A 69,994-nucleotide genomic window follows, 5' to 3' on the forward strand; every position below is an offset into this window, starting at 1 on the left:
TGCAAGCACTCTATCACTGAGCTATACTCCCAGTTCCCAGTGTTGCCTAGCCTGCTTTCAAACTCCTGGGCTCAAGCCATCCTCCTGCCTTAGCCTCCTAAGTAGCTGGGACTACAGGTGCACCACCACACCTGGTGCATCACTTTACTCTTCCGTATGGCTTTCTACCTCCTATGTATCCCTAAACAACATTGTTTAGGTTGCCTGTTTTTAAACTTTCTACAGTTGGACTCATTATATATTATATATACTATGTGTCTTGCTTGTTTAGCTCATCATTATATAGTTTTTTAAAATTTCATGTTAATGCACAGAATTGTAATTTGTTCGATTTTTTTCTTGACTGGTACTCTGCTGTGTGGAAATATTACAATTTAATTTTATTTGTTGCCCAGGGACATTTGGGTGGTTTCCAGCTTGAGGCTGCTGTCGAATGTTCTGTAGGTTCCTTCTGCTGCATATGGGTGAGTTTCTCTAGGTACACTCCCAGGCATGGGATTTCACTGTTGTAGGCTATGGACCTTACCAACTTGGTGGTAAGGTAAATTCAAAACTGTTTTCCAAGGTAATGGTATATCTATAGTTTTTAGAATGAAACCACCAGAAATGACTAAGAGAACAGGTAGCATGTCAGCCCATGGCCAACCCATAATCTGAGGTGCAGATCTGACATGCATCGCTGCTTCCCTGGCCAGGCCTATAAACCACACATTCTGCAAACCTTTACGGACAAGCTACTAAGAAACATGCACTGCGCCAGGGACCAGGGGACAGAAACAAGCTAGGTCAAAGCAACTTCAGAGAAGGACAGTGAGTTTGTACCCTGCCAGGCAGCCCAACACTTCATCTTTGTCCAGGAAAACATGGGGGGAGAATTTTCTCAAAAAGAAGAAAGAACAGGGCAGGGCATTAATGACTCACACCTGTAATCCTAGCTACTCAGGAGGCAGAGATCAGGTGGATCATGGTTCAAAGCCAGCCCCAGACAAATAGGTTGCGAGACCCTATCCAGAAAAAAAACCATCACAAAAAAAAAGGACTGACAGAGTGGCTCAAGCTGCCTAGCAAGCATAAGACCCTGAGTTCAAATCCTAGTACAGCACAAAAAAAAAAAAAAAAGGAAGGAAGCTATCCAGGTCCAGGAGTATCTCAGCATAGGCAGTAGCTAGCTCCCTCCTCAAAGGTGTAGAATGGTAGCATGGATCAGTGGAGGAAATATGGAGGCTACCCTTGCTGGCAGCAGGTGTTGGAGGAGGCAGGAATAAAGAAGAGACGACTAGGTCCATGCCTGTGCTGACAGAGATGGACACAACTCCAGAAACTTCCAAGCACACAATGTGCCTTGTGTCTGCCTGGGAGCAGACACGGGTGAGCACACATATGGACATACACACCGAAAGAGGCTGTCAGACACGCTGCTGGAGCAAAGGCAAGGAGCGTGAACACGCAGCTGCCAGTGGAGGGAAGCCCAGCACTGGGGGTTGCCTGCCTGGCTGCCTGGCTGCCTGGACAGTCACCTTACATCTGCCTGGGCTCCCAAGGGGCAGAGTCTACAGAATTCTGGGTTTTCAGAACAGCCTGCACACATCATCCTGCCCCAACTGCTTGTTCTATTTACAGGAATGGAGTAGCAAAGTCTCTTAGTCCAACTGCTGTGGCTTTGGGTATACAGTAGTTGTGGATTTGTGTATACAATAGGTCCTTTAGCTGTTGAAGTAAATTAGTTCAGTGAAATTTACTGTAAGGTGTTTGGCCAGGGGTGTAGCTCAGGTATGGAGCACTTACCTAGCTTGAGGCTCTGGGTCTGACCACCAGCACTATAAAAAAAAAAAAAAAAGGAAATTTGTGATAAGGTGAATTAAGAGGGGAAGGAGGAATCTAAACTGAGATGAAGCAATTTGGAGGAAGAAACTTGATGTCCTTCAGAATCTACCCGAAACTTCCCAGCCCTTTCTTTCTTTCCAGATTCTCACTCCTGGCCCAGAGTGGAAGGGCAGGAGTCCAGGCCACAGCACGGTTGCTAATTAAAGACTGGACACTGGGAGCTGGCGGAGTGGCTCAAGTGGTAGAGCACCTGCCTAACAAGCACAAGGCCTTGAGTTCAAAGCCCAGTACCGCCAATGCAAGGACTGAACATGTGTGAAATTTACATGGGCTGCAGCTATTTGGGGGAGAGGAGATCTGCTCCTGATCCTGAGACTGCTTCCTAGGCCCCAAGCTGGCTACAGTTCAGGCTAAAGAATCCTCATGTAGCTATTCAGACCTAGCAAGTTCCAGCCCATCATCAGCAACCCCCGCTTTTGCCTCCTTGCCCAGGTTCCCATAGGCAGAGTTCACACTGCAGTGCAAGGCTGGAGAAGGGTGGGAGGGAGGCTGGTCTTGGGACTCCATCTCCCCTTGGAGAACCTCCCTCCCTGGGGTCTGGCTGGCTACAGAGAGAAGGAAGGGGAAGTCCTCACTAGAAAGCAAGTGAGGCCCTCCCTTAGTCTCTTGGTGTGACCCCCACGAGCTGGAACCCCGTCTCACACATCCCTGTGCCATTTGCAGGCCCCCAGAAGGTTGGAGACCTTTCTCTTTTCCCCACCTGGTTACCCACACCTCCAAGGGGGCTGGAGACCTCTGTTCTGGACTCCTCAGTCTGGGGAGAGGCCATGCGTGTGTGGCAAGAGTTCTCCATGTGCCTCAGAGTGTGGAGCCTGTCACCAAGAGGTGACAAGACAATCTTTCTGTAGGAGAGGCTGTTAGGCCTTTCCAAAGAAAGACCAAAGAACAAGGCTCCTCAGCCCTGCCCACGACACCTGTAGCTGAGCTAACACTGCCTAATCCCAACAGCATTTCCCCGTCGATGGGTCCCTGTCCGTCCACATTCCCCTCTTCCCCAAGGCTGAAAAACCCCAGTGTCCAGTCCTGTGGGCTCAGCCATCTTAAGCTTCCTCTTCGATGTCCTCTGAGAAGCTACCCTACCCAGGAACAGCCACCCACTCATTTCCCTGCTGCCACACCAAGACATCATCTCTCCATACCTCAGAGTCTGCCAGCACTCCCTATGCCCACACCATCCTGTCCCCCTGCCGGTGGAGGTGAGCTGTTTGGCTGGCCTCTTCTCTCAGGCACCCTGCCCTCAGCCCACTTGAGTGACCTGCCCCACCCCCTCAACAATCCTCTGCTCAGTTAACAACTGGCATTTGCTGAGTGGCCACCATGTGCCAGAGATTCAAGGACAAATAACATTAAGGGGTCAACTGAGCTTACAAGTCTGTTAGGGAAAGAGGGACATATAAACAAGTCATTTCGATCACCCTATTATTTTATTTTTATTTATTTATTTTTTGCTGTGCTGGGAATCGAACCCAGTGCCTTGCACACTCTAGGCAAGTGTTCTATCACTGAGCTACGTCCCCAGCCCTCCAATCAATGTAATGTTATTCTTTAAGACCCTGTATGAGCATCACTCCAAACACCCACATCTGCTTTGTTGGTGTATCTTCAGCTTATTGGAGGTGCCCAGCCAATTTTTTTTTTTTTTTTTTTTGAGATAGGTTCTCTTCATGTAGCCCAGGCTGGCCTGGAACTGCCTTAGTCTCCAGAACTGGCATTAAAGACGTGAACCACCTCTCCCCAGCTCCTGAATGCAGTAGAGGGGCTGCAGAAGGGGACCACCTCTAAGCTTATCTTGGAGGCCCTCCACCATGCTTATCTACATGAGATCAGATTGAACTGAAAACATCAAGGGCAGCCTTGAAGCAGGGAGGGAAGGGTAGGCAAGGGGAATCTCAAGGCTTTGCCTTGAACTAAATTCTCCTAACTTTAGTAGCAGCTGAAAGAGCAGGGTTCTGGAGACATAGCCCCTGCTTTCATGGGAAAGCCATCTGGACTGCAAGGGCCAGAATGGTGACTGCTTTGTTTTGGTGCAGGGCCTAGAACATACTAAGCACATGTTGTATTACCAAACTACACCATCCCCCCACGCCGTCAAAAACTATAATTTTTGGGTCTACAAGTTTCATTGAGTCTGCTTTGTCCCACCCATAACCTATGTAATGAAGTCGTTGAGTGAATCATGTCAGTAAATGTTACAGCAAAAATATGTACAAACCACAAAAAGTACCAATGTTGGCGATTCAGAAGCCAAGGCAGGGGTTTCCTTTCTCTGCCATTCATTCACCACTGTTACTGAGAGAACCATCATGCACAGGTGCCCTACAGGCTGGGGAGAAGAACAAGGCACCAGGCACCCTAGCCTAGGCAGAAGACAGGTGGCACCCACAGCCATGGCTTGCAAGAAAGAGAATGTGACTGAGCCCAGGAAGGAGCTGAGACTCCAGCAGAGAAACCACAGTGGTCAGCTCCAGAGTTGGATCCAGAGAGTGAGGGGAAGCCACCGGAGGGTTTAATGGACGAGATGATGCAGACTGTTTTGAAAGGATCCCACTAACAGATCCCTTGTGCTGGAACAGAGTGAGTAGAGAGAGGCCAGGGCTGCGGATCCCTGTGGTTGGGGAGGAGGTACAATTGATTCATCAAAGTAGATGACAGGCTGTGGTGATGGCAGATATGGGCAATGGCTGGGAGGTGCCAAGGATAACTGGAAGGTTCTTGGGTTTCAGAACTGAGTGGGAGGTGATGTCTTCCCCAAAATTGAAACAGCAAGAGAGCACTAGTTTGCCTGCAGATGGAAACTGGCTGAAGTGTATCAGATGCTCCTGAAAGACCACATTGTTATTTGAGTGTCAAAGCAAGTGCAGAGGGCGAACCCACTAGCAACATTTTGCCCCCAATCTAAAAGCAAGATGAACACTGCTCACAGCAACTGCATGTGTAAAATTCAAATGAGCTGCTAAGAGACATTTGGAAAACCTGAGAATGGAAAATTATTTGTGAACGCTCATTTATGAATGATAAAGGAATAATTTAAAGTGGCAAGGCTAGAATTTGAATTCCGGCCCCACTACTGTGTGCCTTTGGGCAAGTTGCCAACTTCTTGATGACTCAGTTTCCTCGTCAGTCAAATGGGAATGATAGCTGTACCAAGTTCCAAGTTCATAAGACTGACTGAGGATTAAGAGTGTATAAAGACCTTAACACAGTGCCTCACTCACAGAATCTCTCCAGGAATGCTATCCATCACTATAGAATATACCCTAACACAGAAAAACAATAAAAAAGATTGCTGACTTCCCCACAATGCTTTTCGATAAAAAGAAATTGAGGCTGGAGTGACAGACAGCTTGCCTAACATGATTGGGTTTCTTGTTGCCTGTATAACTATGATTTTCACAAGTCAGTTTTCTTTTTTCATAGAATTATATTCATGAATCAGGAAGAAAGTTTGTCAGATCTCATGTCTAAGTCTTACGTTACCTGTCCACCATTTATTGTCTGGCTGGGTCTCGTCTGGATCACCAACTTCGTCAGTGGGTTCTTGAGTTTCAGAGTCTCTCCCCTGCTGGGTGGAGTGGAAGCCTCCCAAGGTCAGAGGCAATGCTGAGTGACATTAGCACCATACTTGTTACCCAGACTGTAGTGTCTCTCCTGGGAAGGGCTGATCCTGGCTCTTGCTGCAGGTTCACTGAAGTTGGGAGAAGTGTCCAAGGAGCCTTAAGTGACTCTTCTTCTGCCCTGGGTTTGGAAGACTAGAGAAGTTGGTGACTGGCTGGAAGCCTACAGAAAATGTAGCCACCTTGCCTTGGGAAATGTGACTAGGGATACCACTGAGAATCTCCCCAAATGAACAGGGAGATGTCTGGGGCCGGGGAGATAATCCTGATGTTGGGAGAGTGGAGTGTAGAAGCCATGGGAAAGGAGCTCACACCTCCACCATATCCAGCAAAGGGAGCCACCCAGCCTGACTCAGCCTGACCGAGGTCAGTGTGGGACACACTGCAGCAGGGAGGACAGAAAACAGTCACAAGCACCATGAAGTCAGGGATCCAGACGGGAGACTGGGGGTGCAGATGGGGTCTATAGGACTGGATTCATGGAAGCAGAGCAGCCTGTAAGCATGACAAAGTAGAGTCCCAATTGCTGAGGCTTTAGGAGCACTTGGCTATGGGTCAGGCGCTGTTCAAGGTAATTTCAATGTTTTAAGAAGATGAACTGCTAAGGAAGTATGGCTTCAGAGTTTGCATTCTTAACCACTGCACTGAGATGTAGAAAAAATAAAGAGTTTAGACCCAGAAAGGGTTAGACCTCCTGCTTAACCTTTACACTAAATGCCATACCAAAAAAAAAAAAAAAAGCGCAAAGGTTTTTGGAATAATCCCAAGCTAGTGTAGTGTGATCTTGAACAGTTACTGTACTCACCTTCTCTAAGTCTCAGTTTCCTTGTTCATTTGTAATTTAAGAATAATACTTACCTACCAAGGGTTTTGAGAATTAAAGAAATATATGTTGAGGGCCCCACTTTGGAGCTCTCAAGACACTGCCTGTTTCAGATCTGGATTTCCTGGTCAGCCCGGGGGACTACAGGCCTGGACTCACTGGATCACAAAGGCATGTACCCTGGGCTTACAGTCCATAACCTCAGGGGTTCCCTGGGGGAAAAGCCCCACTGCACTGAGATACTTGAGAAATCAAAGAGTCTTGGTACAAGTGAAGGAGCTGACCCTGAGGAAGCAGAGGTATCACACTGTGATCACCACAGACATTTCTTGCTTCTCAGAATGGTCCTTTTCTCTCCATGAATTTATTCATGGAGATGCTATTTACCAATCATTTACTATTCAGCTCACCAAATAGTATTAGGTGCCCATTATTTGCCAGGTATTATGCCACATTCTTGGGAGTAGTCACCTGGAAGAGCTCGCAAACTCTGGACCATGTTTAATTTCCCTTTGCATCTCCAACCTGGCCCATGGGGCTTGGAGGGAGGGTGCTCAGCAAACATCTGCGTCTGGAGTGATAACGGAGGTGCTTCTGGAGATGGGCGTGAGACCACAACAAGCTTCTCCAAGTAAGTCCAGGGAGGTGAATACTCCAAACGCCCATACCCTGATAACAGCCCATGAGTCTATCTACCATGCAGGGCAAGGATCACAAACCTGAAAGCCTTCAGGGCTCAGCTGGGTCTCATCAGTGCCCCAAGTGGGGAAGGTGGGACTATGCCTGCCTCATAAACATGGCTCACCAGCTTGGCACCAGCCTATGCTGCAAAGGAAGGTGTGGGCCAAAAGTAGCACATCTTCTGCAACTCTGAGTTTTTTTTCTTAAATCTCCAAAAATTTTGGCATTAGCTTCTAATCTTGGTGGGTTTTTTTTTTTTTTTTTTTTGAAGTCCTGTGGGAGCCAAACAACTTGTCTTGTAAATTCTGCTCAGAAGCTGCCAATTTGGGACCTCCTGCTCTGGTCTGTAAAAGGGGAAGAGGTGGAGGGCTGTGTGTCCTTGTGTCCAGGTTCTAAGGGATCTGGAAGGCCATCATTCCTTAGGACCAGGAGTGTGATGGATCCACCAGAAACCACAGAGGATGTGGAAACCATAGTTCTGTCCTCCAGGAGTGTAGAGTTTCATTAGAGACCCAGGCAAACAGAAGATGACCAGGAACAGGAGTAGGGGACAGTGTGGAGAGTCCAGTGCTCAGCATGCAGCAAGGTGGACCTTAAAGACCCTGCCAGGAAGTAAGGTGACTCTGAGAATGATGGCTCCAGAAGCAAAGTGTGAGGGGCTGCCTATGCCTATACCTCAGAGAATTTGTTCCAGGTATCCTGAGAAAAGGCTCACTGGAAAATACTATAGAGAGCATATGGATGACGCCTGACACCACGCCCATGGATATGGTAATCCTGGATGGAGGGGAAAGAAGGCAAGAGGGGACAGTGTCCAGCAGAGCAAGGTCCTCCAAGTTCAGTGAAGGCAGTATTGTGGGCTGGGGCAAGGGGGAACAACTCCAGATTGGGCCTGAGCGCTGAACTAAGAGTCAGGCGAGCTGGAGTGCTAATCCCCTCCTGTGGCTAGGGACTAGTATTAACTGTTTGATGCCTCAGTTTCCCAGCCAGTGAACTACCAACTGTAATTGTGCCTACCAACCAGGATTGGGGTGAGAACAAGAAACCAACTCCTGAATTCACTTGCCTCCGTTTCTGTATGATTTTTATCAGCAATGTCCACCTCCCTGAGAGTCCTAGTCTCAAGTATGTGTGAGGGGGTGGGGGAAGCAAGTGGGGAGTGAGGCAGATCCCCAGGTTTTGCAGGCTTCTTTCCTGTAGCTGCTCCAGGTAACAATGGTTAGGGCCGGGCAGGGCTGCCTGTCTCGGTGGGGAGGCTGGAGGGGGAGGCTTTGGGCCCTCCCCAACCTTTCCCTAGGTGGTGGGACGGGGGAGAGACAGTCCCCGCTTGGCAGAAGGTAGGAGCTGCGGGCTTTGACAGCATCGCTGAGAGCGGGGCCTCTTTTCCCCAGGATGGACCCTTTCTACCCAACTCCCAGCTGGGAGAGAGGGTGAGACCCAAGGTTAAACATCCCTGGGCTGAGCTGGGAGGAAACCGAGGCGCAACACTCTCTCCTCCTCCGCCCCGCATGAACGCACACCCTGCTGCTCCCCCAGTTTATCCTTGCGGATCTCAGACCAAGAGTTTCCTTCTCTCAAAACTCTCCAAAGTACCCCCAATGCCTTCGGGCGGACAGAGCCCCTGCCACTCGCCAGCCTCATGCGTTTCACAGCGCTGCGCCTGTCTTAAAGGTGGGACCCCGGCCGCGGGTGTCCTCTTCTTTTCCCCCCACCCGAAGATCTGCCTGAAGAACGCTTGCCCCTACATAAAGTCTACTCTAGGCGCAGACCCTTGTGCAACTCCCGCACCTCACCTGGGCCCCACACCCTTGGCAACCATGACGCTGGGCTGCCCGACAGTTAGCACAGTGTCTTCCGTCTCCTCGGCTCTCTACCCACCATGCTTCCCAGTCCCCGACTGGAAGCTTCTTGAAAGTAGGAAGGCTGGGTCCTCGTGGTGTCCCTAGGGCTAGCCCGCTGCCTGGGGAGTCCTGGCCACCCCACGGTGGATGGAGCGCGGGGCGGGGTGCGGATCAGGGCGCGGCAGGGATCAGGGCGCGGCGGGAGGGCAGAACCGGAGCAGCGGACCGGCCCGGGGCTTTTCGGGGGTGGGGGGAGGTTAGTTCTTGGCGCTCTGTGGCTGCTTGCAGCCTAACCCAGCCCACCCAATCCCGCTCGCCCTCCCAGAGGCGTGCCCACCCTCCCAGGTGATCTCGAACCTTCTCCCGCACACACCCCAACAACAAACAACCCTCCGCGCTCTCCCTCCAGAAAATGGAGGTGGAGCCTGACCTCCGCCAGAGGCTGCCGCAGCTGCCGGGGGGAGGGCACACTGCTCCAGTCCTTGGGGGCGTCTCTGCCCCGTGGGAGTGACAGGGTGTGGGGGCCTTGGCGGGCTCCCAAGCACCGGGAAAGGCCTGCCCCCATCATCTCGACCCTCCACTGGCAAAGGCAGATGGGGAGGCTTCAGTGAGTGCCCGCTTGCGACTGTCCCTCTCAGGCTTAAGTGCTCTCGTACCCATCCCCGCCATTTATATCCAGCCCCTCCTCGAACCCTTCAGCCACAAGGGCTGGGTGAGGCTCTGTGCTTAGCAAGCGGCCCGGAAAGGATGCAGCTCTCCTGCGCTCCCGGGAGCCGTGTGCCCATCCCCCACCCCATTGACGGGGTGGGGTGCAGCTGGTGGGGGGGTGGTGAGACTGACCCCAGGGACTCCGATTATGGCAGGAAGGCGCCCGAAGTGGAGTGTAGTCAGCAGCTGTTGGACTGCAGTAGAGGCAACTTAAGTCTAGGAGTAGAGAATGCCCCCCAAGGGGGAAGGCCAGGGACCCAAAGAGGGTTAGGAGTCTGGTGTCAGAGGGAGGGAAGGAGCAGAAACAGCTTTTGCAGCCTGCAAAGACTTCCGTGGCCAGCAATGTGGAGGCTAGCACTGGCAAGATGGAGGGGGTTGGGGTACAGCACCATGGTATGAGATCCCCAAAGTCTGAGCGCATGTAACTCCCTTGTAGCTTGTGAGAAGAATGGGTCCCACAGAAAACACACACACACACCTCGCCCCAGGCTGTGGCAGCGAGTACCCTTTGGGGGAGGAAGAGGTCCTCTTCTTTGCTGGGCACGCAACAGCTGGCTCTTTGGTGGCAGGAGAGGGCCTGGCCCGGCTGGTTTAGTTATAGGGGAAGCCCTTCTGCAGCCCTCTTAATCCCTAGGGAAAGAGGCCCCAGCAGGTAAAGACCAAACAGACTTCTGCATTTGGATTTGCCTGCGGGCAAATAATTTCTGGAGATCCCTTTAAGGAGGGGTGCTCTGATCCCTTTAAGAGGGAGTGGGTCACAGCAAAAGGACTATAAAAGTCCAGGTTTCTTTATTTCCCAACCCCGGGGGCTTCCTATGATGGGGGAGGGGGCAAGTGCTGCTGCCTAATTTAATTAGTGCCCAGGTGTCCCTCCCCCGCCCCCCACAGACAACGCTGCGGATGGGCCAGTGGTGCTGATGGGCCAGGTGGCTCAATAAGTGTTCTTGGGACCTAGAATTTAGGAGCTCTGCGGGGAGAGGCAGGAAAGAAGGTGGGACCTGGGTGTAACCTGGAGGTAGAAGAAACTGGTCCCTGCCACCACTGCAGAGGCTGCGCTGCCCGCTGGGGTGCCCTGCCCCGTGCCAGGTGGCTGGATCTCTAGGCAGGCGATCTGCAGGGACGGCGGCGGGCTGTAGGGGGAGGTGCCTGGTGGCTGGACTGGGGATGACGGAGCAGCCAGTCTGTCCCTGCTGTCAGTCTGGTTGTACTCGGTGGGGGAGGGGTGTGCAGCATGTTCTCTCTGGCCCTGGATGTTTTCCTCTCTGCATCTCCCTCTTTCTGCTCTCCTGCTCTGAGGCAGTTAACCCTTCTGGATGGGTCTTGGAGGTGCCTGGGGAAAGAGAGCAGCCCCTGCCTGGAGGCAGGGAGGGGGTGGCTCTGGAGGTCTGATGGATCCATTCCTCTTTCCAGACCCAGCAGCAGACCCTTTTCAGTGGGGAAACCTCCGGGTTCGTGGACGCCAGAGAAAGGAAAGGTGATGGGCCCCAGGCATGGGCACAGCTGCCTCAGGGAGTGAGGAGGGGGCTGCCATTCACTCAGAAAAGGTTGAGGAGTTGAGGGAAGCAGGAAGAGGTGGAGCCTTTTCCAGGTGTGGAAGGGCTCTGGATTGGGAAGGAAGGAGGCCCAGGTGCTGAGGTTTCTGGAAGTGAGTTGAAGGAGGACAGGAAGCTAAAATGACCCTTTGGGTTTCAGACAGGCTGTGTAACCCGTGCCGCCTCATGGCTGGCTTATAGACCAACTTTTAAAAAGCAACAAAGGAGAAAGAAGGGGAACTCAGGCAGATCAGTGGGTTGCAAGTGCCTTTTAGCTAGCCTGTGTCCCCAAACCATAGCCAGAGCCTCCTGGGGCAAAGGAGACAGCCACCCACATGGGAGGTTCTGAGGACAGAGCTCCTCTAGCTGCCAAGCAGGCTGGGCAGGCTGGGTAGCTGGAGGGGCTCTGCCTCCTCTCCAGTCAGGAATCCCTCTTTTCACTCCCACCTGGGCTCCAAATAAGACAACTTTATTCCTCCCACCCCAGGACCACTGGATATTTGTCCCCAGGTGCCAAGGTGAAGTCCACTCCTGCAACTTCGCCCTGCTATTTCCTAGGCTGAGCGTGGGCTTCCTGCCACGTGGGTCTCCTTCCCTCAGACCAGGTACATTTCTCTCCTGATTTTCTCAGCCTCAATCCCAGTCCATTATCAGGGACGAAGCAGCTGCCAAGGTTGAAGGCTGGGCTGCTGACAGGAGCCCAGTGCCCTCTTCTACCTTGGCCTTTGGCATGACTTAGCTCCGGTGCCACTGCTGCTGTTACCTCCACTGCCAATCTGATGAGGGCCAGGGGCTATCATTGGGACACTGTGACCACTGGGACAGGGAGTAGGGCTGGCCTGCTGTGCTGGGGAGAAGGAACTGCTGGGAATCTTTGTCCTGGAGGCTCAGGGAAGTGAGAAATCCTTTGGTGTCCTACTTTTGTAGGTTTGGGATATTGCTTTGCCCAAGGATGGGAAGTAGAAGGGCAGTTGTTCTAGGAGAACCTGGCCCTTTGAGAAGTTTCTGTGCCGTGGTCTTAGTAGGCCCTGCCTTTACACCTGTCCAGTGAAACACCTAAGGTAGTCTGGGCCCCCTTAGCAGCCCTGGAGGCAGATGGAGAATGGTTATTTATTTATTTATTTGGGGGGGGTGGGGGAGGGCGGTTATTTCCCAGCCACAGAAGCTTGCAGCCCTTATTATCTTAAACACTTATTGGGTGAGTGTTTGAGTCCCAAGGTCTAGGACACTGGGCGCTGTGTGTGGTGCAGATGGAGCACAACAGAAGCCCCTTAGCCACACTCCAAGGCTGTGTTTTTCCTGCTTGCCCAGGCGTCCTCAGCACTCTGGGTGCTTCTCTCTGCCCAAGGCGTTCCTGGGCCCAGCCCCTCCCCGGCTGCTCCCTGTGCTCCGGTGACTTGACACTACCCTTTCGACTGCTGCTCCTTTTACCTCCCAAAGCGCCCCTCCCCCGCCTGAATTGGGAATGAGGCTTTGTTCAGGGGTGGACTCAGCATTTCTCAAGAACCTACTGTGTGCACAACCAGCGCCGGTTGAAGTGAAATCCCGTGCTGGTGGTGGCGCTACAAGGTGCCCAGGACACTACCCCTTCCCGCACCTACAGCGACCTCCCATCCCTCCGTGTGACCTCAGCCTGCTGTGCCCACCCACCCTGCTGACCCCGCGAGCGTGCTCGGGCTTGGAAAGGCACGTCTGTGGGTGTGAGAGAGGAGCCACAGCAGACGGTGACCGGGGGGAAGGCAGGTAAGTGTCTACTCTTGGTCCCATCCCGGCTTGGGGACGCGAAGCAGGGAGTCCAGCCGCGCCTGGTAGGCTGCCCGCCCCCTTCCCCCTCCCGCGGAGAGCTCTGATGTTCCCCGCGGTGGTGGAAGAGGGTGTGTGGGTGTCAAGGACTCACAGACCAGGCTCTGCTGTCAGCTGCAAATGGATGAGGGCTCCACACTCGGCTTGTGAAGTGGGTGAATTGGGAGCTGGGGTGGGGGGCGGTAGGTGAAGGGCAAAAAGAGGAAAAAGAAATGCGGGTGAGGGGTTACCGAGCCAGGACCGACCTTGCTTGAAAGGAAAGGAGACGTGGCAGGCAGGGAAGTCGGAAAGATGAGGCAAGGGCGGGAGGGGCTTCTCAGCAGTCGGGGCCCTTTCGCTGGAGTCTGGGGCCCTTTCTGCAGGAAAGGGGGGTTGTTCTCGCTTGATTTTTCGGTTGGTCTTCCCGAAGCTTTGCCCTGGGGGCAGCAGCCTCCGATGAGGGTGGGGTGTTCCTCGGCCCGCAGTTTTTTTGTTTTTTTTTTTCCAATGGGTGCAGGAGAGAAGGATACGAGGGTAGAGGGATGTAAAGGGGGTGATGGTCAGGGCGAGGGCAAGATAAGATTTCTCGAGGTGGGGGCTGCAGCTGGGGGTCTTGGGGCTCCAGGGTCAGGTCACCATGGGATACGGTCTCAGGCTCCAGAGACGACGAGAAAAATCCAAGAAGCCCGCAAAGAAAAATCACCCCCCGCCACCACCCTTGGCACCGTACCCCTCCCCCCAGGCCCCACCACTCCCCGCACCGCCTCCCCCCGGCCGCCTCGTGCTGCCCCCTGCGTTGGGACGACCGACCCACGGTTCTGATTGGTCGGAGACCGGGAGGGGGAGCCGAGGGCCGGATTGGCTGGCGGGGCCAGCGCAGGGCGGGGCGGCTGATTGGCGGAGCTGGCCGAGGGGCGCGCCGCTGATTGGCTGGGGACGAGGAAGCAGGAAGGAGGGCGGCGGAGGCTCCGCTCTCGGGGAGTTTGTGGGGGAACCGCGAGCGGCGTAGCGGATCCCGGAGCCCGGCCCCCGCCGCTCGCCCGTCCGGCTGTCTGCCCCGCCCGTCCGGCCCCCGCCGTCCGCCCGCCCCGGCCAGGCGCGCCCGCCCCCCCGACGGCCCCGCCCGGCCGCGGCCCCCGCTCCGCCCGCCCGGCCCCGGCCCCCAGGAGGAGGCGCTGACGCAGCAGCGTGGAGCCCGGGAATTGAGCGCCCCCGGGGGGTTCCAGCCGCCGGATTCCAGCCCGGCCGGGGCCTGCGGGCGCCCAGAGCTGCACCGTCCGCGCCGCCGGTCCCGGTGAGCTAGGGGCCGGGGTCGAGGAGGGGGAAGGGGCGGGCGGGCGGGAGCGAGCCAGCGAGGTAGGCGGACTAGCAAAGGGGAGAGGACCGGCCGCCCGTCAGCGCGCCCCACCGAGCGCGCCGCGGCGCGCCGCCGCCCCCGCCAGCCCGGGAAGGGACGGACGGACGGACGACGCGAAGCAGGTGCGGCCGCCCGCCCGCTCTTGCCGCCTCCCTCCCCCGGGTCCGGCGCCACGGTCCCGCCATCGGGGAGCGCGGCGCGCCTCGAGGTGACAGCCCCCGGGGGCCGCCCGCCTCGCAGGCCGGGGGCGGGGTGGGTGGCGGCCGCAGGGTGGCAGCTCGGCCGGGCGGCGGCGGCGCGGGCGTCCCGGGCTACGGAGGGCGGGAGGACGCCGGTTGTTTCCTCGCCGCGGCGGAGCCGGCTCTTCTCCGAGTGCGCGGGCGGCGAGGCCCCCGCCGCGCCCCCTCCCCCATCGCGGTCCCCGAGGCGAGGGGCCGCGGCCGGGGGCGGCGCCGCCGGATCGCCCGTTCGGGGTGGGGGGCGCCCTCCCGCGCTGGAAGCTGACCGGTTATCGCTGGAGGGGGTCTAGGGGATGGGGGCCGCGCTGGGGCGGGGGGTAGTGTAGATCCGATCGGATCGGGCTGGGAGGAAGGGAGGCGCCGAAGACGGAAGGGGACCGGTTCGAAAAGCGAGTGTGGGCCGCGGGAGGCCCGGCGGGGACCGTGCGGGGCGGCGGCCGAGTCCGAGGTGGAGCGGGGGGAATCGAAGTTGTCAGACCGCCTCCAAGTGACAGCGGGACCCCGTGCTCGCGGCCCGGCCTGGTCCTGCCGTGCTCGACCCGCCGCCTCTCCTCCGGGGCCGGGGGCCAGGTCAGGTCGGGCCGGAGGGGCCCGCTCGGCGGTGAAGAGCCGGACAAAGGCGGCGCCCCAGCGGGCGCAGGTAGTGGCATCGGGGAGGGGAGCGGGCCCGGGGCACCCACCCTGAGGAACCGGACTCTGCCCTGGGGACTGCGGGGGCCAGGGCGTCCGCCGGGAGGAGCTGCGGCACTGGCTGTCGGCTCCAGCCGCTGATAGCCTCGCAGCTCCGGGAAGAGTGGGGTCGACTTGGCCAAGGCGGAGGGGCAGGTGTGGGGGGGTGTGTGTGTGCACTGTGCGCCTTGGCTGCTGGAACCCACCGAAGCGACAGGTCCGGTGAGCCTTTCTAGAGCCTGCCAGCAATGAGGATTTTCAGCAAGTCCCCGAGGTTTAACTCCATCTGGGATGTCTCTTAGTCTCCCATTGTCGGCAGTCTTTAAGAGCATGGAAGACTAGTTGGATTGGGACTAGGTGACACCTTTCCTCAAATGTGCTTGGGCAATTCTACACCTGCGTTGGGCACTTTTCCTTAGGCAAGAAAGGACACACACGGGGCAATGAGAAGCTGAGTAAATCCAGGCAGAAATTTAATGAAGATAAAATAAGGTTTCCAGTTCTCCTCCTTTGTGTCACCTGAGACTCTCCCCACCTTTTTTACCTCCATGTCTTCCACAAAAAGGAGAAAAGGGTCTTAAAGGGGACCACATGTCTCAAAAGGACACCACTGTCCTTGGTCAGCTGGAGGACATTTGGGAACCACTGGGTTAAGCTGTGAGTCTCTCAAACCTCACTAGTGACCAGCTCTAGGCTGGGTTCAGTTTGCCCATTTAAAAAATTCACTCAGAGCTTCTGTGCTCCCTCATCTGACCCCATGCCTAAAGGAGGATTGGGGTTCACAAAAAGAGGAGACTCAGTCTGTTTAGAAGGTGGTCTTTTACTGAGAAGTCTGGGTTGTAGTCCCCCCATCTCAGTAGTGCTGGTTAGGAGGTGCTCTCAACTGTGGTTGGCTGTACACCCACCTTTGGAAAGGTGCCTTTCAGCCCTGCCACAGGGGTAGTAGGTCATGTAGTCAATTCATTGTCACCCCCATCCTCCTCCCCAGAAGGGTCTAGACCCCAGCCTGGGTGGAGTCAAGGCTTGTGGGCAGAGACTGAACTTTGTTCTGAGAATGTAATTGTATGTCTAAAATCCGGAGAAGGCTGAAGAGTCTCAAGGCTTTGTGCTTTCTGTGGAGCTACACACTATGTGATTTCTTTTGGTGGCAGTCAGAAGAGGTGACTGGTCTGGCTGCTGGAATGTGAAGGGGAGTTAGTGCTCTTGCCTAGTAGGACAATCATGCCAGTCAGATCCCTGTTTAGGAGAGTGGACTCTGGGGAGTTGAGCCAGTATTGAGGTTCTCCCTTTTGGTATGTCCCTTCCCTTCTTCCTTTCTGTTGCTGTCCCAGTGTCAAGCCTGTGTTGTTGGCCGGCCTCCTTTTCTCTCCTGCTCCCTCTGCTTCTCTTGTACACAGCTATCATTTCTTCTTGAAGCACCTCTTCTACATGTCACTTCCTTACCCACAAAATTGCACTGGCTCCCCTTTTCCTGCAGCCTGCCCCTAAAGTCCCTAAGGCTCTTCCCTAGTCATGTCATGCACAGTTGTCTCCTGCCCTTTGCTCCTGCCACTCCCACCCTCTCCTTTCCTCCCTCCCATCTGTCTGCAGTCTCTCTGTGGCTCAGGCCACTCCAGTCATCTGCTCTAAGCTTGTGACCCTGGGTTTTCTAACATGCTATCATCTTGAGAGGTTTTGTAGAATGGAAGTTTCTTAAGGACAGGGATAATATGAGTGTAAACGTATGTGTTGTGTGAATATTCCAGTGTCCCTCATCTAGTGCTGTGCATGTTGTTTTTGTTGAATGAATAAATGACTGTTGGGTTGGATAGGAATAGAAGGTGGTGTGGGGGGGGAGGGGTGTGGACAATGACCTTCCCTTCATCTTCTCCTGAACTGGTCAGTATGGAGTCCTTGAGGGAGGGGGTTCTCTGACCTTCCCTGTCAAAGGCAAATGGGACATGTTTGGGGGAGCTCTGTTTAGCTGCTGTTTTTGATACTTCTGATGGTGAAGATTCAGTCCTGTGGATTGCTCACTTGACACCATATAGATGTGAATTGGAAAAGGGTTGTAATCCTTTTTCCTCCTACCCCACCAGACCATTCTCTGTCCCCAGCTTTGCTGTTCTTATGCAGTTTTCCTTGTCCATGCTAAATGAATCCATATGTTTTATCTCTTCTCAGTCCCGGTGTAAATGAGGGAGAAAACGTAATCCTGAGAACAGAAAACAAAATTCTGGGGCTGACCTGTGGATAGGACTTGTAGGGTTCATTTTGTAGGAGGTGTTTCACTGACTTGGAGGCACAGTCAGCCCCACTTAAGACCTGTCAGAAAGGACAGGTACTGTCCCAGCCCTCTTAGAACTTGGTTTTTGTTCACCATTAAGCCTGGACAGTGGGGGAAATGGGAAAGAAGACTGGTGACTGGTTTGTAGCTAGACAGTGAGAAAACATACTGTGCATCCATCCTCTTTTCCCCAAACCTCCCTTTTGTGCCCCATTTTGATGATTAATGGACCAGCCTTTCCCTTCCAAGCTGGAAGGCCACCCCTCACAGTTGCTATGGCAATGCAGACCGCTCCCCCCCCTCCCCCCCCTCCCCCGGCAATTAAAAAATCCCTACTACTTCTCTCCTCCTACTGTAGCAGGAGAAAAGCTTCCTCAGGATATCTCTCCTGGGTGCTCTCCTCAGCTGTTCTAGAACACGATCCTTCCTCTCTTCATGGGATTGCCTGAGTTTCTTCACCCTGAGCCAGCAGCTCCTAGAACACTTCTGTCTGGAATGAGAGAAAATACCTTTTTGTTTATTCAGTCACAATGTGAATTAAAACCCAAAAGAGCCCACCTCTCTCTTCCTTTTGGGTTAGAGAAAGTGTTCTCCACACCTTCGGTATGTAGAAGAATGAGTTGGGGAGCATTTGACATCCACAAAGGAAATTTCAGTAGACCTGAAAGGGATTCAGTCTCTGAGCATACATACTTCAACTTGGAGTCCTGTGGGGAGCTGCAATTTATTTATTTTCATTCCTCCCCAACGCTCTGTCCCAGCACCCAGGAGGACTTGCTATTTTCTTTTTATCTGTTCTTATTCTTCTTGGACTTGCTCAGGCAACATCTGGCCTCAGCACCCTGTCGCAAGGTGAGTCATTAAGGAGAAAAAAAAAAATTAAGGAAAAAAGTCTCTGGAGCTGAGAAGTTGCTTGTGTTGAACTAAGGCTGCCAGCTGAAGCCTCCAAGTTTATGGAGCATTATATGAACAGCCTTGACATTAAAGGGCTTCCTTTTTATGAATGGGTTGTGAAGAATGTAAATAAAGCAGCATCTCTCAATGGGGAAGCATTTTACATAAGCAGTACTACCCCGGCCCAAGTATTTATGGGAATTTGCTAGCACAGCCTGGCAAGGCTCACTTCCTTTGTGAACTTGCCATTGTGCCAGGGGACTTTGGAGGGACAAGGAGAGTGTGCTTTGGTTCTGAGGACAGCCCCAGCACTCTGGCTCTGCATGACTCCTGGCCTTGACTTGATGGGCCAACTCAGGGTTGAGAGTCTTTTAACAATGAAAAGATGGAAAATCCTGTGTGTAGCCAAGTACGCATGAAGATTAGATGCATAGGCTCCCAGTGCTAGGGGTGCCAAGATTCTGCTCCTGACCCCTCTGGCTGCTTACACCCCCCCACTGCCCAGGTTGGGACATAAAGAGGTCTTAGATGTTGAAATCCTGCCTGATTTTATGGGAGGCACCTAACTGGTAAGTAAGATGGACTGGTTTGAATTTCAGCTCCTTTATGTTTCTCCAGCTCACCTCCTGGTACTGCCACTAATGAGCAGTAAAATGTCTAAAGGGCGGTGGAGGAAGAGCAGCAGTGTGGGTTGCAGATGGCCTGACAAGTGCCTCCGTGCCCCAGAGCCCAGCCTAGCCTTAGCATCCTCATGGGGGTGTAGGTGTCCTGCTCCAGGTGACTTGATCTGGTGGATCTGGTGAGCAGGCGGCAGGATGCAGTCACATCCAAGACTTGTGTCTTAGGGGAGGGGGGTTTTCAACAGCTTCTTTCCCCAGTGAGAAATGTCTGCAAGGATTGTTATTCACATGAATAAAATAGCTTTGTCCTTGAGATCCATTGGAGCCCTGATTTCTTTCTTTTTTTTTTTTTTTTGGCCCGGGGTTGGGGGGAGCAGTGAGTTGTCTCTCAGTTTGATCAATTGGATCAGATTTCCTGAATGAAAAAACAAGTGAACTTCTTAATGTTAACTGTATCAACATCGGGTAAGGTCTTGAGTCTAAATATTTTTTCTTGCCTCAGTTCCTTTTCTGGTGGGTTTGGGGAGGAAAGATGCGTTGAGCCCTAGCCTTGGGTAAGGGGGTAGACCTGACATTTTTCTGCCTCTGTCAGTTTCCTGCCACAGAGGACAGGGGTGGCCCCCACTTAGAACTCTCTCCAACTGTAGCTTCCTATCTGAAATGTTGGGATAGCATGGTTTGTTGCTTATATCCCATTTGGCCAGGTGGTTTAGAGGGAATCCTTGGCTTTTAGGGGATCTTTGTAGAAATCACAGGGAAGTTGTTATTAGGGTGCCCTTGGTGCTAGAAGATCCTGACAAGTCTTCCAGAAGGAAGGGTAGAGTCACATTTCCAATATGACTTGCCCTCCTCAATAGTGAGGGATCCCTTGCTTTGTACTTTGAGGGGCTCATAGAATATTAAAAAAAATATATATGTCTCAGAGAAGACTGAAAATACTGGGATTTATTTGCCCCAGAGAGAGAGAGAGAGAGAGAGAGAGAGCGCGAGAGAGCTGAGGGGCAGTTACTTTGGCTGTCTGGGTTGAGACAACTAGTTTCTTATTGCAGTCCAGGCCAGGGAAGGAGACTTCACCTGGGGTGAGAGACATGCATAGACACTTGAGGGGAAGTTTATAGACTCCTTTTCTGGACTTTGTGTAAAATCAGTACATCTATCTTTGGAGCCCTTCACCACTTTCTAGGTCATAAAATGGGTTTGTTTCAAAAGCACATGTAAGAGTTTGTTGGGAACTTTGAGCCACCTTTTCTGTAAAAACACTTTTTTTTCTTTTTGAGACAAGGTCTTGCTCTGTAGCTAGACTGGCCTCAGCCTCCTGAAAACTGGGGATTACAGGCTTGTGCCACCATACCTAGCTATAGGAACAATTTTGTAAATAATGGGAGAGGGGCAGCCTTCAGGTGCCATTTAAATGGAGTACATCTGCAATTTCTTTATGGCAAAAGTTCAGGAATAACTAATAATCTGTTGTGATGGCAACAATTAACAGAAAATAATGGGCTGGCAGAGTGGCCCTAGTGGTAGAGCACCCACCTGCTAGGCGTGAGGTCCTGAGTTCAGACCCAGTACTGCCAAAAAAAAAAGAAGAGAAAATAAATTGGATTTACGAGTTTCTTCAACTGTTGGTCTGTGACCAGGCAGCTGTCCTTTGAGGCCCTAGTGCAGCATGTCTATGTGGAAGTGTGAGCTCTGGGCTGAACACCTGAATGCCCCACCTCTGCCTTCACTCACAGCAGTGTTGTGGCAGGGTTTGGTTTTTGGTTTTTTTAACCTCTTTGTACTTGTTTTGTTCTCCTTAGGTGAGATGCTAACAACTGCCCCCAGGGCTGCTGTGAGGGTAGATGTCAGTGTGCTGAGGAGGTCCTGGTACACAGAGGGAATGGAACATACATTAGTGGCCTCCGTGGTGAATCAAGATTTCCCAGTCCTGCATACTCAGGGGATCTAGGGCCTGAGAGTGTTCACTTGTTCTTTGTTGCTGATTCCACCTTCATATCAGTGATGGTCTTTTCTGGACATAAGTGTGCCTAGTAACAAGTGGAATATTTTCCTGAGGTATCTGGGCAAGTTGGGAGAGAGCAGAGTATGATAATGAAAGAGGGTTGTCTTATGTAAATATGAGAGCTTTCCTAAAGTTACTTAGTGACTATGGACAAGTCCAGGAGGCACAGTGAACTCCTGGGAATGGGAAGAAGTGGGAAGTCAGAGGGCTCTTGTTCTGGGTTCCAAGTGGTGCCATTGGCCAGCAAGAAACATTATACAGGTTGAGCAGCCCTAATCCAAACATTTGAAATCCTTCAGTGGTATTCAAAAAGTATTAAATCTGGGAGCATTTCAGATTTGGGGGTTTTGGATTAGGGATAATCAGCTAGTAAAGTCTATACACATATTCCAAAATCAGAAAAACAGAAATCTGAAACTTCTAGTTATAAGCATTTTGGATAAGGGATCTTCAACCTGTGTGGGCTGGACAAGTGGGCAGCAGATCTTCATTCATTCCACACACTTTTATTAAGTTCTGTGTGTGCAATTTAGTCCTAGAGAAAGCAGAGCCCACCTGCCCCCCATAGAGCTTGCATCCTATTGGGGTGGCTAGTCATTTAATTGGGAGATAATTAGATTATGTGCTCAACTCTGGTGGGGTTTGCCAGAAGGCCTGGTCTTGGGTCTTGTTCCTCACGGCTGGCTCATTCAGGAGGTTAGTGCTCTGTGGAGAAGGCCTGGAACAGAGCTCCCAACGTGACCTGGCAGGCCAGTTTCTTCTGTTCAGGACTGGTGGTAGCACCTTCAATTTTGGCAAACCATAGTAGTAATCTAAGCTGTTGGTTTTTGGAGTGCCTGTGTTGTGTTTGTTGTTCCTGCTTTTTGAGATGGGGTCTCACTCAGTAGTTGGCCTCAAACTCCTGGGCCACTGATCCCAAACATTTTCTTTTCTCTTCCTCCTCCTCCTTCTTCTGCCTCTCTTTTTGTAGTACTGGGGTTTGAATTCAGGTCTTAGTGCTTGTATTTTCTTCTTTTTGGTGCTGGTTATCAAATCCAGGGTCTTGCACATCTAGATGGAAGTTCTGCTAACTTAGTAAGCATTCTCAGCACTGTCCTGGTGCTTGAACACATCCTTCTGCTCCTGGCAGCAGGTGCACAGAGCAGTTTGGTGAGCTGTAGACATGTTTTTTAAAGAATGATGCATCAGTAGCATCATTCTCGTTTGCTGAAGGCCCATCACTGAGCTTTGGGAGCCCTATCCCCATTCCTGTTTGATTTCTCCAACACTGTTAACAGCCCAAAGCAAATGGGTCCTGCCCCAGGCAGGGTTTACTTCTGGTCCTGTCTGGGTGGGAGATCCTGTGCCCCAATCTGTAGTAGTCCTCCCTGGAGCCCACTGAGGTGAGTCTGGGAAAAGTTGCATTTGTCTGTTGCCTTAAGACTTAAGCCTTTGTCTCTGGCCCCTTCCTGCATCCCAATGTTTATGAAAGGAATTTCTCAGAGTGCTGCCCTCCCTGCTGAGCTTTGTTCCCACAGTTCACCTGATGTGAAGTAGGCCGTCTGTAAGGTTTGATGAAGTCCCTCCTCAAATGTGCCTCTGCAAAGCTCTCAGCCATGCTCTGAGCCTGTCACACAGTGTCTTGTCCTATCTTGTACCAGTCTATGCTCCAGTTTCTCAGTCTTTTGTGTTTCTTTCAGCCCTTGACCTGGTACTTACAGGGGGAAGGGAAAAAGAGGGAGCCTATATTAAGTACCTACTATGTACCAGGCACTCCGCTAGGCACTTTACACATGTTCTTACTTATTTTAAACCTTACAGCAATATTTGTGAACAGGGGAAGCATGGCTCAGAGTTCAAGCCCTTGAACAAGCCCAAAGTAGCTTCCAGCCTGGTGGGGGACTCATCTCTGTTGTGCACGGCTGGGGGCCGCAAATGATGGCTGAATGGGCCAAGGTTACAGGATTTTCCCTGTGTCTGAGAATAAGCAGGTGCTCTGGCTTCTCACAGGAGCTGTGCACCAGGAGGAGCTAGGGGAAGGCAGATTGCCTAAGGTAGGGACATGGACCTTTAAAGAAAGCCCCCTAAAGACTAGTTTGTATTGCATTTGATTACCTTCTAATTTGTTAGGGTTTCTTAAAGTGGTATGAATAAAATATAGTGCCTTCTGCCCACTGTCTTTGTTCAGGGATCTCTGTTATACAGAAGTTTGTAGACCCTAGGGGTGCCCTCTTGTCTCCCCACTCTCTGTCCCTACCTAGAGGAAAGACCATGCCTCAAGACTAGGGATGGTTCCTAACCATATGAGATTATACCACCTCTGCTGTTACTACCTTCCTGAACTTGCGTTTCTGACATACAAAGTCAGAACTTCCCCCTCCTCACCAGAATCTACAGGAGAGGAATGTCTGGCTGGCTTTGGCTCTGAAGCTAGAGGTAAGCAGAGGTTCTGAAGCCTTGGGTGCAGCCCTGGGCTTTTGTGTCTGGGCTGTCCTGCTGGAATGGTTGGCATGGACAGGAGTAGGTAAAGGTGGGACCTGGATGCAGGGCTGGACTGGCATATGCACCACAGCATACCTGCATGAAGTGGGTTTGAGCTTTCCCAGCATAGCTACTCATTCCTGGTTCTCTAGGCACTCAGAGCCCCAGTGTGGTGGGTGAGGAGCAATGGTCTGACAGGCCATAAATATGGGTGGTGGGCCTGGTTCCACAGGTGGCTACCAGACTTGAAGACATTAAAACAAGCCTGTGTCCAGGTGAGTCATGCTAGTTCATTTTAGTTGTCCACCATTCCTCCTCCCCAGGTTTATTGAGGGTCCAACTTGGTTACAGGGTGAGTGAGTACCCGCTGCAAGTGAGACTGAATGAGCACCAAGGAGGCAGGGCTTGTGGCCAAAGCCACTTCTTTCTTCAGGGGCAATGCCTAGGGTTGGAGCTCTGTGCTGTCAGAACCAAGACCTTCTGTCATGGGTACCTTCATTGAAGCCTCAGACAGATGCCAGAGCAGGCAGCACACGTGCCCTCTGACCCCGTCCTGAGTCTGGCCCTGCCCTTGGCCTCTGAGGAACTTGCCTTTTAAGTTAGAGCTGTTCAGCGTTTGTTGGGATACAGTTTCTGCCCCTATCCTCTTGCTGTGTTACAAACTAAGCCCCTCTCCCATTCACCCCAAACTGACTCTGCAAGGGAAAAGGACCAGTGTTGTCATCTTTTCTTGGGGTGGACACTTGGGTGTTCTTGGCAGTACAGGCAGAGTTTTTGGATTTCTCACAGCCTCAGGAAGAGGCTGGCTTCCCAGTAAAGCTGCCCTGGTACTGTGGGGAATCACTAAGCCAGGTGCCTCCTCTGCTGCCTGGAGGGAGAGGAGGGATGCTGGTCTGCTGGCTCCTGCTCTCTCCACAAGGCAACTCACTAGTCTCCACTACCTGGGAGTAATGTTCATTTCCATTTTAGATGAAGAATTTGAAGTTCAAAGAAATTAACTAAGTTGCCCATTTATTTTTATTTTTATGCCATGCTGGAAATGGAACCCAGGCTTTGCTCATGCTAGGCAGTCAAGTCTTCTACCTCTGAGGTACACCCCAGCCCCAGCCTCTACTTCCCTTTACCATAAGAGTTACAGCAGCTTCACTTTCATTTTCCAATGAAGTAACATCAACTAAATTAAAATGAAAGGGAGAGTCTGCCTTTGTGCTCTTGCTGCTTTTTTTCTTTGGTAGGGGCTCTTGACAGTGTTACTCCTTTTGGAGGTAGGAGAGGTTATTCTGCAAGAGAACATGGAGGAGGACAATGCTAGCTCAGCCCAGTTGAGTGACTAGCTATAAATGGAGGGAGGTAGCTGGGGCACTGCCCCTCTTGGCCCTCACCCAGGTGACAGCTGGTCTGCCCTTACTCAAGACCCCATGACACTCTTATGCCACTAAAAGTAAAGCAAAGTTTCAAGTGCGGTGTGTTTAAAGGAGGGTTCAGAAGGACAAGGGGACATAGCCTCAGTCCTGAGACACTGAGGGGGTGTGCTGGGTGGGTAAAAGGAAGAGCAGGGGCCAAAGATAAAGGCTTCTTTTTCCTAGGGGCAGTCTACCAGTGATCTGTGCTCTCACCTGCCCTTCAGGCCCCCTCCCTCCTTCCTTTCCCCCTCATTGGAACTGGCAGCCCAGTCCTCCAGGCCGCTAACCTCCCTTTCTGGAGTCTTCAGCCAGTACAGAGCAGGTTGCCTGTACTCTGCCTGTGCAGCTTGAGGGCAAGAGACAGGACATCTCGCCCTTTCTGCTTCTGTGGGGACAACTTCTAGCCCTGGGCAGGTTCAAGTTCAGACCCATCAAACACTGCAGTCTTTCCTAATTTCCCCCTCGGTTTTGAGACTGATGTGCTGGGGGTAGAGATGGCTTGTTTGCTGACTTTGGAGTATGGTTGTGGGGACTTGGGGTTCGACTTGCGGTTCTCTGGGTCTTTGAGCTCAAGGTCCTCTGGGCAGCTACTAGTCTTCAGGGCAACTGTTCAGAGTTGAGGATAGCCAGACTGGTTTTTCCTAGTGAGAGTTTGCTTGACACTGGGTAGGTGAGAGGTAATCCGCCCTGGGAAGTCCCTCCTGAGTACCTCTCCCACAGGGGCGGAAGAGGGGGGATCGGTCAGGACATGGACGGGACTGGGGGGGTCTGGGGCTGGATTACCTGTGCTTGGGGACAGAACTTCCCAGAGAGGAGGAGGGCAGTGCTGGAGGAACCCAGGATGTCTTGTCCCTTGGCACTGGTTGAAAGTTCTGGATGAACTAGTGTTAAGTGGGAGGACCAACAAGAGGATTGGCCAGGCTGGAACTGGAGCCAAGCCTTGCTGCTTTCCCAAGATCTTCCCCCAACCAGCCCAGCTGGACCACCCTCTGCAGGTTGGAGGGGCCCCAGCAGGCTGGGAGCCCCTCCACTCAGCCCCACCCCAGGGAAAAGCCACTACCAAGGTTCTCACAGTGCTTCAAAGCGTGACTCACACAGTTCTCCTCTGGAGTGAACTGGAGTACAGCAGCAGCAGGAACAGGCAGCAGAGACCCCATCCTCTCTTGGACAGTGCTGAGGCAGCGCCTGAGGCAGCACATGAAAGCTGGGAGTGATTTTGCAATGTGCTTTGATGGCCCAGCATGTTTTTAGCGGGCGATGGGGGTGGGGTGGTGGGGGGATGTTAGCAGATTCAGTGGAGACTGCTATGCCTGATTTGGAAATGGGACTTGCACCCTGTGATTATAGGGGTTCCCTTGATGTCCGTCCCCTGGGCAGTACCCACTGTCCCTGAGAGACAGAAGTGTGAAATGGGAGGTTAAAGAGAACTGTCTTCCACAGGGAATACACTTCCAGGTTCTGGGAATAGGCTCCTGAAAGTGGAAGGTGTATAGTACAGTTGGGGCACTGTCTCTCTGTCCGTTTTGCTTTGGACCTTTTGTGTGCCGAGAGAAAAAGAGTGGTGGCAGGTGTCCCAGGACCTTAGGATTGTCAACCATGAGGCTAGCCTCAGCAGGCTGCTAGAGAATGGCCAGTCTCCCTGCTGCTAAGAGTCTTTCCACTAGCATGGTCTGTGCTCAGCCTGTCCTGGCTCTCTTTCCCATCCACCCCCTCCTTGCTCTGTACTTGGTGTCCATGTCCTCAAAAGCAACAGGCCCAGGTGACCTCAGCCTTGGCCCCAGCCGTTCCCAGGCCCAGTTCCTTTGGTAACTTGGGGCCTGTCGAGGGGCTTCAGCTGTGCTCAGCTGCATGGTCTGTTCATTCATCCTCTATCTCCAGGCCCCTTGGGGGTGGGGAAGCTGGACCTCAGCTTTCCTAAGAAATACAGATGCACTGCTTCTGCTGCCTGCTGCTTGTTCTTTGCTCAGCCACCTCCTGCACAGGGTGCAGTGCCCAAGTTTGAGAGAAGGGTCTGTGGATTCTATGCAACGGGGATGCTTTTGAGCGTGAAAGAAACCACTGCTAATAAGCATTCTGAGCAGTCAGGAACGGGTCCATCCTGATTAAAGCAGGAAAGAGTCTTATGGAGCCCAACAGATGCCTGGGATTTTTAGCATCTCTGTCTGCACTTCAGGAATGAATGGATTTACCTTCTGCGACTCTGTCATGCCTGGGGCCAATCTCTGGTCAATGGCAGGTCCCCACATGTGTATGTCCAGAGCAAAGCCTGGCACATTGCCTCCCCTTTCCAGTTTTCCAAGTCCTTTCTCGGGTGAGGGTTGCCCATGCTGCCATCACCCAAGTCAGTGCAACATGGCAATAGAGAGAAGGTACCCCGTGACTCCAGCCACTGGCCCAAGACAACAGGAACTAGCAGGGAAGTCCTCAACAATCCCTGGGAGCCCTTGGGCTTGGGACTTTCAGGGTTAAATCTTGGCCCAGCAGGGACTGCTCCCAGCTCCCAGTAGAGTGAGTGTGAATAACAATAGCAGTGGGGAGACTGAGCTGAAAAGCCTGGGCCTGCTGGGTGGGAGGTTCACTGGGGTTGCCTGGTGAGGGACAGCACTGTCTGGCACCTTACCTGGTGCAATGCCTGTGCTTTGGGTTGGGGAGTAGGTAGGAAGTGGACAACTCAGTAGTCTGACCATAGCCCCCTGCAGTTCTGCATTGCCTTGGCCATAGCCACTCAGCACAGCACTGCTGGCTTTTTCACTTTGAACTGGGGCTCCGGCTGCCCCAAGTGCATAGTATGTGTTTGATTGGGGGAGGGGGATGCCTGGTCACCGGCATCTTTTCTCTGGAGGCCTGGGCTCCATCTCCCCCATTCCCACTGCCTGACAGCTTGCCTTTTTCATGGTAAAACTAACAAGGCAGCCCTGGTTTGTCTCCTGAGTTAGTTCTGATCTTTCACCCTACACTGGCCCTAAGGACTACCTCCTACCTTGCGCTCCTCCGGCCCAGGCCCTCTTTAGGGCTTTTCCAGCAAGATCCACTTGTGGCCCTCCAACTTCGTGTTCTAGGTAGGGTCCTCAGAAGTTAGACTTGACCTCTTCCCTAACCTAGCAGGCAAGTTCCCTGTCTCATCTGTGGTATCCTTCTGTGGCTGGCTTGGGAACCCTGAGTTGGGGGAGGGATTGGTGATGTTTTGGTAATGCTTTTGAAGGAGTAGACAGGTTCTTATCCACTAAGGCCCCTTCCTGGCTCTGCGTCATCAGACCCCACTCTGGGGTCTGCATTGCTCCTCAAGCTGTCCAGACCTTAGGTCATAGGGACCCTGGGCTGAAAGGATAGTGGAGGAACCAGTCCTTGCATAGCTGCTGGTAGCCTGATTCCACTGGAGACAGAGTAGGGGCAGTCCATACTTACTTCAGGTGAGGCTGGGGGCATTGCAGTAGGGAAGAAAGCAGGCACAGGCAAGCCAGGTGGGCTCTTCTCATTGCCTGCCTTATGTCCTGCAGGTTGGAGGGACCCCATGACACATACTCGGAGGAAGTCCTTTCCCATGCTGAGTTCTGGCCCCACTGGCCACAGGGAGCCCTTGCAGATGGAAGATAGCAATATGGAGCAGGGGGCTGAGGGTGTGGAGCCAGGCATGCCTGAGAGCCCCGGGCACCTTACAGGGCGCCGCAAGAACTACCCACTGCGGAAGCGCTCGCTGGTTGCCGAGAAGCCAAAGGCCTGCAAAGTGCTGCTGACTCGCCTGGAAAGTGTGGCTGGTCCACGCAGTGCAGATGAGGCCGATGAGCTGCCTCCTGACTTGCCCAAGCCCCCAAGTCCTGCCCCATCCAGTGAGGACCCTGGCCTCGTGCAACCCCGTAAGCGGCGCCTGGCCTCCCTCAACGCAGAGGCCCTCAATAACCTGCTGTTGGAGCGAGAGGACACTAGCAGCCTGGCGAGCAACCGCCGTAGTCGTGGGGGAGACCCCCACCGAAGCCGGGACAGGGCCCCCGGAGGCTGGTCCTCCTCCAAGAAGCGATCTCGACTGGGAGACCTGGGAGAAGGAAACCGGGACCTGTCCCCAGAGCCAGCCCCTGATGAAGGTGCCCGCCGAGATGGAGACTCAGCTCCCAAGAGGCTGGCTAGCCTGAATGCAGCTGCCTTTCTGAAACTGAGCCAGGAGCGAGAGCTACCCCTTAGGCCTCCTCGTGCTCATGCAGAAGCAGATGGGCGCTCCACTGAGCCCCCAGCACCCAAGGTCTTGCGGCCAAAGTGGGCCAAGGTCAATGGCAAGAACTATCCCAAGGCCCGGCAGGGAGCAGACTCTGGGGAGGCTGCAGGCCCACCTGGCTGGCAAGAGCACCCTGAGGAGCTATGGTCATCTGCCACTCCTCATGGTTCATCCATCCAACCACCTTACCAGCCCCTTAGCACGGCTCTGGAGAGTCCCTCCGGGCTGCGCCCCCACCTGCCTCTGCTGATGGGTGGGCAGGCAGCCCTGAAACCAGATCCTGGGCGCCCAGGCGAGGAGTCACCTGCCCCCAAGCAGGAACTACATCAGCCCTCTTTCCCTGCACCTCAGCTGCCCCCCCTGCCAATGCCTGGCAACCCTGCCGACTACAGTGGCCTGTGTGGAGGGCCTGAGCTCACTGCACTAGGCAGCTTCTACCTGTACTGTGGCCAAGATGGGCTGCAGTGTGGGGGCTATTCCCCCTGCCCCATGGTCCCTGAAGGCAAGCTGTCTCCGGTGGCTGCCCCTAATGAGGGGCTTCTCTTGGCCCCCAGCCCAGTACCCTCGGGTACCCCTTTCCAGCATTCTCCCTGGAGCTCCTCTCGCTACTGCTCCAGTGAGGACACTGGAGTGAATGGCTACAGCATCTGTGGAGTGTTGCCCCTGCCTCTCACCCATATTGGCACTGCCTGTGGCGGCTGCCCCTACAAAATGCCTTTTGCAGCAGGTAAGCCCTCTGGGGAGTGAGATGTTCTGGGGAGTTTCTGAGACATAGAATTTCAGGAAGCTGGACTGTGGTTCTGGGCACGAACCCTTTTGGTTCTGACTACTACCTAGAAGGCAGGGGGCTTTAAAAAGGGATGACTCCCCTCATCTGTGCCCCAGGCCTAGAAGCATTCCCAGGAGAGGGACCCTGTATGTAGCTCCTGTGGTCTGCTTTGCCCAGACTGTCGGTGGAGATTTCTTGACCTGGCGTTTGTCTAGCAATGCAGTGTGGAAGGGGCATGAGAGTCTCTCCTCAGTCAATAGATTCCCATTTTAGACTTTTTAGTTAGATATTGAAATTAAGGCTTTTACTAAGTCATTCCCATGTCTCTCTGTCCCCCCTTGCAAACTATCAGTCCTTTCCAAGACCCTGGACTGTCTGCGTGCTGGCCCAACTCAACGTTCATGGGAAGGTTGGTAGTTCCAGGTTCAGGCAGTGGTGCCAGGTACAGTAGGGCTGCTTTACCCTGGCCATTCAGGTCTTGAAAGAAATAAGCACCCAAATGTGGCATTACCTTGCTAGGTGTGGACAGGGTGGGCACACCAGAGAATGGAGCAGCAGAGTTTCCCTGGCATGGTTGGAGTGGGATCAAGGCCTACAGCTCTGGTGTCTGCCTTCCTAGCAAGACCCAGACAGCTGCATGACCCACGGCCAGCTGGTGAGATAGCCCTGGACTGCGAAGGTGTCCCACCTGCCTCTACAAGCTGCCTCCCCAGTTCCTGGGTAGAAGTGAGGTGACTGGAGCCATCCTAGCCAGCAGATCCACACTGTGGCTGGAGAGGGGAGGACTGGCCTTCCCAGAGCTCTCCCCTTCCCCCACACCCTTTCTTGTCAGGGTCTATAAAACAACTTTATACACCACTTGGCTCTGGCCAGACTGGTTGTATTAGGTTCTGGTGTGAGTTGGAGTGCTAAGAAATGGGAGCAGGCTGCTCCTTGGGCTTTTCCTTCTCTTTTGTGCCCCTCCACAGCTAGACACCTACCCCTCACCCTAATAACAAGGCCACCAGTAAACACCATGTGTCAGGCACTGTTGTAAGTGCTTTACATAGTGAGGCCACAAAACATGTAATTGGGCACAGACTCTGGAGCCAAACTTCCTGGAGTGAAATGTTCTCCCCTACTTTCTTTTCATGTGACCAAAGGACAAGTCAGTAACTGTTCTGTGTCTCAGTTCCTTCAGCTGTAAAATGGGAGTTGTAGTCCCTGCTTTGTAGAGTTGTTGTAGGATGAAATGAGTTAAATCCTTCAGAAGGAAAGCAACCAGGGAAACCTGTAGGTATTCGTAAGTGCTACTTAGCATTGCACTGAGGGGCAGAGTGACTTGCCTGAGGTCACATGGCTGGTAAGTGGCAGGTGTGGGACTCATACCCCAGTCTGTCTGGCTCCAGAAACCCTGCTCCTAAGCACTGGCAGCCCTAGAGCAGCCCATCAGAGCTAGCAAAGTTTTTCCACCATTGCTTCTTCGTTCAGCTCGACGGGAAGATGGGAATGTCTGCCAGCCCCTCTCCCAGGTAGAAAAACTCCCCTGCCTTCCCCTGCAGAGGCCCTGTCCTATCTGCCACAAAGAAGCAGGCTCTGGAAGCAGATGGGTGAGAGGAGTTAAGTTTGTCCTTACCTGCATTAATCCACTCTCCTTTTTCTAGAAGGCTGCAGGTCCCTGGGCCATCTGGAATTTCCTCTTCCAGAAGTTGGCCACCCAGCCTCACCTGCCCACCCCCTTCTGGGATGCCCTGTACCCAGTGTGCCACCTGCAGCGGAGCCTGTCCCCCATCTCCAGACACCTACCTCGGAGCCCCAGACAGTAGCCCGCGCGTGCCCTCAGAGTGCCAAGCCTCCTAGTGGTTCCAAGTCGGGTTTGCGCACGGGCTCCGGCTGCAGGCACACTGCGAGGAGCAAGGCTGCCCGCAGGCCCAGTCATCCCAAGCAGCCGCGTGCCCAGCGTCCACGCCCTCGCCGCCGTCGCCGCCGCCGCACCAACGGCTGGGTGCCTGTTGGAGCGGCCTGTGAGAAGGCTGTCTATGTCTTGGTGAGTGCCAGTTTGTAGCTGAGGGGGAGGGGAAGTAGGGACAGGGGGCCTGCAGTGAGATAGGTCACTTTAACCTCAGGAACAAATCATGCTAATCCAGCGCACTTCCTGAGCCCCTACTGATCCTGTACCACATGTCCTGGGGAGGTCAGGTTGCACTTAGTAGCAACCTGTAGTTTCCATCTGTCACTGACTCTTGTGCAGCTACCTGAGTGTCTTCCACCTCTCATCCCTGCTAAGTCTGTGCCTTTGGTCCTGGACTGTAGAATGGGAGACTTTCTGGAGTGCTTTTAGTAAGTGTGTATAGGGGACATTGGGATGGTAGAGAAAATTAGTGCTACAAGAACATCTGGGAAAGTGAAGAGAAAATTTTTTTTCTTTGTTTTTTGAGGGAGGGTCTCATATAGCACAGGCTGGGTTCAAACTTGCTCTGTAGTCCAGGCTGGCCTCAAATTTAGGATCCTCTTACCTTGGCCTCTCAGGTGCTGGTATTACAGGTATATATCACCATGCCTGGCTACTTCTTACATTTGATACCAAAACTAGACTAAGTGCTTTTTATTATCCCCTGTAATCCTCACTATACTCAGTGGTGTATACCTCATGGTCCTGTAATTACCCCCATTTTACAAAAGAGGAAACTGAGGCTTAGCAACAGATAAAATGATTTGCCCAAGGCCAAGCTGCTCAAAATTGTGACTTAAGAGTTCAAAACCAGATAGTCCCATTAGGGATGCTGGGGTGCTTACAGAGAGCTAGCTGTAAAGGCACAACAGAAGCTTTGGGCTCCTTTCCTATCCCTGTTCCGATTCCCCGTCCTTTCTTCAAACATGGGAATTCCCCATCCCCATCCTGTCCCTGGCAGCCAGGCTTTAGAGAGAAGGATCTAGCAAGCAAACATACTTAGTGGTTTAACTATCCTGGGGAAATCAGAGAGAGGATGTCATTCCCTCCTTCCCTCCATCCACATTCTGAGTGTGGCCCTGAAAGCCTGTTTGTGTCATTGGTTTGTTACCTAGGATGAGCCAGAACCAGCCATCCGAAAGAGCTACCAGGCAGTAGAGCGGCATGGAGAGACAATCCGAGTCCGAGACACTGTCCTCCTTAAGTCAGGCCCAAGAAAGACATCCACACCTTACGTGGCCAAGATCTCTGCCCTCTGGGAGAACCCTGAATCAGGTACACCCCCTCAGGCTGGGAGCCCACATGGCAGCAACCTTCACCAGGATTGTAGGCCCCTAGTTGACCCCTCCATGGAGTTTGGCTTGGCACCAGTCTGTTTCTGGCACAGTCTGCCTTCCACTCAGCTGGGGTCTGTCTACTGCCGAGGCTGTGAAGACCTTGTGTCTTGGGTTGGATCATTAACCTTGCTAGTCACCTGTCCCCCTACCTCACCTCTCAGTGCTTTCTCTCTGACACCCTTCATGCCTAACAGCATTCCAGACCATTGAATGCTTGGCCCGGGGCAAAGGGATATGGGTAGCTGGAGCCTGCGGGATTGGGCCAGGCATGCGATTGGCCAAGCCTCTGGTAGGCAGCCAGCTCTCTGCCTAAGTAACGAAGCTTGCCAACTCCAGCCATGACCTCTTCTGTTGTCCCCAGGAGAGCTGATGATGAGCCTCCTGTGGTATTACAGGCCTGAGCACTTACAGGGGGGCCGCAGCCCCAGCATGCACGAGGTGAGCTTCCTAGCAGGGGCAGGGAGGGCAGGGTGGCACAGTGAGAGGTGGTGGCTCTAAGACATGGCATGGGGAGGGAAGCCATAAGCAACCAAGTGCCTGGGCTTGCCACCTTGGATGCCAGAGAGCCTTGGGTTTTGCCTCTTTCCAACATGGCCTTTGTCTTCAAATGAGGACAGAAAAGGAACCCTAAGGGCAGGGGCTGTCAAAATGGGAGGAAGTGGATGTGCCTTGACAGCAGGAGTAAGGGGGTAGAGCTGTACATCTCACCCCTAGTGTCGCACGAAGCGTGAAAGGAGGAGAGACAAGAGTTCCCAATACCCCAAACTCTCTATCAAGTGGTAGGCCTGCAAACTGGTGGTCATCCAGGCTCATCTTTTATTTCCTTTCCCCTTGCAGGGACTTTTCATCTAACTGGGAAAATGGGAATGAGTTTCAGTTCCCTCCTGGTCCGGGGTGGGCAGTCGGGGTTGAGGAGTCAGTGACAGGGTGGACCTGACCACTTCTAAGTAGGGTGAACCCTGAGAGGAACCCAGAAGGAACACCCAGGATCAGTAGGTGAGGTGTACCTACACAGAATCTGAGAAGCTCCCTGGTCCCAGCAGGGGGATAATTCCTGCCTTACTCGTGGAGTTAGGTGCCTCTTTCCAGCTCCTATAACCAACCCCTCATGTCTCCCTTTGAGCCTTTGCAGAATGAAGTGTTTGCTTCGCGACATCAGGACCAGAACAGTGTGGCCTGCATCGAGGAGAAGTGCTATGTGCTCACCTTTGCCGAGTACTGCAGGTCGGTAGTGCCCTGCACTCTCTGGGGCCACTTGGGGGCTTCATGGGATTCCAGAAGAGATCACATTCTTCTCTGGGCCCTGTCTCACTCACCAGCTCAGAACTTTGTTCCTTACAACTTGCTTCACCAGCTGATATTTTTAGAAGAAAAAAGTACACTCTATGCTCCTGAGGTAGAGTAGCTGGATCAGAGTTGGGGGTGACAGTACTGCTCTGGAAAAAAATCTAGGGGAACTGACAGGTGATTGGGAGGGAGGCCCAATAGGTGTTGCTGGGAGCAGAGATGTGCTGGTGGGTGGCAGAGCAAATGTAGCCCCGGGGACAAGAGCAGAGGCAGCACCACCCCTTGGAGACAGGAGGAGGGAGGAATTGATCTTCCCACAAAGATGGCTGTGGTAAAAATAATGCATGTTCTCTCACTGCAGATTCTGTGCCATGGCCAAGCGCCGAGGTGAAGGCCTTCCAAGCCGAAAGACAGCACTGGTACCCCCATCTGCAGACTACTCCACCCCGCCACACCGCACAGTGCCGGAGGACACGGACCCTGAGCTGGTGTTCCTTTGCCGCCATGTCTATGATTTCCGTCATGGCCGCATCCTCAAGAACCCCCAGTAGCCTCTTTGTGCCCACACTGGGGCTGCCCTTGGGCAAGTAGGGCTCAGGGCAAGGGGCACTGCTTGAAGCACAGCACTTGGTTAAGGTGCCACAGGGGCATATGGTTGCTGGCCTGTGGTTCTCCTTGGGGGGAGGGCAGGGGCCTCTGTGGGTTCTGGGGCCACAAGGGAGGGAAGGGGAGGCCAGGGCATGAGAAAAGCAACAGAGCCCTCAGCTTGGCCCATGATGCCTGTTTGTGGTCCCCTGGGTGGAGACTCCTGAAGAATCAGTCTTCCCCGAGGCTGGGCTGAGCCTGAGGGACATGGGCTGACGAAGGGCGGGGTCGAGGAGGGGTAAGGTCCTTCTGGAACCAGGCCCAATAGGTCTATCTTTAGCCTTCCCCGGCTCTCCAAGGGGAGCAGGAGCCAGCTTTACCTCACCCACTGTGACCCACTGCTTCCCCATCAGCCTGGGACCAGGCTCTCCCAGATTCTAGCATAGCTCTGAGCTTATTCTTTGTAGCATAGAGTGCCAGAGTCTGGCTTCCAGAGCATTGACTTCCTCCTTTTGGACTCGGGACCTTTCCCTGGCTTTCTTTTCCTCCTTTGGGCCCTCCCCCCTCAGTAGCCACTGGTGCTGGGACACTTTGACCCGGCCTTTGCAGTCATAGGTGTGGCCCACCTGTGGCAATCAGCCTCCTGTCTGCTTCCTATTGAGGGCTACCCAGCAGGTCTGGCTTCCCAGAAAGTTAACTGTCAACATGGGGTTTGTCATGTCTGGGAGGGCAGATGGGTGCTGGGAGAGGGTGGGGGGCAGGGGGCAAAGAGAATTGCTACCTGATTTGTTGAAGATTTTTCCTCTTGCCTTACACTTGGAGGTTCTGAGAAACCTCTTGCAGAACTTCACACATGATTCTTCAAGCCACACCCACCCAAAATCAAACCAAAGGAGTGCTGTGGCTCCCCTTGCCCTGTCACCCTTCCCCTAGTCTTTTGTAGATTGCACTAATTACATCCCAGTGAGAATCAACACTGTATCAGTCCACAGACCTGCTGAGCTGCAGCCACTCACTCTAGGAGCTAAGGACCTGCATTTTCAGTTTGTTCCCATTGTCCAAGGCCCTGTGCTCACCTGTACTGCTCCCCAGAGTAGATTGGTTAGGACTCTCGGCTCCTGTTGTCCTTGTCTGGATCAGGCCCTGGCCCCAGGCTCTGTGAGGAACTGGAGGCCTGGTTATTTCCTTTGTGTACCAAAGAGGAGCATGGTGGGGAGAGGAGTCGGGTGCTGTGTAGCTTGGGATTTCCACAAGGGTATGCCCCAGGGACAGGAGCCAAGAAGGGCAACACTGGGTCCTCTCAGTTGGGAGGGGAGACACAGGCCCAGTAGACTAAGGAGGTGATGATGGTCTGGCAGGGGCTACAAACGGAGGTGGAAGTGAATCCTGAGGGCAACCCCGCAACCCCGGAGTCCTGTCCTTAGCCTTAGAAAACGGGTTGCTCCTGACTGGTCATTGGGCTGGGTGAGGACTAGAGGCTTCAGAGGCGAGTCTGTGCTTGGGAAGCTGAATCCCAAGCCTGAAATGAAGGGGCTTGGGTCTGCTTGTATTGAATAAGCTGTTTGGAGGGAGGTGGTGGTCTGGGGAGGGCGGGGCAATAAGAGGTTGACAAGTGGCGTTGGAGGCCCTGGAGAGCTGGCCTGTATATTCCCAGGGTGCTGCCAAGGAGCCCACCCTCACCTATGGGAGAGGTCAAGGCCCCTCCTCCCATGAGGTAGGGCTACTGCCCAGAACTTATGCTTTTGAAATCTCTTAGATGTGGAAATATTTTTTCGAACCTGAAAATGCAGCTGGTAGAATTTCAATGGAAGCATAATCCATGTAAAATATATTTTAGTTGATATTTTGTAAAATGCACTTTTTGTGTGTGTCGATCCTGGTTTCCCAGATCTGTATTTCAGTGTTTACAAGGGAGGGGGAACCTTTCCTTACCTCCCTTTTGACAGAGATTAGAAGTACTTCTTTAAGAGAAAAATAAATTTGAGAAATTGTATTGATTTAGAAAAGGATCATTTCTTGTGTGTCCTGTCATGTTTTGGTGTGTAAATGTAGGTTGACTCACTATGCTTATTTCTGGGGTCCTGGTTAATTATCCCTCATTGAGGGCAACAAGGGCAGGAAAGCAGGGGAAAGAGAGGAAAGGACACAGAATGGGAACTTGAAATTGACTTACTGACATTGGAATGGCCACTGCTGCCTGCCTGAAATCTTTGGGTTGCCAGCCCTCCTCTCCTGGCCAGTATCCCAAGCAGGTGCATGTAGTTACCACACCAGCACCTTGGGGGACTGTCCAGCCAGCAGAAACTTTTAGGGCCTCCATGTTTTGCAACTGGCACTTGTTGCTTGCTGAGAGAATGACTGGCTGCACCCCTGGTTCAGCCCAGCCTACCCTTAGTGCTAATGGTGGGCAATGTTTGGCAGCTCTAATGTGGGGTTCCTGGCAGACAGAGCCTGGTTGCCCAGCCTTGAGCACTCTTTCCACAGAGGTTATTAGTGGCATTGACACCATTGTGGACACCACTGTGGACCACAGCACTGCCATCAGTGTGCTGCCCACGAGAGTCTTTTAAGATAAGTGGTAGCACCATTTTAGAGACTGGAAGCACTCTGAAGTAAGCACCTTGCCCAAGGACTTCCCTAGAGTAAATAAGAGCCTCGCTTACTGTTAACACTGAGAACTGTCATCTAATAGAAGTGGCTAACTGGTCAAAAACTTTATTAAAAGGTTTTTTTTTTTCTCTCTCTCCTAGTATAAAAGATACACTTATTGGGAGGAAAATTCAGTAGAAAATAATACCACTACTAGAAGTCTACATCTGTACCTGTAGTGCTATTGGAAGCCAGTGCAGTGTGATAAAAGTTAAGAGTGGCCTGAGGATGCATCCCAGTGTTCATATGGGGATGTAGGGAAGCTGCTCTAAGGAGCTTCCCATTCCTTTCCCTAATTTACCCTGCATGCTCTCATGTTGCAGGAATTGGGGGCAGTGGGGGGGGGGGCTGTCCATGAGCCCTCTAGCTTCATCTTATCCTCCAGAATCCCCTCTCTGTAGTCATGCTAGCTCATTCTCTGACTAGCATCCCCTATTCCTTTCCCATCACTCAAGCAGCCTGTCCTGAGGCCACGTGCTTTCTCCCATCCACTACATGCTGTGCTCGTTAATCTCTGATGGACCACGATTAGAAATTAAGGTTTTAGAATAAGGCCCACCTGCACTCAGTCTGAGCTGCTCTGAGCCTCTTCCTTACTTGTGCTGTTCAATGGGAATGCCCAGGGCACCTCCTTGCCAGGTGGCAGTGACCACTGAGGAAGATAATGAATACACACACACTTAGCAGGTACCTGCCTCATGATCTATGCCTGGGCTCCACTCTAATCTACTTGGGCTTCAGAACCTTGCTGGCTCCCCACACAGAGCACGGTCAAGTGTGGGTGCTTAGCTGGGTTCCCAGTTGGACAGGGAAGTGCTGGCTGCTGATATCCAAAGCACCCTGGGACCTACCTCTGCCCACATGGCCAGGCTGGTGCCACAGATCACACATTTGGCCCTACGAAAGAAGGCCATTAGCTGTTTTCCTGCTGCGATGTTCCCCAGCTAACCCTTCAAAATGTGTGCATTGTCACACTAGTGGTCCTGAGGTACCAACTTGTCCCTACCCCAGAGTACTCAGTGTCCCAGTTAACCCAGTGCTTCAGGCTTAGAGGAGGGGCTATTTCTAGACATTCTGGGATTACCCAGTGGATAAGCACCATAGCCCCCAGGTGTAACCAAACCAAAGGGTCATCATGGGTGGAGACATTAAAACAGTGCTTCAGTCTTGCTCCTCTTTCTTGGAGTGGCGGGGACCTGCAGGGCTGAGGAAGATAAGGGCGGATAGGGGAGGCACACGGAGAGTTCAGCAGCCAGTGAGAAAGACGGGTGTCCCAACCCGCAGAGAGGAACAGTTCAGCCCGGACAGATTGACGCGGTGTGGGGGTGCGGGTTTTCAGTCCAGCATCCTTGATGGCACGAGTTACGGGAGAGGGGACAGCAGCCTAGTTCTTTTCTGCCTTCGGGGTCTCATCAGGCTTTTGTCCCCAAGCCCGGGAGACTGGGGCAGCCCTGGCTCAGGCGCTCTTCCCGAGAGGGGGTCCGCCCCTCTCCCCGCCCCCGGCGTGGGTCCGCCCCGCGCCTGTGTCACGGCGGGGCCGGGGGCGGAGAACAGCCGGGCGGGACATCCGGCCCTGGTCCCTCACCGCGCCCGCTCGCTCGCCGCCCGCGCTGCAGCCCCGGAGCCGGCCACCCCCGCGCGCCCAGCCCTCCCCTCCCCGAGACCTGCGGGCTCTGCGGGCCCCAAATCTCTCCCGCCCCCAGCCCGGGCCGCCCTCGGATCGGCCGGGCCTACGCAGGCCCCCACCCCAGGAGCACCATGTTCCCCCGCCCGCTGACCCCGCTGGCGGCCCCAAATGGCGCCGAGCCCCTGGGCCGGGCGCTGAGGCGGGCCCCATTGGGCAGGGCCCGGGCTGGCCTCGGGGGACCACCACTGCTACTGCCGTCTATGCTGATGTTCGCGGTGATCGTGGCCTCCAGCGGGCTACTGCTCATGATCGAACGGGGCATCCTGGCGGAGATGAAGCCCCTTCCCCTGCACCCTTCTAGCCACCAGGGCGCGGCCTGGCGCGGGGCAATGCCCAAGTCCGGGGGCCTCTCCCTGGATGATGGGGACTCAGACTTGCAAGTGCGGCAGGACGTCCGGAACAGGACCTTAAAGGCGGTGTGCGGACAGCCAGGCATGCCCCGGGACCCCTGGGACTTGTCCGTGGGGCAGCGGCGCACCCTGCTCCGCCACATCCTCGTAAGTGACCGCTACCGCTTCCTCTACTGCTACGTCCCCAAAGTGGCCTGCTCCAACTGGAAGCGGGTGCTGAAGGTGCTGGCCGGCGTCCTGGACAGCGTGGACGTCCGCCTCAAGATGGACCACCGCAGTGACCTGGTGTTCCTGGCAGACCTGCGGCCGGATGAGATTCGCTACCGCCTGCAGCACTACTTCAAGTTCCTGTTTGTGCGGGACCCCTTAGAACGCCTCCTTTCCGCTTACCGCAACAAGTTTGGCGAGATCCGAGAGTACCAGCAGCGTTATGGGGCCGAGATCGTGAGGCGGTACAGGGCTGGAGCTGGGCCCAGTCCTGCAGGGGACGATGTCACCTTCCCTGAGTTCCTGAGATACCTGGCGGATGAGGACCCTGAGCGAATGAATGAGCACTGGATGCCTGTGTACCACCTGTGCCAACCTTGTGCCGTGCACTACGACTTTGTGGGCTCCTATGAGAGGCTGGAGGCCGATGCCAACCAGGTGCTGGAGTGGGTGCAGGCACCACCCCATGTCCGGTTCCCAGCTCGCCAAGCCTGGTACCGGCCAGCCAGTCCTGAAAGCCTGCACTACCACCTGTGCAATGCCCCACGGGCCCTGCTGCAGGATGTGCTGCCCAAGTATATCCTGGACTTCTCCCTCTTTGCCTACCCATTGCCTAATGTCACCAGGGAGGCCTGTCACCAGTGACCGTGGAGCCAGCAGCTTTGGGGGCTGGTTTCAACAACACCGGCTTCTGTTACTTCTCCTGCTGTTCAGACAAACCCTGGGTCTGGGGCTTGAGACTTCTCCAGATGTCCAGACATCTGGGTGGCAGGGACTATCCTCCAGAGTTCCTTGTCCAGACAAGGTGCGCACAGAGACTCAGGGCAGATTTAGACAAGGGGTCTGCTGCACCCCACCGGGGATCTCTTATGGCCAGACAACTGTTCATTAGCGCAGACACACATCTGACCTAAAGACTGGCTCGGGGCCTCTGGCTACAGGCCTTGTGCAGTCCACCTTAATTTAACCTGTGGCCAACCCCTGAAGTGTCACTAACCCTGTGGCTCTGATACTCCCCTTCAACCACCCATGTGCCTCAGGACTGGAGTGAGCAGTTGTGCCTTTAAGTGACTTTTGTCTTTCTGCTCCAAACTTACAATTTCCTACACCTGCCAGAGTCTTTCCATTTTTGCATGGGAAGCATAACTGAAGCGGGGCAGGGCGCTTGCCTGGTAGCTCCACGATCCAGCCGTGCAGGCATCCAAAGACCCCCTGTGCACAGCCTTTTTCTAGGGCTCTGAGGACCTCTTTCCTAATTCTCCCTTCCCTCCCTTCAAGACCTTCCAGGCTGTGACTGTGGCTGGTATATCTGGCAGCCACTTTTCTAATGCATTTATTTAAAATTTATACGTTTTGATAGAATCTTTGGGAGAGCTTCCACCCTCCCCCCATAGATGGATTTTTTAATAAAGCTGTTTTATATACAAAATAAGCATCTCAGTTATTCCCCCTCTGAGTTTGTGTGGGCCCAGTAGCTGTCTGTGTGCCAGGTCAGGAGAGGAGAGGAAATGTGTAGGCAGAGACAGTAAGATAAAGTGTAATTTGCTTGGGCAGCAGACCCAGTGGGCCACTGCGACACCATCAATTCTTTGGGGGTTTCGCAAACTCATCTTCTAAGATGCCACCGAAAGGCAAGCCCAATTAGAAATGGCCCCAGGACCAAAGCACACCCACCTGAACTAGTCCCGGAAGAGAGGAATGGATAGAAGGTATGGGCTCCACCTCATTTTAGGAACAGAGATGGAGTCTTGCTATGTTAACTAGTCTGGACTCGAACTCATGCTCCTCCTCCATCTGCTTCCAGAGTGGCTGAGATAGACACATGCTGCCATGTCCAGAATAATTCTTGGGTGAGGAGGCCCCCAGAGTCTTTTCAACTGAAAAAGAGGTAGCTGTGTGAGCAAAGGGAAGTTATTTCCTAGCATTGAGAATAACAAGGAAGGAGCTGCCAACAAGTCAGTCCTGTGAGCTTCCTGGCCCTTGGGAGCCCCCTACTCCCATCCCATTCTTTGCCTAGCACCTATCGCAAATCCAGACCTGTGCAGCCAGTTAGTTCCCCTCACCAGGGCTGGCAGCAGGGAACCCAGAGAACACTGGGTCCAGCTGTGTTCTGCCTCATCCCATGTAACTCTCAGAACAGCCCAGTGCCTGCAGGGTTATTCTGCTTTACAGACAGTCCCAGCACTGACAGAGTAAGCAACCTGCCCAAAGTGCCCAATCCACATGTGTGTGCCTAATGGGACAAAGACAGACAGACAGATGGACACTAGGAGAACTAGAAATTTTGGAAGATGAGAGTAGAGGTGGAAGATAGAAAGATGTTAGCTGAATGGTAGAGGGGATTGTTGTGTATGTGTTGGCAGGGCGGGGGTGGTGTTAACAAACCTTCCTCTGTTCTTTTATTTGCAAAGAATCTGATCCATCCCTGGTGGACTGGGAGACAAGTGAAGTCCCCGGATGTGAAAAGTTTATTGGCTACTCTTTCCTAGACAGAAGAGGGGTGCTGGACTCTAGAGCATCCTAACAGCCAGAAATGGACAATGTGGTATAGGGAGGAGGCTTTGAGGTAAGAGAAGAGGACAGGGAACTGCATGACAGACTGTACCTGCTGGGCCATTTTTCCCCTAGAGTCAGCTCCTGAGGAATTTAATTTGTCATCTATTCTTCCTTTCTGGAAAATGGGCTTCTGAAAAGAAGCTTCCCAGGAAATGGCAGAGTTGTGGGGCCCAGCTGACCCTATTGCACCTAACACTGGGTGTCTAGACCAGTGCAGGAGTGTCCTGCAGACTTTGGATCACCAGGGGTAGGGCCTTCAAGACTGGACCCAAGGTCTGTGTCTTCTTGGAATTCCTCCTTTTCACTGGGTCAGCTCTGACTCAGAGCCAAGTCCTGTGCTCTAAGACTGGCCCCTCAAGGGAAGGGACCTCTTTAGAAGTCACTCCATCCAGGACAGCCCAGTTCCCTTGGGCCCAGGGGGATGGGGCTGGCATTGTTTAATTTCTCTCAGAGCTGAGGAAAAAGGAGGAGCCCCAGGGCTCTGGCATCCAAGGTCTAGGCCTGACTCCACCTCCCGGCTCCAATCCTGGTCCATTTCTTATTCTGTCTGAAACTATTGCCCAGAGAGCACCTTAAATTCTGAGGTCTTTCTCCTTCCCTTCCTTCCTCCACCTCTGGCCCTCTCTGCAGATCACACCATACTAGTCCCTGCAAGAAGCCATAGCCCACCTGTGGTTCACACAGAACCCTACTTCTCCATCACCAGAGGGGGCGGGGCTCCCAAGCCCTTCTCAGGATGGACCCAGTGCCTTTCCATCCAGCCCCTGCTTGACTTCAAGCAAGAGGAAGGCCTTCTTTTGTTCCTAAAGGGATACATTAGTAACTAACAATGACCACTCAGGGCTCTCCGTTTTCACAACCCAGCACAGTGAGTAAAATGCCCATGTTATAGAAAAGGAAACTAAGCCTAAGTGATTTTCCCAAAGAGATGGTGGGTTCAGGATTAAAATCCAGTGCTAACAGGAGTTTGCTCCCTCAGAAATGAACATCAAGCAGGCATCATGGCTCATGCCTGCAAGCCTAGCTACTTGGGAAGCTGAGATCCAGAGGATCATGATTCCAAGACAGCCTGGGGAAACAGTTCACAAGACCCCATTGCAACCAATAGCTGGGCACAGTAGCTCACACCTGTCATCCTAAGCCTTGGGAATCTGAGATCAAGAGAATTGTGGTGGTTCCATGTCAGCCTGAGCAATTAAAAAAAAAGTTTGTGAGACCCCCCCCCATCAAAAAGATCTGAGCGTAGTGGCTCATGTCTGTCATCCCAGCAACTATGGGAAGTTTGGGATCACCATCCAGGCTGACTTGGGGGAAAAAAAAAGTGAGCCGGTGCCTCACGCCTGTAATCCTAGCTACTCAAAAGTCAGAGATCAGAAGGATTGTGGTTTGAAGCCAACCCAGGCAAATACTTCTAGGGACCCTATCTCGAAAAAAAACCTTCACAAAAAAGGCTGGCGAAGTGGCTCAAGGTGTAGTTCAAACCCCAGTACTGGAAAAAAAAAAAGTGAGCCGATCTCCCAAAAGAAACAGAGCAAAAAGGGCTGAAGGCTTTGAAGTGGTAAAGCACTTTCTTGTAAGCATGAAGTCCCCAGTACTGCCCGCCGCTCCCCCAGAAACGTGAGCATCATTCTAGGTCACCCAGCCCATTTCACTTGTGGATGAGTCTGTGTTTGTGCCCTTCCCCGCTCCTCCTTTCCGCCTATGCACAGGTGATGGTGTCTACAGCATTTGCTGACGTAAAGTCCACAGGTCTGCCCACCCACCCCAAGGATCAACTTTCTGGTACCACTAGCCCAGACCATGAATGTGTTACTTGCCACTTGGGGTTCTTGAAGAAGCAGAATCAAATGCACAAGACATTTACTGGAAGGAGCTGGCCATGGTGGCTCACACCTGTAATCCCCATCACAGGCAGGCAGATCCAGAGTTCAAGGCCAGCCTGGGCTATCCTGTCTCAAAAAATATAAATAAAAAAATAAATTTTTAGCAATTTTAAAGTAAAAAATTTTTTACTGGGAAAAATCACCTGTGAAGGAGAAAAGGGAAAGAAGCAGGGGTGGGCAGGAAGAGCTACACCTGTGAAAGGAGAGCAGGGTAAGGAAGAGACCAGTAAGACTCAGTTTACAATGGTTCTCTAAGGAAGTTTCAGCCAGGCCAATGCAGGGTGGGGGGGGGGGTCCCAGAAAAAAATATTAGAAGGCACTCTCCTTGGGAAAGGTGTTCAAGTGTTAGTACCCCAGCCATGCTGGAAGCAGCCAGGGAAATGTGGACACTGAGGTAGACAGAAAGGTACAGCGTGGGAAGAGGAAGAGAGGCTGTCACAACAGAATTCTCCCAGCAGGTTACACTAATGTGAGACTCTAGCAGTGCCTCCATGCCAGCCACACAGAGCCAGTGTGCCACACAGAGCTTTGAACATGCTAGACAAATGCTCCACCACCAAGCTACAGCCTCAGTCCTTGGTTTTTTTGAGACAGGGTCTCGTTACATAGTCTAGGCTGTTCTTGAACTTTCAATCCTCTTGCCTCAGCCCCCTGAGTGCTGAGATTATAAATGTACACCTCCATGCCCAGCCATAAAGACCTTTTGAACAATCAGAAAACAGCTGTTGGCCTTGTAAGAGCCTCTAGATGTCTGGGACTGGAGGGAATCCGCACAACCTGCTCTTCCCCATGGCTATCACCTGGCCTTTTAAATGGATTGCTGCCCTGCCCTTTACCTGGGCATTGGAAGATGTGTGGCGTCACAGTATCCACGCCTTATTTGCAGGGTCTTTTCTATACAGTTTACCCATTTACTGCAGTTTTTTTTTTTTTTTTTTTCTTTTTCTTTTTCAGGCCTGGGGTTTAAACTCAAGGCCTATACCTTGAGCCAGTCTTCAAGCTCTTTTTTGTGATGCGTATTTTTGAGATAGGGTCTCTTGAACTATTTGCCCAGGGCTGGCTTCAAACCCCAATCCTCCTGATCTCTGCCTCCTGAGTAGCTAGGATCACAGGCAGGAGCCACCAGTGCCCAGCTTATTTTGGGTTTTGGTTAAGTTTGGATTTTGTCTTTGTCATTAATTGGTTGATGTTGACAATGGCATTCCATAGATTCCCTCTCTCATAGGTTCACATCCTTTCAGCTGGAGTGGGGCAGGCAGAGGGCCAACTCACTCAGAGGGGATTACAGAGAGTGAGTCTAGACGCTGGTGCTCCAGACCTCCCTGGTCCACATAGTCCAGGCTGGACCTGCCAGGGGCAGGTTGAGAGAGAAGGGAAGTCCCCCAAAGACAACTTCCATGTATATGAAAACTAGATGTTCTGTAGCACCCCCACCTGCTCCTGCAAGGAATCCCCACAGAGGCAAAGAGAATCACAAGATAGTCCCAATTTTGGCATTTCAAGGGGATAAGGAGGAGCAAGGTCAGGCCAGGTCACATACTGGCCCACAAAGTTGCTTCCAGCAGGAAAGCTGGGCCAATCTTGGCCTTGGGTAGGGCTTTGGGGTGGGGCACAGAAATATATGAGCAGCTTCTGTGGTATCATTTCTGCCAACAGCCTAGCAGTGTCCTCAGACCTGCTGGGTCACCGCCCCACTCAGATGGATGGAACATGGAATAGGACACTAACTTCCCAACAGCCCCGGGAGTAGGAGGCCATTGGGCATCCATACAATTACTTCTTGGGTCTCAGCCCTGGAGGGATTGGCTGCCCTGAGACCTTTGCCAGAGTCTGAAGGTAGTAGAGTCAAAAGTCCAAGCACTGGCCCAGCATTGTGGCATATACCACTAATCCCAGCACTCAGGAGTCTGAGGCAGGAGGATCACAAGTTTGAGGGCAGCCCCTCTTGCTGCCTGGGTGCAAGTGGCCAGCAATAAAAAAAGACATCTATCAGATGAAAGAGAGAGAGAGCTTATCTAAGACAGGAAAGCCAGGAGGAAAAAGCCATCCCCTGAGCAACTTTTAAGGAGGGGTATTTGATTTTTGTCCACAGAGACTATCTTCAACCCAGGCACGCATAGACTTTAAAAAGTGACAAGATGGAGGACATGGGGAGTGATGACCACAGAAGAGGAACAGGAAAAAAAGGGACTGAGTTGCAGCTCAGATGCCAACCCTCCCTGAGGCCTTCTTGCCTACCAACCATTTAGTCCTTCCTTCCTCTAAAGTTCTGTGGTTCCCAGGACATGCTTCCAGGAAGAGCTCTCAACTCATAACAGTACTTGTCTGTCTCTGCCCTTAAGACTCAGGGTTTCCTGAAGGCAAGAGCCAGGCCTTGTTTCTCTTTTTATTTGGTAAATAGTAAATAGTCAAGAAAGGTTTGGAATCAATGGAAGACCAGATAACTGGATGGATGGACAGATGGACAGATGGGCAGATGGTGGCAAGGGGAATAAACTAAGAGGAGCTTCTGCAAGAAGAAAACATGGCAGTTGTCATATTGCCTTTTCAAAGGGTTGACAACTGGAAGGAAGGAAGGAAGATGTTCCACAAAGGAAACAAGAGCGAAAGTTTGGGGTCCCAGATGGGAAAAAGTGGCGCAGGCAGGGCTGGGTCCTGTACCTTCAAGATACAAGAAAGGATGACATCTGGACTGGCAGGTGAGAAACAGCTATCATGAGGGGTGGAACAAAGAGAAGAGCCCAGGACTCAAGGGAAGACCACAGCAGTCCCAAAAGGAACAACTTCCAGCCGTCAAATGGTTTCCCTAAGCAGAAGTAAAAGACAGTCACGTTCATTGGCTTATAACCCATCCAGGCTTCCTAGAGGAATGTAGCTGTCCCAGCTTCTGATGGGCTAATGCTAGGTTAGGGAAAGGGTCATGTGGGGTGTAAAAGACACAGAGTTCCAGCCCAGTTTCTGCCACAACTTTGATGATCTTGAGCAAATCCCTTCTTTGAGTCTCACTCTCATTACATGTCACCTTCACTATCTTCTGGGGGCTTGCAGACCACATGAGGGAGGGAGTTTCACAGTGTCAAATTCTGCATAAACAGAAGGATGGCTCACAGAGGTGGTATGAGAGCTCAGTCAGGAAGTCCTGGATTCAGATTCTTGTTCTGTGACTCAGGTACTTACTAAACCTCTAAACCTTTCCTGCGTCTGCTTCTCTACAAGGGAAATGAGCAAAATAACATCTATCTTGAAGATTGTTGTAAGATTTCAAAATAAGTTGTAAGGTTTCACTACATGGAAGGCAGTATTGCAAAGAGGGATTAATCAGGACTGTTGCTACAGCGAGGCAGGTGACACCCAGTCACAGGCGAGGTCTCCCAGAAGAAGGAGCACCTCCCCATTCTCACAGTGCTCCAAGCTCTGCACCTAGGTGCTGCCTGGGACTTTCCAGCTCTAACTCCTTACCTTCCACGGCAGAGAAGTCTGAAGGCCAGACTGTGAACTTGACAGAAGACCTGGCCCAGGTGAGCCCACACATCTCCCTCTGCAGTGTGGAAAGCATGACGCGAACATCCATTGGCGGGGAGGAGGTCTCTGTGTGTGACCAAGAGCACTTTTCATACACCTTGAAGGACCAGGTAGAGTAGGGGAGGCTCTAGCACCCTAAGTCCATGCCATAAGCCCGTCATTCCACTATTCCACTATTCTACAGAATCGTTCTTTTCATTTCAGAAAGCACCCCAATCTAGGTGCAAGAGTCAACTAAGATCACAAGGAGCCACTACTTACTGCATCTTCGTGCCAAGCTCTGAGCTAAAAGATGTGTGTGCACCTTTTTCCTTTTTTTTTATTTTGAAAATGTTCAAACCTACATAAAAGTTATAAAAATAGTCCAACGAACACCCACGACCTAGATTCCCAGTTAACATTTGCCAGTCGTTTCCTCTGCCTGAATATGTATGTTTGGTTAAACTGTTTCCAGATAGGTTACAGACATGATGATATTTCAACACACGTCTCCTAAAGAAAAGAAGTCTGCTCTGCAACCCCACACCCTCATCCAAAATTAGACATTTTACTTAATCTAACACTCAAGTTTTCCTAATTGTCTGAATAATGTCCTTTATGGCTTTTCTTTTAAAATCCAGGATCTAATCAAGGATTAGGTACTATATTTTGTTGTCATGGCTTCTTAGTATCCTTTATGTATGTATTTATTTATTTTGTGAGACTGGGGTTCAAACTCAGGGTTTCACTCTTGCAAGGCAGGTGCTCTACCACTTGAGCCACACCTCCAGTCCATTTTGCTGTGGTTATTTTGGAGATGAGGGTCTCGAACTATTTGCCTGGGCTGGCCTCAAACTGCAATCCTCCTGACCTCAGCTTCCCAAGTAGCTAGGATTACAGACATGAGCCCCTGGTGCCTGGTTTAGGCTCTAAAAAGTCTCTTTTCTATTCTTGTCTTTCTTTCTTTCTCTCACCTTTTCTCTTTCTCTCACTTTCTGTCCTCTTCCTTCCTTCTTTCCTTCCTTCCTTTGTTCCCTCTCTTTCTCCTCTCTCTTCTATCTCTCCTCTCTCTCCTGTCTCTCTCCCTCTGTCCTTCTGTACCTCTGTCCCTTTGTCCCTCTCTAGCAATGGACAGTTTGGAGCACTCAAGCTAATTGTTTTGACCAAGGCCCCTCAATTCAGATTTTCGCTGGTTTCCTCGGGTTAGATTCAGGCTGACCTCTACCTTGAATACAAATAGTGACTCTGATAGATTTACTGCTTCACTTTGCGGAGGTGGAGACTGAGGTTCAGGGAGGCTGTCACCCAGCTACCTAGGCTGACTGGGCATTGGAGGCAGACAGCTTAGTTCTTAGGTCTGTGCTCATTCCCACTGCTGCGAGGAGCAGCTGGGAGGTCTTGTCAGGTGGGTCCTTTTGAGGGGTTCTTTTATCAGCCATGTTAGCACCTTGGCCATGGATGGGAAGCAGATTTTGACAGGTCGTGGTGTGGTAAGAAGAGGGTTCCCCCCAACGGGCTCTCTGCAGTGAGCCCTGGACTCTGTTGTCAGCCCTGTCTGACTCCTTTAGGTCACACACACACTACCAAGGGTGTAACAATTCTCTGGATACAGTCATCATTGAATTCTGACCCGTTGCCTAGCAACTCTAGGACAGTTCAGCCCTTTTCAGCCAGAGAGTGGGTAGAGGGGGCAACCACAGGACTGGCTGGGTCCTTCTTACTCTGGGGGTGTCCACATGGCCAGTAGCCTAACAAGCAAAGAGGTCCTGGCTCTCTGGGGAGCTCACCTTCTCCTCACAGCAAATGAGTCTATTCTAGGGCCCTTCCTCCTGACCTGGGAGTCACACAAGTGTGCCATGGAATGCAGAGCTCCTTCTAGGGACAGGGACAGGGTGGGGTGGGGGGAGGGGCTACACACCGCCCCCCCTCCCCCCTGCCCCCCCCCCCCCCGCACTGCCTGGGAAGAGAAAAGGAAGGGAGGAGAGGAGCAGATCCAGACAGGAACCTCATGGTGCCAGAAGGGAGAAGCTTCTCCTAGCGTGAGGCCCTCAGAGGTTCAGAGACTGCTGTCCTGGCCACGGGTGCTGGGTTTGGGTCCTGGCCTTGCTCCGCTGAGGAAGACCTGACAGATCCTAATCACCCAAGCCTGCTGTTCTAATCACCCACGCTGCTAAGAACAGACACTACCCTTGGACCGTGGCCGGAAACCAGACAAGTGGTTCATCCTGCACACATACCTGCAGCAAGAAACACTATACTGGAAAAGCTTAGGTCCGTGGTCCTTACCTGGGGTCTAAGGGTCTGTGGGCAGAACTCAGGGGGCTGGTAAATTTGGGAGAAAAGTTATATAATTTCATAAATATCTGAAAAATGTTGTGAACTATCAGTACTTCATGGTTTTATGAATTAGTAATAAAATCAATGACTATTGTCTATAGAAAGCATCAACATTTGTAGCTGGACACCAGTGGCTCACTGCCTGTAATCCTAGCTACTCAGGAGGCAGAGATTAGGAGGATCATGGTTCGAAGCCAGCCCAGGCAAATAGTTTGAGAGACCCTATCTCAAAAAGAAACCATCACGAAAAAGGGCTGGTGGAGTGGCTCAAGGTGAAAGCCCTGAGTTCAAAGTCCATACTGTAAAAAAAAAAAAAAAAGATACTGACATTTCTATATCACTTTACCGTTGTTGGAATATCAATTATATTTACCACTACTTCAAAATATGGGAGTTATTTCTTTTTTTTCGGGGTGCTGGGGATGGAACCCAGGGCCTTACATATGCTAGGCAAGAGTTCTACTGAGCCACATGCTCAGGCCAGTTAGGGAGTGATTAGAGCCGTGGCTGGATCCTCCTGTGTTCTTAAAGGCACACAGCAGTAGGGAATTTCTGTTTTTTAATATCTGGATAACTAAATTTCAAGACTGGTTTCCTTTGTAATCCTATGCACCGTTTATGCAAAATTATAGTCTGTGGCTTCACCACCAAGGTGGCTGTGGTTCACAAAAGGCGAAGAGCTCAGCTTCAGGCTATGTATATTTTTGTCAAACCAAGACCCAAGGAAGCATTTGAGGGAATCTTCTTCTAATTTTTAATTTTCAGTGTTGTGCAATCTTTTGTTTTTGTTTTGCAGTACTGGGGATTGAACCAAGTGCCTTGTGTAGGCTAGTGTTGATGGTATCTAAACAAATGACTACATAGTGGTCCTGAAGACTTGACACCTTTTAACACAGTCCTGCCACACCACGTCAGCCTTTGGATTTGCATTTACGACAGAGATGGAGGAGTTGAGTGATCCCACTTGAATTGTTCAATTCTGATTAGGAAAGAACAGAGGCAGACCTAAGAGGGAAATTTTAAATTTTTTAAAATTTTATTTTTAAAGATAAATAAATAAGCAATCAGAGGAGAAGTTGAGCCATTGGTGACACGAGTTGTGCTAACCTTGAAGGACCCCAGCTGTCAGCACCATAGTCAGGTGGCAAAGGCAGTGTCATGTGTCACATCGAGTCAGTGGTGTTAATGTGAATCATTTTTGTTGTAATTTTGTTTGGATTTGTGCATTTGTTTTATTTTTTACAGTATCGTAATAGCTATTAGCATAAATATTCTTAGATTACTGTTTGGACTTATTTCAGAAACAAGTCAACACCAGAGAAGAATTTTTTTCTTCTTTAATTGGGGCATATGCTCAGGGGTGAGAAATGCTGGGGTCTGGTAATTATTGATGACTCTTCAAGTTTCCTTCTGTGGCTCACCCCTTTTCTGTTTTTAAATTTTTAAAAACACTTTAATATATGGCTGGTGGAGTGGCTCAAGTGGTAGGGCACCTGCTTAGCAAATGTGACACCCTGAGTTCAAATCCCAGTATCACCAAAAAAAAAAAAACCATTTTAATGTATATTTTAAAGAGATGGAGTCTCTTCAACCAAATCCTGATGAACTTGTCAGCCGGAGCCAACCTCTGACTCAGATTTCCAAGTAGCCAGGACTCTATAAATGTGTACCACAGAGCCTGGCCGCTTTCTGATTTTGAAGAACGACTAAGTTAGGGTCTGAAGCATCAGATGACTTGATTTCAAAGTCTTCTCAGTACAGGGTTAAACAGCAAATTGCCTTGTGATTTCTGGAGTTGTCAAGTGGATGGTTCCTTCGTTTGTCCAGTCATCTTCCTGTCCTGAGAGGACTGATGCAACGGTGGCATCACTGGACTGTTTGTGGTGGGAGTACGTGCCACCAGGTGAGGACCATCCTGCTGTGAAGTCCACGGGGCAGTCAGGCTGAACATGGAGTACATCTACTCTGGGAAGCACTGAAGTCACGTTTTCTATAGTTACATAATTGCGTGTATGAATTTTAATCTATAGCAGGGTGCATAATTATTATCATGAAAATTACAAAACCTGTACTGCGTCAGAGTTCAGCTTTAAAATCTGTGAAAAAGGAGTTAAGAAGTCGTGGTTAACTTTGACCACTCAAGGATCAAACATCAAGAAATTTGCCAGTATAAGTGGGTTTTGTTGTTTTTGGCAGTACTGGGATTTGAACTCAGGGCCTCATAGTTAGTAAGCAGGTGCTCCCACCACTTGAGTCACACCCTAGCCCTTTTTGCTTTTGTTATTTTTGGAGTAGGGTCTCACATTTAGGGCTGGGCTGTCCTGAATTACCATCCTCCTATATTTATGCTTCCTGTTTAGCTGGGATGACAGGCATATTTCACCACACCTAGCTATTGTTTGAGATAGGGTCTCACAAACTTTTTGTCCAGGCTGGCCTCAAACTACGATCCTCTTGATCTCTTCCTCCCAAGTAGTTAAGATTACAGGCATGAGCCACCACACCCAGCTCAGTACTGGTGTTTTAAAATAGTGCGTGGGCTCATTCAGTATGGCACTGTTGTTTCCAGAACTCCAAACACATCTCTCAGAGAGTCTCAGCTGCTCACCGTGCCCCTCCACTGCATGAGTGCTTTTCCATTTGTCCTGGTGACCTCACGCTATGTTCCCATGCTACTCGACAGCCTGAGGGATGGTGGCCAGCCTTGGCCAGTGTTCTAGGTGCATGGCTGTGCCCTGTCTTGGGGCAGCTTCTTCCTGGAACCATGTTGATTATAATTCCAAAACCTCCCAACCACAAATGCCTAAGTCCTAATGTGCACCTCACTGTGGCTAATGGATGGCACTTTCAAAACTGTCCTCACTGGCTTGTTTTGTTTTGTGTTTGTGTTTGCTTGACTTGGCAGCACTGGAGATTGAACTCAGGGCCTCACAGTCACTAGACAAGCACACTACTGCTTGACAGTCCCAGTCCTATGGTTTGTTTGGTTTTGCTTAACATACACATGCCATGCTCCTGTTGGATCCTGAAAATTCTAGAACTAGGCAGGCACTTTTACCACTTGAGCCACTCCACAGCCCAAAAATTCTAGAACTTATCTGCTTGTCTATGTGTTAATGACTAGACAAAAACCAAGCATTGCTGGCTCATGCCACTAGCTACTTGGAAGGCTGAGATCAGAAACATTGAGGTTCAAGTCCAACCTGGGCAGATAGTTCATGAGACTCCCATCTCCAAATGGACTGGAGGCACAGTTTAAGCTGTAGAACATCTGCTTTGCAAGTGAAGCCATGAGTTCAAACCCCAGTTCCGCCAAAAAAAAGACTGAAAAAGTAAAATACTTTATAAGCATTTATTTGAAGATTTCGTGGACTTTGCAGAAGAAAATGGATTTCAGTTGAGTCCCCCAAACTAGAATGACAGGTTTGGAATTAGGAGCAATCCAGGCTTCTCAAGGTGAATTTCACAGTGTTACCAATAAAATTTGTTTTTTCCATTCAACCCAATGCATTTGGCAAGAAATTCAGAGTAGATTGACCAGGCGTAAGACGACCAGAAAAACGTCAGTTTAAAAATGCGTCATATTTGTGCCTTGGCATTCCTTCCAGCTAATGAAATTCCAGGAGCTTTTAATGACTCAAAGCCTCATTTGCCTGAAGAAGCCAGCAAAGTTTAAAATAATTCTGTGCACAGTAGGGACAGAAGCCACGGAGGCACTGGCGTTGCTGAGCCGTTGCCGGCACTGCCTCAGCCAAATTTGTGGTCTGTGTAGGAGAGTGTCCGCGTCCCCAGAACAACACAGAAGCGGGGCCCAGATGGGGAAGTGGCCGTGGATATCAGATCAGAAGAGTTTCTAAAAGAGCAGCTCCACACAGACAAGGAAAGGGAATGTGTTCTCCGGGAGAGCCACGTCCGAGGAAAAGGCAGACTTTAAAATGTAGTCAATGGCACGAAAGTCTGCCAGCTCTGTGGCCTGACCACATCGAGGGTGCCGTGATCTTTCCTCTAAGACACTTTTCCATACTTTGAAGTGAGTTGGGGTTTTTTGTTGTTGTCATTATTATTTCTTTGTTTGTTTGTTTGTTTTTTTGCAGTACTGGAATTTGAACTCAGGGCCTACACCTTGAGCACTCCACCAGCCCTTTTCTGTGATGGGTTTTTTTGAGATACGGTCTGGAGAACTGTTTGCCCAGGCTGGCTTCAAACTGTGATCCTCCTGATCTCTGCCTCCTGAGTAACTAGGATTACAGGCATGAGCCATGGATGCCCAACCCTTTTTCTACTTTTTATTCAGACAATTTCATTGTGTTGGTTTTGAGTTTAGGAATTTAAAAAAATATATTCTGGATATTAATCTATTATCAGGTCTATACTTTGCAAATATTTTATTCCAGTCCATAGATGTTGTCTGTTCACTGTGTTGTTTGTGTGTTTGGTGGGACTGAGGTTTGAACTCAGGGCTTCCCTCTTGCAAAGGAGGCACTCTACCACTTAAGCCACACCTCCAGTCCATTTTGTTCTGGTTATTTTGGAGATGGAGTCTGACTTTTGTCTGGACTAGTCTGAAACGTCAATTTTCCCAATCTCAGCCTCCCAACTAGCTAGGATTACAGGAGTGAGCCACTGATGCCTGGCTCGTTCTTTTGCTACACAGAAGCTTTGAAGTTCAATGCAGTATTGCTTGTGTGTTTCTGCTTTTATCAACAACCCACTGCCCATTCTACTGTACTGAAGCTTTTCCCCTGTGTTGTCAAGGAGTTTTATGGTTTCAGGTCTTACATTTGCCTTTAACACATTTTGAGTTAGCTTCTGCACACGCTGTAAGGGAAGTGTCCATCTTCATTCTTTTGCATGTGCATTTGCAGTTGTCCCAACATTCGTTGGAGATAATCTTCTCTCCATTGTGTTACCTTGGCTTCTTTTTTTTGTGCAACTGGGGTTTGAACTCAGGGCTTCACACTTGCAAAGCAGGCATTCTACCTCCAGTCCATTTTGCTTTGGTTATTTTGGAGCTGGGGGTCTCAAGATCTATTTGCCTGTGCTGGCCTCAACCCTCAATCCTCCTGATCTCTGCCTCCCAAATAGATAGGATTACAGGCGTGTGCCCAGCTACCTCTGAGCATTTTTATCGGGCTTCTGCTCAGACCTATGAGGGTTTTCAGAAGGCTGAAAATTGGGCTTCTGATCACACAGTGCTACAAAAGTCAGGAGTGAGGGCAAGGACAGTCAATGTGTCACAATGCAAGGGGAACAACACAGACAGAAATAAAATGCAAAGCAGCTCATGGAATGCAATTAGGTCTTAATATGGCTGCTGCTGTATTTTTCCACGAGTATTATTGACATTTTTGGGGAAATATTGGTGCCTTACTCTGTACCTTTGTGCCATACTTTCTTACATAGGCAGCGTTCCCCATCATGGCAATGGCACTGCCCTCCTGTGGACATCTGCCTTTTTCAGGACATCTGCCTTTTTCAAAACCTGTCTTCCTTTTCTGCGTGGGTCTTGTGGTGTGTCATGTTAGACCACAAGGCCTGCAGGAGCAGAACACACTGTCATTTTTACCTGTCCCTGCTGTAGGTGGGGGATTTTGGTGGTGGCTAAGCAGGCTGGGGGCAGCTTTGCTATCTGACACCTTCTCAGCATCTTGTATTCTTAAGCTAATAGGACAATAAAACTTTTAATCCCCGGTTACTACTTGGGAGGTGGAGACAAGAGGATCAAAACCCAAGGCCAGCTCTGCAAAGTTAGCATGAGACCCTACCTCAGAAACAAACTAAACACAGAAGGGCTGAGGACATAGCTAAGCAGCAGAGTACCTGCCTATCGTTAATGCAATTGTCGCTAATGAGACCCTTACTAATTAAAACATAAATCAAATAACAAGAGCTAATGCTCTATTTTTCATAATTCAAAGTATCCCTTGCCTTCTAGAAACCATCTCTGAAGTTGCAAACGTTAAGATAAGGCTTCCGTGGACCCACACAACAAATCTGCCCACCTCGTGTCCACTCTGTCCTCTGTCTCCGTCTGTGACTACAGGGGCTATGGCACTGTCTGCCCCCTACCCCTCCCCACTCAGCTACACTTCACTCAGGGGCCTACAGATGTTTGACCATTCAGGGTTGGTCATTGATGAGTCCATGCCTCATTTCCCCAGAAGAACACAAGCTGCATTCTGGTGACTCAGAATGTTCGGAAAACTCAGAGTTACAAAGAATTTTTAAAAAGTACTGCAGGATGTTTTTTTCTGATATGTTAATGCGTCTTGTGTGTTCATATAGAAGGCGAAGACAGTGGAAGCACAGACTTACTTGGCTACATGATCCCTTTCTCACAGGTCTGGGGTTCCTCTGAACCCATTTTGGGACAGGTAAGTCTCTGGGAGGCTCACACCAGCTCCTAAAACAGTCCCTATAGCCGGGCACCAGTGGCTCACACCTATAATCCTAGCTATTCAGGAGGCAGAGATCAGGAGGATCGCAATTCAAAGCCAGCCCCAGTCAAATAGTCCAGGAGACCCTATCTCAAAAATATCCTATGTGGAAAAGGGCTGGTGGAGTGACTCAAGAGGTAGAGCACCTGCCAAGCAAGCCTGAGGCCCTGGTTCAAATCCCAGTGCTGCAAACAGCCCTATTTTGACTCTCCTGCAGAAAAGCACATGTGCTAAAAGTTTTCATGTGTCCACTTTCTTCATCAGCAGGTATGATTCAGGTAGGAAGATGGGGGTTGGTATATGAGTGCTCACTACTTTATTTTTTGCAGTACTGAGATTTGAATTAAGGGCCTCCTGCTTGCCATGCAGGTACTCTATCACTTGAACCACACTACTGTAACTACTTTTTTAAATAGGGTTTTTGCATTTTTGTCCTACCAACCTGGATCATGACCCTCCTATTTACACCAGCTACATAGCTGAGATAACAGGTTCATGTCACCACACGTGAGTTGATTGAAATGAGGGCCTCACTACATTTTTTCCTGTGCGGGCTTCACACCATGATCCTTTTGATCTCTACCTCCCAAGTAGCTGGGATTATAGGCATGTAACACCTCTGCCCAGCTTTGTGCATATATTTTATGTGTATTTTTTGTGTGTGTGTGATATTGGGGTTTGAACTCAGGACCTACACCTTGACACCTTGGGTCAGTCACTTGACCAGCCCTTTTATGTTATTGGTAATTTTGAGATAGAATCTCAAGAACTATTTGCTCAGGCTGGCTTCGAACCACACACCTCCTGATTTCTGCCTCCTGAGTAGCTAGGATTACAGGAGGGAGCCACGGGTGCCAGGCATGTATACTCTTTTGTATGGGTAGTTTTTCCTGAGTATTTTTTCTCGTGCTTTAATACTATATGCCATGGCTTTTATAAACCACATGCAATTATTTGTTGACTCTAGAAATGGAAAAATTAGCTTCCTAAAGTTTTAAATTATAGAAAACAAGACTAAAAATTGGTTCATTTATTTCTCACTTATCTACTATTTTAAATCTGGGGTTTTTGTTTTCTCCCAAAGTGCTCATAGAGGGATCGTGAAACTTGGAATGCCTGTAAGTACCACTCAATAATAACTTACTCTGTGGGCCCCAGACAGGAAACTTCATCCTCTGTTGGTACAAGCCCGTGTTCTTTCTAGGGTTTCCAGCACCCTGTAAAGTAGTCAAGACAACCAGGCAGAAGTCAAACAGACTTGTACGTGCATCCCCAGGTCCTCATCTGTCTGTTTGGCATTGGGTGAATTGCTTTACTCCTTACAGCCTCAGTTTCTAGATCTGTAGAATGGGGTTTCTTTGGCAATTTGTTAATGCATTCACATTCTGTGCTCTGCACATTGTACATCCATAGAGTCCTTACCATTACCACATCTGCTCTTGTGAACTGGCAGGCAGAATGAATGACTGTGCTGATTGGGGGGAAGGGCAGCAAAAAGTGTTCCTGCCTCTACTTTTTTTTTTTTTAAATCATTTTTACATCATTTGCACATGTGTATACATTGTTTGGGCTACCTCCCCCACCACACCTCTACCTTTGTGATGGTTAATTTTGTGCGTCAACTTGACTGGGTCACAAGACGCCCTAACATGGGTGGGCCCCATACAACCTGCTAAATCCTGAAATAAACAAAAATGCTGCCGCTCCCTCAAAAGTAAGATGGAACACCCCCCCCCCCTGCCTGTCTTGAGTGGAATGCTGGTCTCTTCCTGCCTTCAGACTCCAACTGAATCTGGAACTTCTTGGAACTCAGGAACTCAGGCCTGCTGGCCTTCAGACTAGAACTTATACCCTTGCCTCTCCTGGTTCTCAAGTCTTTGAACTTGAATTTCAGTGACATCTTTGGCTCTCCTGGGTCTCCAGCTTGCCAACTGCAGATCTTGAATCTTCTCAGCCTCCATAATTGGGTGAAGCAACTCATTATAAATTGTTTTTTATAAATATAGGCATATTATATTGGCCCTGTTTCTCTGGAGAAGGCCAGCCCTTTTTTGAAAGGAAGGAGGAAGGAAAAGGGAGAAAGAGAAATGACTGGACTCACCGTTTGCAAACCCCAGTGAAGTAACAGATCCCATAGGCACTGAGCACCAGCCGCTGTGGTCATGGTCAAATCTGAGATACCAGGATCTTGTGGTCCTCCACATCATCACTGTAGACTGAAGGAGTTGCCCATTTGCAGGAAAGATAGAGGACGGAACAGCTAAGGGAGCTGGGAAGATAGAAGTAAAACCCTCAAACAGCAGAAGAATTGGTTCACATTACCAAATGCCAGCTATCCTCCTGGACTTTCATGCTTGATCTCACTGCATCTTCAGAACAACCTCAGGAAGCTTGTACAATTAGCATGTCTATGAGGTCCTGAGTTCAAACCTCAGTATTGCCAGACAAACAAACAACATGCCATTATATTATATTGCTTTTCCTTTTGGTGGTACTGGGGTTTGAACTCAAGGCCTCACACTTGCTAGGCAGGATCTCTTACATCTTGAGCCACTCCACCAGCCCTTTCTTGTGATGGATTTTCTTGCAATAGGGTCTCTGAAACTATTTCCCTGGGCTGACTTCGAACTTCCATCCTCCTGATCTGTGCTTCCTGAGTAGCTAGGATTATAGGTGTGAGCTACTGGCACCCAGTGGGGTTTTTTTGTAAACAATAAAATCTTAAAATAATAATGGCAACTGTGTGTATTCACAGACACATCCAACACTTACAATACTAAGCATTATTTAAGAATGTAAGTGCAGGGGAAGGGGTTGGGGGTGTGGAGAATAAAAGAGAATCGTGGAGGGGGTGAATTCAAGTATGATATCATTGATATACTATAAGAACTTTTGTAAATGCCACCCAACACAAAAAAAAATTTTTTTAAAAAATCACAGCCTATTAAAAAAAAAAAAGAAGAAGAAGAAGAAGAAGAAGGTAAGTGCAGGCTGGCTGCCTGTGGTTCACACCTGTAGTCCTAGCTACTTGGGAGGCTGAGATCAAGAGGATCACAGTTTGAAGCCAGCTCAGGCAAATAGTTCACAAGACCCTATCTTAAAAATAACCCGAGCAAAGTAGACTGGAGATGTGGCACAAGTAGTAGAATGCCTGCTTTGCAAGCATGAGTTCAAATCCTAGTCCCACCAACATAGAAGAAGAAAAAGAGGAAGAGGAAGAAGAAGAGAGAAGTGCAAATGCATGTTATATTGAAGTTGGGGACAGAAGAGTCCCGGGGGACTCTGCCCCTAAATCTGATTTGGGCCCCACCAACTACCACCGCAATTTCTTCAGAAAAGAAATTGGTGAGCAGGATTGAGTCCTGAGCAAGTGATACACAAAAGGTGGTTTGGGAAGAAGTCTAGGGTCCTGTGTTGACTCGCAGTCGTCCAGAGGATGAAAAGACACTGGAGGCAGCCTCGGTAGAGCAGGGTTCCAGGCTTGTGCCAGGGCAGCCAAAGAGCCTCACACAGCAATAGGGCCAAGTGGGAAGAACCCACTCCTCACAGTCGCCCTCTCCCTCTGCCTAGACCCAGCCCAGAGCTAAAGCTAAAATGTGGGTTCTGCCTGCCTTGCGACTCCTCGTCTTATAGCCCCTCTTGCTAACACCAGGTCTTTCAGGTTTCTGGAAGCATCCTCTGTGCTTGGGAGGGCTACAGCATTTCCATTTTATCCCTGTCTCCGGTGAGACGATTCCGGTAAGGATTCCAGGCTTGCGCGCCCTGTGGGGGAGTTTTGTGATTGTAATTTGTCACCGTTCCACCCTCCTGTCAGGGGGTCCTTCTGTTTGTTTCAGCCCACTCCAGGTTAAAGGCTGTCTTGTGCCCCAGTAAAGAGTGGCTCTTCCAGGACATCCCAGGCCATCTGGTCCAATCTGCTTTAGCCCAATTGCCTCATTTACCTCTAGAGATATGGAGACATTGACCCTCCCAGCTTTATTGAGATATAATTGACAAATTAAAAATGTATACATTTAATATATGCTGTAGTACCACAATCAGGAGAACCCTTTGTGTGCACATGGTAAGAACACTGACTCACGGCAAACTTCAGCGCACAATACGTTATTATTCAAGCATCCAATGTACCATGCTGTACGTATGAGATGTTAGGACTTAGTAAAGTGAATCTGTGGCAGGAGCAAGGAATTCTGGCAGCCTCGGTGTCTGTCTTAAACCCAACGAGGAGCTTGTAAGTGGGAAGAAGCAAACACTAGATGTCTGAGCATGGGTAGCTGTCACTGTCCAAAAGCCAGCTCTGAAAACCCTTTCCTTTAACACACGTGCAGTCTAGGAATAAGTGCGATGTTCACGCCTCCTGCTCAGCACCTCTGCTGTGCCTCAGATGTACCTGCCTTAAGCCACTTGAGACTTTCAAACCCTCTTTGTTCTCCTTGCATGTATTTCAACTTTTCAGGATCTGATTACATCTAGGTAAAAGGATAAAACAGGAGGGAGATGCGTTCCTAAAATGGAGACTTAAGATGTCGAAAATTAGGGTTGGATTTTGGCTATGCACACATACCAGAAAAACACGCTGATTCCTCTTCAGTGCTGAGTGAACGCAGTCCGCGTTTTCCAATGGGTCAAGATGTCTGAAGTTTGAGATGCAGAATGACTAAAATAATAGCTTGTTTCTGACATTGGGTACAAAGCTGTGACTTTTAGCATGTATTCCTGTCCTCCAAGCCCCCACTTCCTCCTACTTGTCACTTGTCTGTGGAACACCACATGTCCGGGTGTCCATAGCAGACCCTGGGTCCTGGTTTTAAGGTGGCCGAGTGCAGTTTGGAGTTCACAGGAAGTGGTGGCGAGCCCTTGGCTGCCGACACGCGCTGTGTCAGGGATTCTGATGTACACACACATCCCTGTGATCGCTCTTATTTCCTGCCACTTCCTGTGCCTAGTACATCAACTGGCTAAAAAGGCCCCGTATCAGTAATCCTCTACCAAACTTCTTCACACACAGATCGCGCCGTTCCGGTTTGCAGGTGCACACCCCAAATGAAAAGCATTCGTCTTGCTGCAGCCCTGATTTATGTAGCAATCCCGGCAGAATCAGTCCTCGGACTGGTGCAGGGAGCACTAATTCCCTGTGGGTTTCCCATTGACAAACAATGACTCTCTTTCCATTGAAATATGACACTTGCTTCTGTGAATTATAATGCAAAGCGTTCAGCATCACAACTGCATGCTCTAACAGAATAACCAAGCTTCTAGAAGGAGTTGTTTATACTCCTTGCCCCCATTTCCTAATGTCCTGCTCACTGTTCCACTACACCCTCATCACTCCATAGAAACCTCTTTTCCCATGTGACAGTGGCCTCTGACTCACTAGAGTCAGCAACAGCAGACAAGCCTGCGACCACACTCTGCTGAAAACCCTCCTCCCTTAGCTCACTGGACAATCTCTCTGTTGATGTCCCTTCTTGCTCTGCCCCTACTCCTCTGGCTCTTTTGTGCCCTCATCTCAGTCACTGAGTGTTGAAGCTCCAGGCCTTTCCTGAGGCTCTTTCTCTTCTTAACTCTGGGTTTTCCCCATCAGTCATTTCATTCATGCCTAGTGTCTCAAGTACTAGACAGGTCAATGAACTTACACACAGATCTCTAACCCAGGCATCCTCCTTAAGCCACATCACCACAGCCAAGCCTGGTGATACATACCTATAATTCCAACACTGTGGAGGCAAGAGGGTAGTAAGGTTTTTGTTTGTTTGTTTTTGCTTTACTGAGGTCTGAACTCTGGACCTCTTGTTTGCTAGACAGGTGGTCTACCACTTGAACCACTCCTCCAGCCCAAGAGTAGTGAGTTTGAGGCCTACAGGTCTCACTAGGCTACATAGTGAGACCCTATCTCATAAACAAACAAAAAATAAATTTTTTAAAAAACATCACTTAGATGTCTCTCTCTTTCTCTTTTTGGGTGACTGGCTTTAAACTTAGGGCTTTGCACTTGCAAAGCAGTTGCTCTACCATTTGAGCAATACTTCCAGTCCACTTTGCTGTGGTTATTTTGGAGATGGGGGTCTCACTATTTCCCAGACTATCTTCAAATTGGGATCATCCAGATCTCAGCCTCCCAAGTAGCTAGGATCACAGGCACGAGCCACCAGCACCCAACCTTAGATACTTCAACATGCCCCAAACTTAGGATTTTTCCCCAAGTAAAAGGAGGAGTGGGAAAAGAAGGAAAAAGAGAAGGGAAGGAAAAAGAAGGGGAAATGGGCATGGTGGTACACACCTATAGTTTCAGTACTAGAAAGGCTGAGGCCAAGGCAGAAGGGTCGCTTAAGCCCAAGAATTAAGATGCCAGCCTGGGCAACATAGCAAACCCTCATTTCAAAAGCAAGAACAGGCACGCCTTGCTTGGTGTGTTCCATCCCTGTCACCTTGAATATGACCACCATTCATCCAGTCCCATAGGCCACACCCTTGGGAATCCTGCTAAATGCCTTTTTCTCCAGACCATCATGGGTCCTGTCTGTTTTACCCCCAAAGTGCCTCTTCTCCTATCCCTACTCCAGCTCCCTAGTGCTTCAGTGGAGGTGATGAGTAATTCCATCTGTGCTTGGATCATTGCAATAGCTTCCTTCCCATCTCCCCAAGGCACCTTTGTCCACATTCCACTCTGCTTACTCCCTCCATAGCTCAGCTCTAGGGTAAAAACCCGCATGGCCAGCAAGCCAGAGAGCCTCAGGGTCAAGCGCCTGTTCTCCTCCAACCTCACCAACCTCCAGCTCCATGCTGTTCCCTCGGTCTGAAATGTAGTCCTCCCCTGCCTCACCTCACTGTGTCTGGCTAACCCTTGGCATTACAGATCTTCTCAACTGTCACGTTGAGAGAGGAGAGCCCCACTGACCCCTCAGAGGAGATCAACCGGCCTGTCATAAGTTGTCATGGTGAGTGTACCTCACCTTTGTGGCGCCCCTGTCTATGAGCTGTTACATATCTACAGTGCAGTGGTTTAATGGCTGCCTCTCTTATCCAAAAGCTTTCATGAGGATAGCGACTGTGTCTAATTCTGCCTATCTTTGACGTCTTAGCTTAACTATGGAGGCTTAGCTATTGCAAATTCTAGTAATGTTATCTGTTTAACTATGGAAGTGACTTTTAAATTTTTCTTTAAAGGTTTTTTGTTTGTTTTGCTGTATCAAGGATCAAACCCAGGGCCTTGAACTTGCTAGGGAAGTGCTCTAACCGATGAGCTGAATCCGGAGGCCTTAAAGAAGTGTTTGACTGGGCTAGTATTTACAGTTCCTTAAATGACCTGAAATTGGAGTGGACACAAGGGAGAGGGAATGGCAGGTACCACAGAGTCAGAGCCTGCAGTAACAATGCTGTTGATATCCTGGCTTTTATGTATTGGTGGTTATTATTCTTGCTTCCTATCAGTGCTGCTGAAAATGTCCCCAAGAGCCTGCCACTTGTTTCAGAGGACCATGAGCTGTGTTGATCACATACAATTTTCAATTCTGGATGTATTTCCAGCTGTGTCATCATGCTTTCAAAACCTGACAACCTGGAGGTCAGCTGTCAGATATAACACAATGCAATGATTGCTAATGACAAGTTCCCAACACATGGGAGTCACTGGGTGAGACCTCAGTCCCCAAGCCCTTCCCTCTGCTGGGATGCCTCCACTCTCTCACTCATTCACTCTCAGAGGAAGCTGCCCTCACAGCCCCCTCTCACTCTCTGTATCTGCCATTTTTGTTTGTTTTTTAGACAAGGTCTTGTAGTCCAGATTGGCCTTGAACTTGTGATCCTTCTGCCTCAGCATCCCAAATGTTGGGATTACAGGCGTGCACCACCGTGCCTCACAGTGAGGGTGCTGGTGCCAAAAAGCAATCAGGGCTACTACCTGGGTCCTCACGACATTCAACTGCAGCTGCCATCCCTGTCAATGTGAGGGGAGGAAGGGATAGCTCCTCCAACTGTCACCGAGCCCAGCTTTTTTGAGTCTGGGCCAAACCTGCACCAGTCTAGCTTGTGCATGGAACCAGCCGGTTGCCCTGGATGGCGTCCAGACAGCCCGAGCCTCCTCTATCAGGAGCGCCTGCCCACCAGCTCACTTCTTGCAGAAGTTTAGGGCGGCATCTTCTACCTTTCTTATTTAGGAGACTTGACTTCACTCTCCTCAGAGCCTGACCTTGAATCCCAGCATACTTTCTGCCATCTCTCCTGTATACTCGGTGAATCTTTGTTCAAAAGACATTCCCCACAGCCGGCTCCGTGATCCAAGACCCCAAGGAGCCTGAGGCAATCTCTCTGCCGAGACTGCTCCCTGCACCTATGTCTATCCCGAAGTCCACACTCCTCAGTTCAGCGGCCACTTGCACAGGGTGGCCTCCCCTGCCCTGCACACCAGATTGGATCTCTGCACACCCTCCCTGATCACTGTGTCCCTCTCCTCTATAGCTCTGACTACACTTGGTAATTCTATATTTGATTTGTAGCTACGTCCCTCTCTAGAAGACAGGGTCACCAAAGGCAGCAGTGTTGTCTTTTTTGCTCACCACTGTGCCCCCAGCACCCTACACAATCTCAAGCTCACAGAAAGGGTTCAATGCCTAATTTGCTGAGTGAGGGAACGACCTATGATTCATATCACGAGGCGTCCATCTTTTGAGGACCTGTCTTTCCCATGAAGACAAGTACAACACTTCAGGGGACAGGACAGTCACCAACCAGCAGGCACTGCATGTATGAACACCATAATATTTCTACTTGTAGCTTCGATACTCCAATCACATATTTTATTAAAGTGTGTCTCCCAGGGCAGTAAAATACACTGTGCTACCGGCGGCGTGTGGGCAGTCAAACCTGGCTTTGGGGAAGGTGTCATGTTTCAAGACTGCAGATAACTGAGAATACCAGTGACAGGCAGAGAAGACACTCACCTCCTGCTTGGGGACACTCTGCCTCCTCCCCTTCAGCTTTGCAGACTGCAGGGGACTTGAAGAAAAGGGGGTGGACAGTCCCAGAACCAAGCGACAGAAATTCCTATGATCCCTGAGGTCGGAGGTGGCTCTTTGGCGGGGTCTCAGAATGGGACTGTGTGGTTTGACTTCAAACATTTCTGGGTTTGCTCTGTGGCTTGTCATGTCATCACACTCTGTGCCATTGGAAGATGACAATAATATGTTGCACCAAAAGATGAAACAAAGCAGCTGTGATGCAAAGGGCTGAGGCTGGACCTGGAGTCACAACGATATCCAGGTCACTGGGTCTTAGTAAAAGTCACACAACAGGAAACAAAGCTCATGCTGTGGAGGGAGAAGGTTCTGGAGAGCAGTGTGGGGAGGAGGAAAGAGCACCAGCTGGTTGTCAAGGTAATAACCACTCCTTTCCCAGGAGCTCTTGCCCTGGGTGGGCTCCATGCTGAGCAGTCTGCATGCATTAGTCACTTAAAACCATCATGAAGGTTCTCAAGATCAACATTTTCAGATAACAAAACCAAGTGTCAGTGTGACAAAATGTGCCTGAGGTAACACAGCCAGTAAATGTCAGAACCAGGCTTTCATGCCAGTTCCGACTCCAAGGCCATCCAATCAACCCTGGGGTACACTGGCCATCAAGGTAGTTGGGTTTGAACTCTGGCTCCTCCACTACGACTATGTGTCTTGGGGTCACTTCTGTAGAAGTTTTATTATCCGTCTTCTGTGACTCATAACACTCATGGTTGAGGGTAAAGACTCAATGAGAAAATGTGAACGAAGTCTTTAAAACTGCTAATGCAGCCATGGGTAGCTACTGAACTTGGAATGTGACCATCTGAATTGAGATGGGCTGTAAGTGTAAAATACCGAAGTAGTTTGACAAAATGTAAAATAGCTCAGTGATTTTGCGTATTGAATAGATATTGAAATGATAATATTTTTCTACATTATGCTAAACCACATATATTACTGAAATTAATTTCACCTGATTCTTTTTCCTTTTTTTTTAACATGGCTACTAGAAACTAAAGCTTACATATGGAACTCCTATTATATTTCTGAGGCACAGCACTGCTCTAGAGACTTATAAATATGATTTATTATTGTTATGGTAATTTCACTCAGAACAAAACCTCATCTCACCATTGAGGTCAGCACCTAGACACGGTCTGATACAGAATGAGTCTCCTTTTTTCTATAAATGTGAGTTTTTCTGAAAAAAACAAGCTGTAGGTTTTCATCTTTTGCATCTGTTCTTTCTGATTTGTGCCCTATTGTTGTTTTTCAAAGAAAGAGGGGCCTCCACGTGAAAGCAAGTGTCTATGTCTGGAGAAATGAACCCACTCAAAGACTAAACATGACCATTTAAAACATTCAAACACAAATGCTTTCAGTTTTTTCCTTTTGAGAAAGCTCTCACTATGTTGCTCAGGCTAGTCTCAAACTCAAATGATCCTCCTGCCTTGGGCTCCTGAGTAGCAGGGATTACAGAGGTATACCACTGCACCGATTCTTTCTGCAGTGCTGCGGATGGAACCCAGAGCCTCACAAATGCCAGGCAAATGTCTTCACTGAGCTCCACCCACAGCCCTGACCCTGCTGCCTTATTCAATAACCAGAGAGCAAGCTGCATCTCCCAATTGCTCTCCCTTATACGTGATGGAAAAATCCCTTTTTGGTTTCCATTACTTATCGACTGCTAAATAGCCCATTATAATAATGTCTGGAACATTCCAATGGGCTCAAACCACTGTGTATGGAAGCATATCATTTGAAAGCATACATAACATTCCCAGCATCTTTGCCACTCCATAATTTGGATTTCTCCCTCTCATTGAGCATTACAAGGCAAATTTCAATTTAGAGTCTAGTGTTCATTCAGGTCACTAAATGGCTAACCTCTGTAAAGACGAGGGACCAAACTACATAGCTGAATTAAGGAGTGATCTACGGTCCATATTAAACTCACCTTCCAGAAAAACACAACAAGCAATGAAAGGATTTTGTCTCCGTTAGGGTGGCACTAGCTGTGGTAACATAAGCCCAGCATTTCGGGGGTTTTACATAACAGAAGTTTATTCCTCCCTCCCAGAACAGCTCAGAGCCAATGTTCTGGTCAGGGGGTCTTTCCTCCTTCTGGTGGTCAGTCTTGCATCACATGGTTCTGCCACTCCCTAGGCCTCATCACTCTCTGCAGTCAGTCAGCAAGGACAGCCCTAGGAGAAGACACCACGTTTCTTAAACTAGCCGAAAGCAGTACTTCATTACTCCTTGCATTCCATCAGCACGAACTTACCATAAGGGTGAACTTAGTCATAAGGGGAGCCAGAAATCTAGTTCCTAGACAGGAAGCCCCTTCCTAGCAATACATGACACTAAGAGGAGAGCCACTCAGTCTGCTAACCAGCTGGCCATCTCCGATACAATTTGCAAATGGAATTATTCCATAAGGAAGAATGCAGAGGGTTGAGATGTGATTCCAGACTTTATCATCCAACGCTACCCGTCATCACAGCCCCCCTAAACCATCAAAAAGCTCTAAAGAGCTGGGGAAGAGGGGGTAGCTCAGTGCAGAGTATGTACTTAGCATACACAAGGCCCTGGGTTCAGACCCCAGCCCCAAAACATAAATAAATAAGTAAATAAATAGCACTAAAAAATGCATAGCATAAAATAATGAGGATAGCAGAAGACTGTGCAGTCTTTTTTCTTTCTTTCTTTCTTTTTTTTTTTTTTCTTTACAGTACTGGGGATTTAACCTAGGGCCTCATTGAGCTATATCCCCCAGCTCTGTGTAATAATATTTTTGTTTGTTTTTGGAGTCATGGTCTCCCTATGCAGCCAGAGGTTGTCCTCATATTTGTGATCCTCTTGCTGCAGTCTCCAGAATCCTGGGTTATGCACCTCCCCTCGCTCTATAAGATGCAAAGAGGGAAATGGCTCAGAATGGGGGAGGCTGTAGTCAGTCCTCCTCTTCATCGCTCCTCAAGTTAGTAAAGAAAGAGTCAACTGCTTTAGTCCTTTAATTTTATCTACAAAATTGCATAGTTATTCATATTTGGTCTCTCTTGACCAAATTTTCGGATGATTTGCCAGCTAAACACCTTGGATAGATGGCTTAATATCCAAGATGTCATCTGAATATGTGCAGAATCATGTAAACTGTTAAAAGGTACCCATGAATAATGATCCCTAACTTCTTCATATAGCAGCACCTTGACACAGCAGGTACCTGCTAAATACATATTGATTTTTGATGGATTAAGGCAGATTCAGAGTTTGTTATGACTGTGCCTTACCGGAATATTCTGCTCTAAAATCTTTATCTTAATAGTTTCATATGTAATATGAGCATCAATTCTTTTCATGGACATTTTTTCTTTGATGTGGAAGGGGTACATCTTATAAAAATTCATTCCAAATTGAGGTTTCCCCATACCTTTAGCTCTGAATCCAAGGAACTAAATGATAGCAGGGAGGGTTGTTTATCTGTGTTTGGCAGAACTGGGGTTTGAACTCTGGGCCTTGCTCTTGCTAGGCAAGGGCTAGCATGACTCGAGTCATGCTCCCCCCACCTCTTTTTGCTTTAGTTATTTTTTGAACAGGGAATCAAATTTATCCCCGGACCAGCCTGGATCACAATCCTAATATTTATGCTTTCCTTCTAGCTGGGATGACAGGTGCGTACCACTCACCCAGTTTTTGTTAATTGACTGGGTGTCTCTCAAACTTTTTCCCCAGGCTGATCCTTCTCATCTCTCCCTCCTGAGTAGCTGGGATTTATAGGTGTGAGCCACCAAGCTCAGCTTAAATTTTGGTTCCTATGTTAACTAGCGCATAGTAAAAAGAAACCTGTCTAAAATATCTGGATAAAAACATTAGTTTGATTAATAGAATAGTGTTTTTTATTATATCATGCTAATTTATCTTATGTTTTACAGTGGGGCAGAAGACAGGCTCAATCATAGAAAACATGCTTGCTTTATATAATCTTATATAAAGATACACTCTGCTGTTTGTACAAGCTTAAGCTCCTCCCTTCGAGCAAGGAGACTTTTTATCTATGACTAAATTTTAGCAGCCACAGAAGAAAAGAGTGATAGGTTTAACCACATTACAAAGAAACACCCCCTACAAGGCAAAAATACTTTAAGCAGAATCAAAAGGCAATGCAAAATGCAGGGAAGTATTTGCAACTTGCTGTTGCAATTGTTATAGGAAGAGTTCTTAGAAGTAAACAAAACCAGACTCCCAAATCTGATAACAATAAAAAATAAGCAAAGGATATAAAAGACCATATATTAAAACACATACACACAGGGCTGGCAGAGTGGCTCAACTGGCAGAGTGACTGCTTAGCAAGCATGAGGCCCTGGGTTTAAACCCCAGTCCCACCAAAAAAAAACACACACAGCTTAAAATATACGGGGAAATGTCCAACCTCATATTTAAGATAAAAATAAATAAAAGCATCTTCACGAAGAGTTCAGCAAAAATCTAAACCTTTGAAACCATCCTT

At 50.4% G+C, this 69,994-nt stretch overlaps 2 protein-coding genes across 10 annotated transcripts; both read left to right on the top strand.

Moving 5' to 3' along the window:
- The first annotated feature begins 12,918 nt into the window (after positions 1 to 12,918).
- Bahd1 (bromo adjacent homology domain containing 1) lies at positions 12,919 to 36,899 on the top strand. Of its 9 annotated transcripts, none has more exons than XM_074065677.1 (8): positions 12,919 to 13,037; positions 28,273 to 29,709; positions 30,104 to 30,160; positions 31,395 to 31,777; positions 32,797 to 32,956; positions 33,380 to 33,456; positions 34,142 to 34,242; positions 34,667 to 36,899. In XM_074065677.1, the coding sequence occupies exons 2-8, from the start codon at positions 28,287 to 28,289 to the stop codon at positions 34,854 to 34,856; spliced, it is 2,391 nt and encodes a 796-aa protein (XP_073921778.1). In that variant the 5' UTR covers positions 12,919 to 13,037; positions 28,273 to 28,286; the 3' UTR covers positions 34,857 to 36,899. The 9 variants fall into 9 exon arrangements, with proteins under 9 accessions (XP_073921778.1, XP_073921776.1, XP_073921780.1 ...); XM_074065675.1 differs by lacking the exon at positions 12,919 to 13,037 and adding an exon at positions 14,006 to 14,159; XM_074065679.1 differs by lacking the exon at positions 12,919 to 13,037 and adding an exon at positions 14,006 to 14,159 and having other exon boundaries at positions 34,151 to 34,242.
- A 2,221-nt stretch (positions 36,900 to 39,120) lies between these two features.
- Chst14 (carbohydrate sulfotransferase 14) lies at positions 39,121 to 41,192 on the top strand. Its single transcript, XM_020185197.2, has one exon. The coding sequence runs from the start codon at positions 39,298 to 39,300 to the stop codon at positions 40,426 to 40,428; it is 1,131 nt and encodes a 376-aa protein (XP_020040786.2). The 5' UTR covers positions 39,121 to 39,297; the 3' UTR covers positions 40,429 to 41,192.
- The last annotated feature ends 28,802 nt before the right edge of the window (positions 41,193 to 69,994 follow it).

The sequence above is a fragment of the Castor canadensis genome, chromosome 2 (genome assembly GCF_047511655.1).
Source record: "Castor canadensis chromosome 2, mCasCan1.hap1v2, whole genome shotgun sequence".
Classification (NCBI taxonomy): Eukaryota; Metazoa; Chordata; class Mammalia; order Rodentia; family Castoridae; genus Castor; species Castor canadensis.

Bases quoted from the DNA above. Each gene is read 5' to 3' on its own strand.
- Chst14 (XM_020185197.2), top strand. From the start codon at position 39,298: ATGTTCCCCCGCCCGCTGACCCCGCTGGCGGCCCCAAATGGCGCCGAG.
- Bahd1 (XM_074065677.1), top strand. From the start codon at position 28,287: ATGACACATACTCGGAGGAAGTCCTTTCCCATGCTGAGTTCTGGCCCC. The intron at 29,710-30,103 runs GTAAGCCCTCTG...GCAAACTATCAG, and splicing joins CAAAATGCCTTTTGCAGCAG to TCCTTTCCAAGACCCTGGAC. The intron at 30,161-31,394 runs GTTGGTAGTTCC...TCCTTTTTCTAG, and splicing joins AACTCAACGTTCATGGGAAG to AAGGCTGCAGGTCCCTGGGC.